This window comes from Alosa pseudoharengus, unplaced genomic scaffold (genome assembly GCF_046254945.1).
Source record: "Alosa pseudoharengus isolate Yale_2024_CS ecotype anadromous, Long Island Sound unplaced genomic scaffold, YU_APseudo_1.1 YU_APseudo_1.1_scf_2, whole genome shotgun sequence".
In the NCBI taxonomy this organism is placed as follows: Eukaryota; Metazoa; Chordata; class Actinopteri; order Clupeiformes; family Clupeidae; genus Alosa; species Alosa pseudoharengus.
In genome coordinates, this window is record NW_027468663.1 from 13572434 (window position 1) to 13644522 (window position 72089).

Consider the following 72089-nt stretch of genomic DNA (forward strand, 5'->3'; position numbering starts at 1 on the left):
ATTCTTCATAATCCACAGCATTTTACCACCACCATGGTTTGCGCTTGTATAAAGATCTCAATGGAAATATCAGTGTCAGGATTTGTGGAAGAGACCACCATTCTCATTCTCAGAATATTATGCCTACTGTTAGTAGTACTGTTATAACTTACGTAGCCACAAACACTGATCAAAGCAAATGTGTTTACCTTAAAGATTACACACCTTCTGACATCAGAACTCACTTTCTGAGTGTCTTCAAAAAGTCATAAATATGTGCCTTATGTTTTGACCTGTTCATCACTGATTTGTGTGGATTAGTGTGGATTTTGTTTCATTCTAGATATATATTATGTGTGCAAAGTGTACACATTGTGTGATGGGTCTGGGAGTTTTCAACCAATGCATTTTACCATATACTGGTACTGTAGTTAGTTTAATCTTCAATAAACATTACTTTTCGATCCACTTTGATGTTACTGTTAGTACCATGACAAAAATAACGATGTGTATAACAGCACAGGTGTACATGCACAAACACACACACACACACACACACACACACACACACACACCACACACACACACACACACACACACACACATACACACACACACACACACACACACACACACACACACACACCTCCTCCTCCTGTGGTCCTTCAGCTCAGGAAGGAGGTTATGAGCCCTGTGCTGTTGCAGTGTTGCAGTGCAGAGGTTTTCATTTACCAAGAAAGGTGTCTCAGGTAAAACCGTGTGATGAAAAAGAGTAATTACAGTGCATGAAAATGCACTGTTCTGCTTTGCATTTTATGTTAATATATATTTTGCATTTTCATGAAAGGTTTTATAACACATCTTATTAGGAGGAGTAGGCAATGTGATAGGCCTTCTTTGTTTTCTTAGTATAGTGGCAACACCATGTGATGGTCATAATATGTAGGCATTACATCTACTTTTGCTTAGCTGAGTTATGCATCAACAAATGCAAAAATACAAGGCCTTCTGAAGGTCTAGATGTGAACATTTACACTTTGTGTGCATAGATGTGCAATTAAGAAGATAAATCATGTTGCATTGTATATTATATTAAGACTTGAACATTATATGAATATTCATATCTTGAATGTGGTGCTTATTGTGTGTTGGATAAAACCATCTGCTAAATAAGTAACTATAGATGTAAATTATTGGGACAGTGTAGAAAAACCAAAATAAAGTTGTATTTGACCCCATAACACATCACTTCATCTTAAGACTGATTCATCACTGACACGTCCCATGATAGTCCATACAGCTGAATAACACCAACTGAAGTTCCGTGTGAGCTCCTTGGCTGTTCTCCAAAAGATGTGTTTCAGGATACAGTATGTTTGAAATTGGGGCACCATTTGTTTTGGATATTCTGTCCTACACACCTAACTGCACATTCCAATGTACAGATCACTGACATACTTCTGCAGCATGTTTGCAGTCTGCTATTGGGCAATGCTAAAGAACACATGCTCTGGCCAGATTTTAGAGTGTTGTAGATGACATAATGGAAATACTCAATTTGATATGCTCACAGAAATACATAAAACACAAACATGAAAACAGAACTGAACAAAAACAAGTCTATAAAACAAAAGGACATCCTTTGCCTTCTGTTGAAATGGTTTCTTGTAATAGTATATCAATTACTGAAATATCATGCTTAACCCTTTAACTGCCTGCTCAACCGTTTGGTTGAGCACACTTTAAGACACCATATCTTACCAAAAAATCCAACTGTTTTGATATGGAGCTATATCTACCACTTGAGTACTACATGTTAAGCACAAAATATTTGCTCAGTACCTCTGTAATGTCGAAGGCCACACCTTCTCATCATACGCGATTTAAGAAATTAATTTACGCGATTTCGGCCATATTTTGTGGAGTCACATCTACCAAGTTTTCAAAAGTAAGACTTTTTTTCTTCATTATTATGTTAAAATGAAGTGGAATAACACATGTATTAACTTACATTAAAAATATATACATATTTTCATGGTCAAATCATTTTTTGAAAACATGCTCAACCAAACGGTGGATATAGTCAGTTTATGGTAAGTCAGGTCCGTATAGATAATACTAGAAAACATGACAAAGTTTATGAATTAATCATATTAACCATTATATACTGTTTTCAAATATATGCTACTACTGTAAACACAGCAAATATATGTTTAAAAAGCATGCATACGCATGAAATATATCAAATAGGCTTATGCTAATCTATGCTAATTCAATACATTTTTGTCTGTACCATGAAGGGGAAACTGGTTCAACTATATAAACCATATATTTTCTGAAAGCTTAGACCCTCAGGATGTAATCTAACATGACATGAGACATGTCCCCCCCTCCTCATTAGTATGCTGCCCATGCATAATACATTGGGTATTTAACTCATGGCCATAGTGTTGTCATTATCTACCAACTGATAAGCAGAAAGTTTCACCACCACCTCTGAGGACCTCAAGGCAATTCACTACCAGTACAAAAAAAAATAACAAAAACTTTCCATTGTACTCCAGTTTGACAGGACTGCTATGTCAAGTGGAAACAAGGAAGTCATGTGTGCCACTCACCTGCGACCTGCAGCCAGACAGTCATATTGCAGTGGTGGAGATGGAGATGGAGGCTGCTGCAAGGCCTCAGGCTCCTCGGGGTAAACACTGCAAAATGGGGCAAAGGGCACAGACGCCTCTGCAGCCTCGTAAATCGCCTGCGCTGATGGATCACCCCTGCCTCCCATCTGACCCACACACAAAAACACTCACACATGCATGCACGCACACATGCACCAACAACTCACCCCACCCCACCCCCTCCCCCTCCAACACACACACACGCGCACGCACACACACGCACACACGCACACGCACACGCACACGCACACACGCACACACGCACACACACACACACACACATGCACACGCACACACGCACACACACAAACACACACACAGGTGTGGGAGTCTGTCCAGGCACCTGTTCAATTCTCCAGTGGCTACGAAGCTGTGAGTGTGCAGAATGAATGTGGTCCTTGTGGAACGACCCCTACAACGATTCTGACGTAAGTGCATTGGCTTTGAAGTCTTTTGGGTCATTAACACAGTCTCCCACAGCCATATGTGCGCGGGAAGTTGTGAAACTGACATCACAATAGTTATTTCACTCCGTTACGTAATGTGTCGTTGCATGCATACTGGTATGTTAAGTGTGAGTGTATGTGGTTGTGGATGTGTTCCTGCCAGAGAGCCACTGGAGGAGAGGTCATGAGATGGAACTAGAAAACACTGGCAAACCTCATGGCAGATCTGTTATGGACCATCACCAAACATTCATTTGGATCAATTCACACAACTTGAAAACAGCATAAGCCTGAATTTTGCACAAATTCTGTACACCTAAAATGGACTGTATTATGGGAGAGTACAGTATATTGCAAGTCATCAGCTGGATATTCTCCTGTGTATTGTAAGAGAGTATTGCCCAGTGGCCCTAGATCAGGTTCTCGGCACGGTTGCCACGTGGGACTGGAGGGGTGTGTCGCCTGCGTGTGCATAACCTGTTTTGGTGATGCAGACACCCACAAGCCCCTCTAGGCCCTTGACCAGACATGTACTTGACATTGAGAGGAAACGTTCCCCCCTATGAAGGTGTTGGAAATGATACTGTGTCTATTGTCTATTACTTGTGCAGTTTTTTTTTTACATACTTGCATATTTATACAGTTTGACATGACACTACTCTCCAAAGAGATACACATGTAAGGTGGACTGCTAACCATCAGCACATTAACTACAGTTCCACCTGAAACAAAAAAAATGTAATTTTGTATATGCTGGTAGGTTGCCCAGTGGCAACCTGAAAAGAAAAAGAAAAGAAAACTAGAAAAATGATCTATATATAAAATGAATGGAAAATATTTGGAGTTAAACCATTCTGTCAATGGTATGCTGTGATTGACACTGGTTGTGATGCACATGGCTTGCCATTTAAAAGTGTCAGATGTTATGTCCCTTGGTCTTGAAGGGCACAGTGTCGTCCATGTGAGGACACAGTAAATTTGGAGAACCATTTGTCCCTTGTCCTTACAATAGCAGACAGATCAGATGTCACAAGCAACTGACTGCTTATTGGCAAGAGCTAGTCTTCCTCCGCGACTCCAGTGGCATGGCGTTACGGATTGTTTCCACTCATGAATCTGAACACAGCAGTCCTCTGGATTCTGATCAGAGAAAGATAGCTGGCACCTTGTAACATATTTACGGATTTCCACAAGAAATTTACAACAAGGTTGTGTGTGACTGACCCTGCCTTGCCCACATAACACTGAGAAAATGCACTGTCAATAATCTGTAAAACGCTTAAAGAAACTGGTCACATTGTGATACTTTTCCCCTAAGAAATTCTAAATAATTTCAGGGAAATTCCAGATTTGTGTCTTTAGTAAATGGCTGTATTGTTATTTTCAGCCATCAGAGGTCATGAATTTAGAATAGCACACACATTATTGAGGTTACATCAATAACTAGATAGAATAAACACCTCATTGCCATTCACTTGCACAAAAATAACAGATCTGTTCATCATCCCATCATTGTTCAAGCAATACACTACACTACATGCTACAAAGCAATTCAATTGTTACAAAGACGGAGATTGATATTAGTATTCTAATAGTCCCACTGCCTGGATTGTGGACGTACTTAATACTTAATACTTTTTATTTAATACTTGACCAATGGATGTAACCCTATTACTTCAACTAGTCTTGCACTGATATAGTTTTTATATTATTTGTCTACATTATTCTCTTATATGTCCATATTTATTTTATGCTGGTCTTTAGAGTTTAGTCTTGCACTGTTGCACTGTTGGACTTACTTATTTGCACCATCACCATGACACTCACTCTCATAGAGCACCTTACCATGCATATGGAACTACAGGCTCAGTTCCTGCCCTATTATTGCATGAGCCTCATGCTTGATCATCCTTGAGCACACTATGTGGATATTTGATTTTTTTAGTATTTTTAGTACGTATTTAGTATTTTAGTATTTTAGTATTTGTTTATCTTCTACTGTCTCTATTGTGCAATGGAGTTTATATACTTATATTGCTTTTTCTGCTGTAAGTAAGTAAGTAAGCATGTTGTGTGTGATGTCTGTATGCTACTGAGACCCTGAATTTCCCCTTGGGGATCAATAAAGTATCTATCTATCTATCTATCTATCTAAAGGTCTCTTTAGATAAACTTAAAAAAGGGGTCAGTGAAGTTTACTGTTCCAATTTGTTCGATCGCCCACATGTATCGCCCACATTTATATTTGTTTTATTCCTTCCTACAAAACTCCTCTTAGCCTTTCTTCAGAAGAAAGCGTGGAATTGATGGCACACTGCCCTGCACGGGCAGAGAGCATTTACTCACGCAATGTTCCTGTAACTCGGCTGCCGAGAACTGGACCAAAGAGGAGAAGCCATGGAAGATGCGGCCAGATTTAGCTGACTATGCTGCCACAGTGGCCAACAGGGCACAAAGGTCATAGTGGCAGAGCATGCAATGCAGCGCCAGGTATGGGAGAGATGACACTCATTACTGGGCCCTGGCTGTACAGAGCTGATATTGCTATGTTCCAGGGCCTCAATAGGTGTCGTTCTCCCAATGTAGAGCACCGAAGGGCAAGGGTCCCCATGGTTACTGTATAGTGAAACATTGTTTCTATTAAAGGAAACATTAAATATTAAAGTTATCATAGTGCACTTAGCTCACCCTACCACCTCAGGCATGTCACATGTTTGTCCAGTTACATGACCGTAAAGGTGAAATCTGCTCCTGGATCCTTGTCAGTGGGATGGTTTCACCACTGTGTCTGTGTATGTTTATGCATTTCTGCTCAGTGAACTGATAGAAATGACCCATTTGCTTTGACTGTGAGACACTGGCAGGCATAGGGGTTAAGCTTTGATAGCCTCTTTGTTGAAGTTGAGGAACTTGAAGAATCCACCATTGATATGACCTTTTTTTCCTTCGCCAGCTGCTTGAAAACTAGGCCAGCACATTGAAAGAGTCTGTTTTGCCCTCAATGCCTTCATTGTGGGCCATCCAAGTGAAGCCATATCAAGCATTAACAGCAATCAGTATGGGTCATCTGCAGTGTATTGAACAAATGATTTTCAAACAAAGCTGTTGTCTCTATTTGAAAACCCAGCCTTACAAGTGAGGGCTAATTTTGTCCCTGGCTCTCTAGCTTTTGACTAGTGACGGCTTGTCTGGGCTTTTAGCCAACATCCCACATGGTACTGTGTATTTACACACTGCCTCCGAGAATGGACTGTTATTGCGCATGTCATAGACACCTCTCTGTCACATGATTCCGTAGTTTGACGGTGTGTTTAGTCTTTCAGTGTATTCTTTACACACCAACATTTGTAGTAGGACCACGGGGGCAAAGTCAAGGGTATCCGCCAGGCAGGGTTGGGTCAGACAACTTTGAAATGTAATCCATTACTGACTACAAATTACATGGCAATTTTTGTAATCAGTAACGTAATCAGTTGGATTACCAAAAACATGTAACGTAATCTGATTACTTTAGGATTACTTTTAGATTATATGTAATAATAATAATATGTCCCTTAAGTAAAAGACACCACCACTGAATTGATGAAAGAATTCTCTATTCTATTTTTCTCTTTATTATTATGACCGCCGCGCAGCGAAGCATGGAACCATCGTTTTTCGTTTTGATCTGTAGCCCCCCCGCTGGACTGCACCCCCCGAAAGGAGGGTAGGGCAGACACAGTTTTCTGTGAATATCTCGAGAACCGTAAGGTTTAGGAGGACCATTTTTTTTGTATGTTGATCTCAAGGGGCCATGTCAACCCATTCCATAACCACTTATTTCATGTATAGCGCCACCTAGTTAAACACAAAAAAGTAAAAATGAGGTGTTGTAATCGCAGGTATCTGTGACCTAACATAGTCAAAACTGCACGAAATTGGAAGTGTAGGATCAATATGACACCCTCTGAATGCACGCCAAGTTTCCGTTCATGGGGGGCCACACAATAAATTCCTTTATGTTACTATACACCAACTGGCCTGTAGGTGGCCGGAGACAGTTTTCTGTGAATATCTCGAGAACCGTAGGGCCTAGGAGGTCCACCTTTTTTTTGTATGTTGGTCTTAAGGGGGCATGTCAACCCATGCCAAGTTTTGTGTACTTTCATTCATGGGGGGCCTTACAATAAAATAATGTATGTGTACATTTAGTGACGTAAACCAACAAGGATTCCCGGGACACTGAAAGACCGGGGTACACAAAACTTGGTGGGCATGTAACCCCACATGGATAGCATGGAACCGTCATTTTTCGTTTTGATCTGTAGCCCCCCCGCTGGACTGGACCCCCCGAAAGGAGGGTAGGGCAGACACAGTTCTCTGTGAATATCTTGAGAACTGTAGGGACTAGGACGACCATTTTTTCCGTATGTTTGCCTCCAGGGGTCATGTTAACCCATTTCATGTGCACACATGTGCACAAACAGATACACACACACACACATACATTCACAGTAATCATACGTATGACATACTCAACATGTGAAATCTGAACTAATCATGTTTTGGTACTTTTTGTCTAGCAGATACCAGTGAGAATTGAGTGTGGATAATGCAATTTAGTGAGACAGAATCATATAGGCCTTTCAGCGTGATTTATTTTTGTGGAAAAAATGTGCTGGACTGGGCGGCGGTCATATTTTGTACCGCTCTGCGGTACATCTAGTTTCATTACATCTAAGAAATCTCTTTGCTCTAAGTAAAGCATTCCTGTGTGAATTAACTGATCTTTTCCTTCAAAAATCTTAATGTAGCCCCTTGTTTTAGTGTTACAATTTACTTTGAGGTCACCAGGTCCCATTGTCTGAAAAACACCCAAAACTAATACATTTCTATATCTATTTTCCACTTTGGGGGTGGTGTTTTGGTGGTTGAAATTTTCACCCCATCCCAAAATTGATCACTTAGTCATCATGGATGTGATCATGGATCACTATTCTCCAAACATCCACAACTCAGCTTAACCTTTATAAGGGCACACCTGGACAATGAATTTAGCTTTCGCTGGATTTTTTGACCCAGGGACATGGCCTGAGATTGAATGACACCATGTCCATTTCAATTGAGGGGGTGAGAAAATTATTCATTTGGGATGTTTTTCAACCAGGGGGACCTGGTGACTTTCTCAAAGTAAACGGTAACACTAAAACAAGAGGCTACATTAAGATTAGGAGGAAAAGATCAGGCAGTGTGCCGAGAGACCTGCCCCAATAGTAAATAAGTTAGTCTTTTGATCCCGTGAGGGAAATTTGGTCTCCCAATCCGTGAATTAGTGAAGCACACAGAGCACACAGTGAGGTGAAACACACACCAACCTTGAGTGCTCAGGGATCAGTGAGGGGATTAGGTGCCTTACTCAAGGGCACTTCAGCCGTGGATGTGGGCATGGGAGAGCCCACATTTTTTCTACTGGTCGGGGATCGAACTGGCAAGCCCGAAGCTTGTCAAATTAAAAGATAGCTAGGCTATCATAAAAAAGTTGCATTGTTTGCATTATAAAATGTAATCGGGTAATCCCCAACAATGTAACTGTAATCTGATTAGACAATTTTTTATTGTAATCTGGGTTGATTATAGTTACTGTACTTGATTTTTGTAATCTGATTATGTAATCCAGATGACATGTAATCCGTTACTACCCAACCCTGCCGCCAAGGTATAGGTTCAAGAAGTGAATGTTGGACAGTCATCAAGCATGTAGGAAAAGGTCTGTATCAAGTATACTGTACATAAGTCAGCAAACACAACTAAGTCAGTAAAACTTTGTCAGCGTAAATCAGTGCTAAGATATACAGATATATGAATGATGTCTTCATATATATTGGTGATGCACAGAATAATGAAGCACAGGTCAGATAGACAGGTTAGTTACTATATGGCCATATCCTTTAAAGAACTTAATTTACTTGTGTGTGAATGACAGTAATTAAAGTGTTACTAGCCAACTTTGATTGCCAACTCTCAGTTGAAAATTAGCCAGCTGGCTAATGTGTGTTCTCCTTGCAAATAAATAAATAAATAAATAAATAAGATTAAATTTGCTTCATGTTTTTAGCAGAATGGATCATATGGACACTGTGGATTATAATGTCTAAATATTAATTTACCCGTATTGTTTAGATTTACACACACAATGGATGTAAAGGAAAGAGTAGACATGCATAGCAAAGAACAATGTAAGTATGCAAACATTCATGGCCATCTCATCTCACACTCATTATACTGTATTTCAAAATTGAACCAAAATTTCACCATATTTCTATTGTCCGCAGTGACTGTCTGGCCTTAGTTCACTGCAAGTTCAAGGCCTAGACAGAAAATGTTGAAAGGATATGAGTTAGCAATATGTGTCCTTAGATGACTTGTGGTTCACTAATAGTATTGCAAAGTACATTCTGAGTTATTTTAGCCCACACAACCCTGTACCCAAAAGACTGCATTGATAAAGGAGAATTTAATGAATAAAGGATATTCAGTCAGATTTAGTGGATATTTTTCTACTGTTTTAGTGCCGTATTCATTTTTATCTCAACACAAATGCATATTATTATTTTGACAAACTGTGCTAATATAAACAAGCACACAGAACACCACCAAATTCCCTAGTATTTGCCAGGATACTTATACATAGGTATTTCCCCCAGTATTTATTCAGACGATTTGCTTAGATTTATTCAGAAGTATTTACTCATGCATTTTGAGATTGATTGTATCAAGTGGTGGTCATTTTGAAACCACAGATGAAAGACAACCCTGTCATGAAAAAAATTAGGAACAGAGTTTCCTTGACAATGCTGCACATCAAGGGAAGGACTGCATGACATCACATAAAAGACCCACCGGCTGCTTTAAGTAAACAGAAAAATTGTTTTGGTTTAAGTATCCTTCCAGGCTGGCAGGAGATGGTGTTGCTCATCCCATGTTATGTAGACCACGCTGAATCAGACCCTGATTAGTACCAACCTGGCAATTGAGAGCAGATACTGCCGCAGGGGATGCAGAACAGCGAAACACTACAAAACCATAATATTCCTAATATTCCTTATCTCTAAACATACAGTCACACACAGATACACTCAGGGAAAGTACATGAAAAGTAATGAAACCAGTCATCTCATATGTGGGAGATCACATAGAGAGAAACAGCTAACTTAGTTGAATTCTTATCCAGCCATAATTCTGTAAATGTAAAGACTCATATTAAGAAACATACGTAAATAAGAATATCTGGACATAAATCCACATTCTCTACCCATCCATTTTTTCTTTAAACTTTGATATGTGAGGTAGGAAGAATAGTGATAAAGACCATGCTTACATTTGAATTAATTATGGTTTAGGGTTACATTTATTATTATAAAGCCCTTTAAAAACAACAACAGTTGACCAAAGTGCTGTACAAGTAAACTAAGAAAAAAAGTTATGCAAATGGCCTAGAAAGATTATTCATAAAAAGCATGATAAAACGCATGGGATTGGACTCAATGCAAATGGTTTGTATATGCTTCTACCAATACACTCCATCTTCAGCATGTCTCCGCCTTCACTGAAGTAGACATTGACTTCTAATACATGTGACTTTTATCTGACAAATTGTCTCTTTTCCCCATATATTCATTTCAAGAAGTCCAGCACATTCATGCATCCTCTGTGTAGAAACTGATCATTTGTAATTACTTTGGCTGACCAAGTCAACTAAATACAAATCAGAACATTGTATAAACTAGATGTACCGCAGAGCGGTACAAAATATGACCGCCGCCCAGTCCAGCACCTTTTTTCCACAAAAATAAATCACGCTGAAAGGCCTATATGATTCTAACTGTCTCACTAAATTGCATTAGCCACACTCAATTCTCACTGGTATCTGCTAGACAACAAGTACCAAAACATGATTAGTTCATAGATTTCACACGTAAAATTCATTTTATACAACCCCACCCCCATCTTGCCTGTTAATAATTCTGAGAAATTCTTGAATTGTGTGCATGTGTGCGTGTACACGTTTATGTTTATGTGTGTGGGTGTGTGTGTGTGTGTGTGTGTGTGTGTGTGTGTGTGTGTGTGTGTGTGTGTGCGTGCTTGTGTGTTTGCCTGCGTATGTGTGTTTGTGCATGTGCATGCATGCGTACATATGTCTACTGTGTGAGTATGTGTCATACGTATGATTACTGTGAATGCATGTGTGTGCGTGTGCAGAGGCGCACCTTGTCAACAGGCAAACCAAGCAACTGCTTGGAGCCCCGAGCCGCTAGGGGGCCCCGACCTGGTCTCAGCGCGTTTGCGGGTGGGTCAAGCGAGAATTTCGTCGAGATTGAATGATGTATTTTGCGTGCTCCTGCCCTGTTGTACAAACAGTACGTGCATTTGTAGGTCCTATGCTATGGCCTTATGAACAGAGGATCTGTGTTCAAAAAAGTTCAAAGAATCCGCACATATTTAGGCAACTGTGGTAAACGTCAATCGAGGGTGCAGTGATGACGGATCAACATCGGATTTTGGCATTTAGCCTACTCAATGAAGCTATAGTAGGCTAATGTTAATTGGCAGAAAGATTGAACATGGTTTGCTACATCTATACGACAGTAAACTTCAGCTAGCTAGCGGCAGTTAGTTACAACTAGTTAAGCAAAGAGATGGTCAATACTTTGTTCATGGCAATGCAGTAAAAAGATGTTGTACAGAATCATTATGAGTGCATACACCATGCACTCAAAATGATATTTTGTGAGATACATAATATAAAATATAAGAATTTTTATAATACGCTTTTTGTATTTTTATCATTTAACATAATAACCTAATGGTGATATAACATAATGGTGATAACACTTGTCGGTAGGACCCCCTTGGAATTTTTGCTTGGGGCCCCCACAGACCCTAGAATCGCCTCTGTGCGTGTGTATCTGTTTATGCACATGTGTGCACATGGAATGGGTTAACAATGGGTTAACATGACCCCAAACATACGGAAAAAATTGGTCATCCTAGGCCCTACGGTTCTCAAGATATTCACAGAAAACTGTGTCTGCCCTACCCTCCTTTCGGGGGGTCCAGTACAGCGGGGGGGCTACAGATCAAAACGAAAAACGACGGTTCCATGCTATCCATGTGGGGTTACATGCCCACCAAGTTTCGTGTACCCCGGTCTTTCAGTGTCCCTGGAATCATTGACGAAAATTTGGACATGGGAAAAAGAAAAAAAAAAAGAAGAAAAAAAATCTGACTAAACCTATATGACCGCCACATACAAAAGCATGTATGTTTATCATGCATTTATAATTTCCTTGTCATATGGGAGGAGTTTGTTGTCTATTTTGGAAAAGGGAGTTTTGATATTGTCAGTAAGATGTATTGATATTAAAAATAAACCCTTGACGTCAGAGGTAAAACAGAGGGCTTAAACTGTGGCATCTCGAGCTCAGGACACTACCCAGGTCCTCTTTCAGCCACCAACACTTAGGCACAGGGCCATGCATGACATGAGAAGCTATGTGTTTTCATTCGACATGTCCAACATACTCACAAAAACATACATACATACATATAATGTTTTGCTGTAGCTGTGCATACATGCTGCATATGCATATACACTTGATCTGACATTTGACTTTCCACTCTTAACTGGAAAATGTAATTTCGAGGAAATTACCAGTGCATGAAAATGCAAAACATATATTAACATACAATGCAAAACAAACTTTTATTTGGAAACAGTTGTGGGCAGAGGAAACAGATGGCGGGAGTCATAGTTGATCAACTGACAGTTAAAATGGCTGAACAGTTAAATAGTTGAGTAGTTGAAATAGTTAAATTTTTTAATAGTGAATTATTGTAGTGAGGACATTTATTTTGAAACAGTTGTGGGCAGAGGAAATAGTTGAATAGGATCTGTAGTCTTAAGAGAGCCAGATTGTATTGTTACGACCCGATGGGTCTTTGTGTGGTGGCTCCGCCCCTATTGTGCTACTGCTATCTCGTCTGTCTCCTACAGGCTGCTGAGTACAGAGGTGACGCCTCCTGATGTTATTTGTCGTGGCCATAAGAGGGCCGGCTCTGGCATGATGTCGCTCTCTCACTCATTTCTCTGGCCTGCTCTGACGGGAGAGCTCGTTGGGAGCTGCCTTGACTCGCTGCCCTTCTGGGGATCTCGCCTCCTTCTGCGTCTCCGTCACATTATGTTTAGTTTATTCATCTACCCCTAGACACACATTGCACCACATTTTACTTTTGTACCTAAACTGACATTCTCTACTTGTATGTTAATAAATATCATTTAAAATGTTACGCTAAAGTGTGGTCTCCCCTATGTTGAGTCTGCCTTGAGCCAAGCGGTCTTAACAGTATGCTTAAAGCCTGAGACAGAGTATATAGTTTAAAAGTTGAATTTAGATAGTGTAATGGATGTTGATAGACAGAAAGTTGAATGGATGTTGATAGATAGTTTAATGGGTGGATGAGTGAATGGTTTGAAGAGGATGAATGGATAGAAAGTTGGATGGAATGTGCCTTATATCCTTGTAGAATGGAGAGACAGAGAGAGTTGGCCTACTTGAGCAGAAAGCAGTTGATACAGGTGCAATCAGTTTAACTGGCTCTTTGATGGGGCCTAGTTGAGCAGCTGGCTATTGATACTGGTGCAAATCAATTTACTGTAGCCAATTGAGATGTCATAGTGCCAATGCAAAGTCTATGGGGAAAAATAAGCTTGTTTTTTGTTAATATCTCGAGGTCCTTTTCGTGACCTACGCTCTGATTTTCGAGACCTATAAAGTTTGACCGAATTTTCTACGTTAAATGGTTGAAGCACAGACATTTTGGTTAGAAGAAGAAGAATAACAAGAAGACGACTTCGGTTAACAGAACAGTGCATTTTCATGCACTGTAATTACACATAGACATACAAAGTGTAGGCCTATGTGTCCAATGATTTGTGTGCCTGGTAGATAGGCTACCTAAAGATAATCACCATGAAATGTTCAAGAGGATGTCTAAGAGATTCATTTCTCAGAATATGGTGAAGTGGATGTGGTCAAAGTAAAAGTGTAGTGAGGACATCTTGTGGTTGGAGGAAAAACTACACTTCACTTCATCTGTCTGTGTATAACCACCTAAACTGCACCAGTACAGTTTTTTCTGATTGCTTAAGCACATTTTTTGTAACTATTGGCTATTTTGTAAAAATCTACACACAAATAAGAAAACCTTTCACCAAATCAGCAAAACATTGTAGCTCTCTTGCAAAAGCTAATAAACCTTGCTTTAACTGTTCACACCTTCATAAAAATGGTATTTTCGTATCACACAGTTAACACAAGCCATCGCATTACTAAGCACACAATGCGACAACTATACACTGATGGTATGAGTAAAAAACACATCTGGCTTTTGCTCTCTTTGTGCACAAGGTAGGCTATGTCAGTTTGAGGTCATACTTTTATCATAGTTCTGTAAACATACAGGGATCCAAACATCAAGTATTGGTGTTTATTTACACACATCAAAACAAGTGTTTTGTCGAAACACAAAATAGTAATTTCACTGAGACAAAACATATGTGCCACCTGGCCAAACACCTCAATGGTTAATTGTTACCACTTCAATCAGGAAGTAAGCGCTAAAAGACCACAGATGAGCACCTTTTTTTTTGCAACAATGGAAGACATTGCAGAGGAAGAGGGAGGGTGAGAATGAGAGGGGGAGGAAGAGTGAGAGCTGGTAGAGGAGTTCATGGCCAAAGAAGACAACAACATTTTTCTGCCATTTTCTTTTTCAGTTTACTGTTTTTGGTGAGCATGTTTTTGTTCACTCCAATGTAAATATATCTGCTTTGCATATGTTGCACTGATTTGTTTGGTGAAAAATAAAACAAATAAATGTTTCAACAGCATGTGTGTGTATATGCATGTGAACAATCTGAAGAATATTCTACAATTTGTTTTAGTATTATGGCAAAGCATACTAAAGATGAGTGTGCCATTTGGTGCAAAAGTTTGATTTTGATAATGCCGTATGTAGTTTTGGTTGCAGTGCTTCATTTTGCAGGCTATATGAGGTATTTTGCAATGTGTGGCTTTGTTAATTGTGTTAAGTATTTTGATAAACCACAATAGTTTGCAAAATTGTGTTTTAGCAATTGGAAAAAACTGTAATGTGTGCAGTATATGAGCCTAGGGTTGCATGATGGTGAACAACACCATTTGGTTACCACCACATTGTCATTGTGTATGTTTTGGAAGGTAGTGTCATCCTCAATTATGCACTGCTGTATTTCTTGTAGTCGTATGGAATTATTTGCAATTTGCTTAGGCTGATTGCAAAGTGAACTAATTATCTAAAACAGTTTTCACATGTGACAGTGTGCCAGACAGTTGGCAAAATAGTGTAATAATTAGGGGCAGCCGTGGCCTACTGGTTAGCGCTTCGGACTTGGAACCGGAGGGTTGCCGGTTTGAACCCCGACCAGTAGGCACGGCTGAAGTGCCCTTGAGCAAGGCACCTAACCCCTCACTGCTCCCCGAGCGCCGCTGTTGTTGGATCATCACTGCGCCGGGATTAGTGTGTGTTCACTGTGTGCTGAGTATGTTTTACTAATTCACGGATTGGGATAAATGCAGAGACCAAATTTCCCTCACGGGATCAAAAGAGTATATATACTTATACTTACTTATACTTAATAGCCATACATGTGTATAGTTTTGCTAGAGAGTGTTCATCATTTGAAAATTGAGTGTATAGCAGTGAGTTGTGTTTACAGTTCCGCAAAAAGAGTGCTGTGCAGTGAATTGTACCTATTGTGTTGCAAAGTGTGTGTTACAGAATTGCAAACTGAGTGCAAAGCAGTGTTTGTGCATTTTGTTTTACAAACTCAGTGAGTAGTTTAGCTATAAATATTAATAGTTTTAGAAATTGTGCTATAAGAATCACTGTTAGGGTTTAAGCATTCAGAAGAAACTGTAGGGCCTAATCAATTCAGTCAATTTCCTCAGTATCAAGATATGTCAAATTCAAATCTGAACTCATCAGCTCTATTAATAGCCAGTGAAACCAGGGCCATGTAACTCTAGGATGAAACAACAGACTGCATGTTGTTGGTAAAATCGAATGGTAGCCTAGACTAGCGCTCTACACTCTTGTCATCATTTTCACATTTCAGTTTAAGCTTGACTATTAATAGGCCTATTACACAGTAAAGGCCCACTCAGTAGGCCTACAGCCTTCAATAGGTCTGACACCAAGGCAGATCAACAAGGTGATCCTGTCCACGACCCCTAAGGAGTCCTTAGAGTTAAAGCAGTGTCCACCAAATTAATCCCAAATTTCCCCAAAATACCATATGGCACCTCTTGTGCCAGTATGAATCCTAGTTCTACATTTCCCAAAATAAGAATAACAAAAACATTTGAGTCTTCTGGGTCTGGGAAGTGTTAACCTCTTCTCTCTATCTGTCGATGTGCCCTAATCGTTTACATGCACTTTTCATTCCAAAACGATGGACGGCGGTATCGAGGCTTTTGGTTGGAATTACACGCAATGTCAGCTGAAGAAAACCGGTTGCATCTCTTTCCTCATTGAGAAAAAACAGGATTTAAAAATATTTGAGAAACACTTCGATGGTCCATTTTGGCGAGATATTTGGTATTTAAAAACAAGATATCATTTAACAAAGTTACTATAATCGCTTCGTTAAGAAGCGAACGAAGACGCCCGAGATGTCGGCAAGTGCCGTATATGTGTTAGATCTCAAAGGCAAGGTAAGATAACGGGACGTTGACAAGAAGCTAATAGTATATATCGCTAAGCTAAGCAGCTAGCTTCTAAAAGCCTGCATTTACGATAGCCGTCTGTAATGGATTCACGCTCTGGTCAGACAATTTCAGCAATGATGTATTTCACTTGCATGGTTTAGAAGATAGACTACCATTCTAAAATGACACTATTTTACGTGTATCGAGTTAAACACGCATCTGTGTTCTGACATTATTTTGAACATTTTATCGATAGCGAGAAGTGTGATAGCTGACGTTGACATACATTAGCGTGCTAGTTAGGTAGCTGGCTAGCGTTGTGTTGACACTGCCAACGTCAGCCAACCTGTTAACGTAATCTAGGCATCTAGGTTGTCTACGTTTAGCATGATGGTTGTAGCCAGGATGTTAGTAGTATTGACTGGACTGCATGATAACTCCGTATATAACGAATTGGCTTGTCACTTGACATTCATTGGAAGTGAGTTTAATTTGCCATCACCTGTATCACTTTTGGTATCTAATTAGCAGCTGCTATCTAGATAGCCAGCTAGCAGTCATTCATGATGCTCCATATTGGTGCACCTGCTAGAAAGAGGTTGAACTAGATGTACCGCAGAGCGGTACAAAATATGACCGCCGCCCAGTCCAGCACATTTTTTCCACAAAAATAAATCACGCTGAAAGGCCTATATGATTCTGTCTCACTAAATTGCATTATCCACACTCAATTCTCACTGGTATCTGCTAGACAAAAAGTACCAAAACATGATTAGTTCAGATTTCACATGTAAAATTCATTTTATACAACCCCACCTCCATCTTGCCTGTTCATAATTCTGAGAAATTCTTGAATTGTGTGCATGTGTGCATGTACATGTTTATGTTATGTCAGTGTGTGTGTGTGTGTGTGTGTGCGCGCGCGTGCTTCTGTGTGTGCCTGCGTATGTGCCTGTGCATGCAAGCGTACATATGTCTACTGTTTGAGTATGTCATACGTATGATTACTGTGAATGTATGTGTGTGTGTGTGTGTATCTGTTTGTGCACATGTGTGCACATGAAATGGGTTAACATGACCCCTGGAGGCAAACATACGGAAAAAATGGTCGTCCTAGTCCCTACAGTTCTCAAGATATTCACAGAGAACTGTGTCTGCCCTACCCTCCTTTCGGGGGGTCCAGTCCAGCGGGGGGGCTACAGATCAAAACGAAAAATGACGGTTCCATGCTATCCATGTGGGGTTACATGCCCACCAAGTTTTGTGTACCCCGGTCTTTCAGTGTCCCGGGAATCCTTGTTGGTTTACGTCACTAAATGTACACATACATTATTTTATTGTAAGGCCCCCCATGAACGAAAGTACACAAAACTTGGCATGCATTCGGAGGGTGTCATAATGATCCTACACTTTTAATTTCGTGCAGTTTTGACCTTGTCAGCCAGAGAAATTGTGATGAAAACACCTAATTTTTTGCTTTTTAATTTTTAACTAGGTGGCGCTATACATGAAATAAGTGGTAATGGGATGGGTTGACATGCCCCCTTAAGACCAACATACAAAAAAAAGGTGGACCTCCTAGGCCCTACGGTTCTCGAGATATTCACAGAAAACTGTCTCCGGCCACCTACAGGCCAGTTGGTGTATAGTAACATAAATTAATTTATTGTGTGGCCCCCCATGAACGGAATTCCACGAAACTTGGCGTGCATTCAGAGGGTGTCATATTGATCCTACACTTCCAATTTCGTGCAGTTTTGACTATGTTAGGTCACAGATACCGGCGATTACAACACCTCATTTTTACTTTTTTGTGTTTAACTAGGTGGCGCTATACATGAAATGAGTGGTTATGGAATGGGTTGACATGGCCCCTTGAGATCAACATACAAAAAAAAATGGTCCTCCTAAACCCTACGGTTCTCGAGATATTCACAGAAAACTGTGTCTGCCCTACCCTCCTCTCGGAGGGTCCAGTCCAGCGGGGGGGCTACAGATCAAAACGAAAAACGATGGTTCCATGCTATCCATGTGGGGTTACATGCCCACCAAGTTTCGTGTACCCCGGTCTTTCAGTGTCCTGGGAATCCTTGACGGAAATTTGGGCATGCGAAAAAAAAGAAAAAAAAATCTGACTAAACCTATATGACCGCCGCTTCGCTGCGCGGCGGTCATAATAACACGCGTAGGGATGTAACGGTATGAAAATTTAACCTCACGGTTATAGTGACCAAAATTATCACGGTTTTCGGTATTATCACGGTATTTTTAAAAGTGTGTTCAATATGCACTGCACAAGCACTGATAGGCCTACACACGCTGAAATAGTTTCAAAAAGTGTCCCGTTCAGTTTTTCATGTTTAATTGGCTATGTGCTTATCGCTTAACTTACCCTACCATGACTTGGAGGTTGCTATTACTGTTATTTGGATCCAATGAGTGAGACCAGGCTTGGAATTTCACCATTCTGGGGGCAAGGCCACTTGGCCTTCAGTTGGGCATATTTGGTGGAGGGCACAAAGGCCACATAGGCTATAAAAAATATCAAAGTTGTATAGCCTATTCACTGCAGTAGACCTGCATCACTGTATGAAACATTACAAAAACATGAAACATGACATATTATATAGAACTGCAAATCATCTGAACATCTAATATTTACAGATATCTAGGCTATATTTAACATTTATTTTATATTTGGCCTGTTATGAAATCATGTATTGAACAATTTAAGCACAGTTCAGCTTTAAGAAACTCAAATAGCCTAGATGCATGCTTAGCATTTTGTGATCTACTTTCACAAACTCTTAGTCAGCTGTCCTCTGATTTACCGATATATAGGCGATATTTGTAACATTTATTTTGTATTTGGCCCGTTATGAAATCATGTGGAACAATTTAAACACATTGTAAAACTTAAAGCCCAAATTTGGAGACATCCATGCATGTCGAAATGTACTGCAAATTCAAAAGTGGATTACTCTGGAACGGCTAACTGTACAGGGGACTGCTTTACACCTTTATGTTCGGTAAGGTCTGCTGTTTATTCTGATATATGGTTTGTCATGTGTTAAACGAAAGGTTCGTGAAGTATTGCACCGAGAGGAATGGGTAGGGAGATGGACGAAAACCTTCAGTAGAATTTATGATTAAATTTAATTATATTATTTACGTTTCTCGCGAACCGTTCACCACAGCCATTCGCGGCTAACATCGTTTAAAAGCTGAGAAAAAGCTCTTTCATGTGATACTTGTGATGTCTGTGTGATGAGTAGGCTACTTCGCGAGTAGTTCAACTGAGAAGAATAGGTGAATTTAGACGCACTTTCTTTCCTGCGCTGTCACTTTCTCCACTGCGTAAAAGAAATTCATTCAGGGACATCACGGCCAACGCAAGGGGCAAAAACGTGGCCGCCGTGAAATTCCTACCCTGAGTGAGACCAAAGTAAGTGTTCGAAATAAAACTTTAGGCTACTGTGTTCTTCTGATAACGTGAGTGGAATGGATTTAATGTGCACGCAAACATAAAAAGACGCAGAGTGCAAATGATACAGTGCAAGTTTTGCGGTGAAAATGTTCCGCCTTTTAAAATCAGGTCTAATCCAATTCGCAGTTAAAACCATCAATTAGACAACAGAATCAGTAGGGTACCAATTTTGCTTCATTGTACCAGGCCTACTGTAGCTGGGAAGGATTAAACACACGGTTTCAACACCGTGATAATCAACCGTGATAATTATGATATTTCAAAAGAAAACGGTAATTGTTATCGTCAACATTTTTATCACGGTTTATCATTATACCGGTAATCGTTACATCCCTAAACACGCGCTGCATTGATAACTGTAATATAGGTTGATAAAAGTAGCCTAACACTAGCCTGCAATGCCCGTTTTTATTGAGGGCGTCTACATCTATAAAACGTTAGCCTACAGTGATCAGGCCTTTTATTGCACACCTGATGCTCAGATGATGCATGGGCATTTGTGTCTCTGGGTTTGAAGGTATGTGTTTATTGGTGCCTGATTTTGGATATTCCCAAATATCTAAATAAGGTGTGATTCTGCGTACCATAACCTACTTATCCTTTAGGCACCCAGTGTAAGTGATTGATCCATGTTTAGGTACTGCTTATGTATCTCAAATAAATCAATTTATCCATGAAGCCACCTCTTTGGCAGTCAAACAAAACCTTGTAAAGACAACAAGTTTCCCAACGTACATGTAAATCAGAGTTTACATCCTAAATTGCACATATTTCAGGTAAGGCAGGTGAGTACAGACTCTGAAATCCATAAGGTAGATAAGACTAGGGATGTATTGTGCTTCGACTGCAATAATCCATGCCTCTCATTTGAATAGGCAGTATGTGTAATGGTTACAACCATATATGTGTGGCGGGATCAAAGGCTATGTGGCCAGAAGAGAGAGGTCATTAGATCTAATCAGTGGGTGGGAGAAAGAAGAAAGATCTGTTTGTATGCTGTTGTCTGATTGCATATTTTCCAAATTATGCCTGGCTGACCTTGATGCTTTAATACAGTCAAAGGACCAGGAGGAAGATGTGTTTGGGTTTGGGAACTCTGCAATTAGAAAAAGCTAATAATAGGCTCATTCTGTGTCAAATCAGATAAGGTTGTTGCTGCACTGTCTCAGATTTTGTTCAAACGGTGTCTATATCAAGAACGGGTCCCAAAACCAAAATATTTCTATTCAAATCCTATGTCTTCATATTATTTTCAGCCCTTGAAATTACTTCAGCTTTACAGCCTGAAGCAATGTTTGGGCATTAATATAATGAAAAGTATTATTCATAGGCAGCCCAAACTTTGTAGGGTGGAAGACAAACATGTTCTCATTATAACTGGACCATTAAAAGTTTGCACGGGATTCTCATTTCTACAAGGCCCTAGATTTGGAAAAAGGTGCAGAAAGAGTAACATTAAAGGTAGTATATACTTATTTTTGTAAGCATTTGGTATCAATCATTATTTTTTTCTTTACATACTATATTTCATTAATGTTGCACCAATATTTGAGCTCTCCACATATTATGGGCTTGACGATTTTAAGGATTAAACAAAGGGAGGTTGTGTTCGGTCATTTTCATAGGATGAAAATGGTATGTGGAGTAGTTAGTAGGCACTCGAAAATCTATGTGAAAGTACTTCAGTGTATATATATAGATATAGATTTTCAGTATGTAAAGGAAAAAAATAATTGAATACCAAATACTTACAAAAATAAGTTTACATTTCTGACATTCTCACACGGTTTTATAGACAGGGGAGTTAGCAATGAATGAAATTGACGTCTCAAGACCTTAGGACCTACTAAAAGAATCTGGGTCATTCCACGTCAATTCAACCAGTGCCCACGCACTTAGGTCTCAAAAAATTCTGAAAAAGAATTTGCCTTTGGTTATTTACTCTTTACACCAATGCTATACAAAACATATTGATCTCAATGGTGCATTTTGTGTGTTGTATAGCATTGATGTAAAGAGTATAACCAAAGGCAAATTCTGCTCTGACGTGATTACCTGAGCAGGGGTGGGGATATCCTTTTCATTTTCAGTGATTTTAGTGCCAACTGTGGTTACTCTATACAAAACATATTGATCTCAATGGTGCATTTTGCCCATGTTCAGGGTGGGAAATAAAAAATAAAGATTTGCATAAGAGTCAAATTGATGTTTTTAATCATGGAGAATAAAGATACAAAACAAAATCTTTGTATATTCCCACAAGGTGTTAGGGTCTGCTGTTCAGATCCTGAAGGAATTTATTTTCTCTTCATTGCTTTTTGTGAGAGTGTTTCTACTTATCTAAATAAGGAAAATAAATTAGGAGCATTTGTTGTGTACAAATATGTCTTCTGAAGGCCTAAACAGAGCCCAGCCAAAAACTCAGATAAAATTTTGATCAACTTTGAGGGACAGCTATGACCATGCAGAATCATCCAGACCAAACGCTTTTGCTACATACATATTCCTATTTATGTACTAGCATGCACAATTTGAGCCTCCTACATGGTTTAGTTCTTATGCTATGGGCTTGTGAACTTTGACAAAAAAAAGAGGCTGAACAAAATCAACACCCTCCCCCCCCTCCCTCCCCCTGTAAAACTGGCTGTATCTTGGAAAGTATTGCTCTTACATAAAAATAATTTTACAGTGCGTCTCCTGGGTTGGTACACCTGGCAATTTTTTTCAGAACCTAACCTAACCACCTAAGTGCGTGGGCCTGCCCTGGTTGAATTGATGTGGAATGACCCATCTCTGTTTTATTATGATTAAGCTTTAAGAAGTTTTGGGCCATCCAAGTTTTAATATCAGAAATGCATTGGATGAGGTCATTCACTGGACTAGGATTATTGGAAGAAACAGATATCGGAACTCCCCCTATTACCGTCGGTCCCGTATTTCCGCCATCTTGCGTGTATGTGTCACTTAATATCCATTTATATACAAACCAAGACGGCAGACTCCTAAAGAAACACAACCACCCACACCATAGGTGTATCTAAATTAGCTATGTACCAAAAATTACATTTTACCTTGACTCGAAGAGCTGTAAACAGTGTTGTAAGGCACAACCGCTTTACCGCTGTACACAACCGCTTGGAGCTCAAGTGGCATTTTCATTTCATGACGAGAATTCTCGGTCTAACCGTTCATGTGCTGTTGCAACGGCGTAAATAGGCGACCCATCAGGCCAGCACTATAACTCCGAGCGTGGTAAACAAAATCGGATATTTCAGGCAGTAAATGCTCCCGTTAAGAACCAAACCAGATTGTAAGGTTCATTTAGCAAATGTTATTTTGAAGTGTTAAAAAACATTGTTGTTTTAGAATTTCTGAACAAAAGTGGTGATAATTGGGGGTGTTACGATATATAATTGTGTGTCATCAGCATATGAATGATAAGAAATATTGTACTGCTGAATGATAGGCCCAAGTGGGAGCATACAGATTGAAAAGCAAAGGACCAAGAATTGACCCCTGAGGTACCCCATACAAAATGTCAACTACATCAGATGTAAAATTGCCAATAGGAACAGACAGTGATCTTCCAGTAAGATAGGAGGAAAGCCAATTGAGAACTGTGCCTCTAAGTGCTACCTAGGTGATGAAGAAGAATTGTATGGTCGATAGTGTCACAGGCTGCACTGAGATCGAGTACCAATATGGACACTTTGTGAAATGGCAATTTTAAGCAATTAAAATTACCCTTCAGCAATTAGACCAAGTGGGAGCATACAGATTGAAAAGCAAAGGACCAAGAATTGACCCCTGAGGTACCCCAATATGGACACTTTGAAATGGCAATTTTAAGCAATTAAAATTACCCTTGAGCAATTAGACCAAGTGGGAGCATACAGATTGAAAATCAAAGGACCAAGAATTGACCCCTGAGGTACCCCATACAAAGTGTCAACTACATCAGATGTAAAATTGCCAATAGGAACAGAAAGTGATCTTCCAGTAAGATAGGAGGAAAGCCAATTGAGAACTGTGCCTCTAAGTCAGGGGTGGGCAAACTGCGGCCCGCGGGCCGGATCCCACCCCTGCTCTGCTACCTAGGTGATGAAGAAGAATTGTATGGTCGATAGTGTCACAGGCTGCACTGAGATCGAGTACCAATATGGACACTTTGTGAAATGGCAATTTTAAGCAATTAAAATTACCCTTCAGCAATTAGACTCCTGAACTCCTGAAAAAATACCCCCAATATTGTTGTGTGGCAATTAAAGTTTCTATTCTATTCACAACCAGAGCTGTTTTAGTGCTGTGGTTCATTCTCAAACCAGACTCAACCAGATACACCCGCAGTTCTTTGTAAGTAGTGCCTTCTTTTGATAGGACATTATATAGCCTAGATGTGACATATTAAGGCTCAGCTGAAATCAGTTATACATATTATCTGTTTGTGTATGACCATTGCTAATATAGAGAATTTCTCAGGGGTCAGGATACAATGTTGATGTCCTGAGAATGTGTCTGACCGACAAATGAGCTAGCCTAATGTACATTATGCACAAATACAACCAAGTCATGTGACCAGTAAATGTAACAGTTCTACACATGTCTGCAAAAACCAGAACTGTCAAGCATTTTCTTCTACAACTCTGTGAGAAATGAGTCTCTCTTTTAGTAGTATGCATGACTGTATTGTGCAGGACTGATGCTGATGTATGAGAAACTTCAGGCTGGAGGCTTCATAGGCCTGTCTCGTGACTAAGCTGTTAAGCTGTACATTCTTGGTTGGGGATTTTATGCTCTTAGGTCATTCAGTGTCAAATCAGACAGAATTCAGGAAAATGGTTACCGCACCGCCTCAGATTTTGCTCAAAGTTTGTCTACATAATGTTTAGGTGGTTCCAAAAGTAACGCCTGCATAATATATTTTGTCCAATAGTGTATGTCACAAAAGAGGGCGTGACACTGTGGCCGGACAACTTCATGTGGAAAATTATTGTAACAGCATAGAAATGTGGAGTAGAGTACACTGGCTGAGTAGAAGAACATCTAAACTCTGTTTTAACGAGTGCTCCAAACATGCTCAGTGCTTTCCCGCCACGCACTTTAATCCGGCCCGCCGAGCATTTATTAGTTTATCATACAGTGTTTCCCACAGAATTGAATTCTATTTGTGGTGGTAGGTAAGTGACAGTGCACCATTTATAAATGAATTAAACAACATCAAATGTTTTTGAACAGTATTTGAACAGTATTTCTTAAGAAATGAATTTTCTACAACACAATTACTTTGTAATTTAAATGATACAAAACGTACAGTAAGTTCGCCTTCAAGCAAGGAAAACGATGATTTGAAGACATCAATTTCGTTGGAAGGGCAAGGGGTAGCAACAGGGCAACACAGAGACAGGCCCGACGGCAGGGCTATTATGAGAGTATTAAAATATGGGATATTCTACGGTAAACATTAAAACGGCAAGACAGTGGGGGAAAGTTAAAATACGTGATAAACACGGAAAAAGTTGGCATGCATTGTTTCGGTCCCCGTGCACAGGGATTATTTGTCATATTATTAATCACATATGATTATTTGTGAAATTGTGAACAGGCGCAACACATTTGAAAAGGAAGGACTGGTAGCATGCAAGCTCACGGGAAAGATTGATTTAAGAACGTTATCACAGTGTGTATAGCTGTGGCGCAAAGCAGCGCGGGCGGAAGACAGCGACAATTGGCAGGGTCATGTCTTTTTTAACAATTCTGTCGGAGGGTCATTGAACAATTTCTAGCAGGCAAGGGAGGGTCATGCAACTTTTGACTGAAGCACTCAAAATTTCTCCGGTGGCCCCTTCAATAAATAACGAACAGTCCCTAGATTGCTGCTGGGCTATATGTCTTTTGGTTCATGTCTGTTAACAACTCATTGCCGTCCAACGCGTAGCCTATCTCGCGGTTGCATCCATTACAAACAAACATGCAATGTGAAAGTCTGGGATTGGGAAGAGCACCAAATGCTCTACTGAATAAGCACGAAGTCAAACCTTTAAATGAAAAACACTCTTTAATAATCAAAAAAATAAACCGCAAATGGAGTAAACTTGTGACCATCAAAAATCGTTTATCGCCTGTAACTCCGTGATAACAGGACGTAACAGGAAGGCATTTGGCTGAGCAACGGAGGTTAATATGCTCTATATTTTGTCCAAATGATGTCTGTCTATCGTCGTTGCACTCGGAGAAAACCAGAATGTTTAATTTGTCCTGCGTTTCTTGTACGGCTGCAAACGGGATTCACTCGCTAACAAAATATTTCTTTATTAGGGCAGGGCAGGCATATTTCTGGCTATTAAATTATTTCTAAACCAGTCTGCTAAAGTCTGTAGTGAAGTCTGTGTAGGGTTTTCCAGGCTCCATTTCATTTTTTTTACGAGACACCCTGCTCACTTGAGACATCTACCGGTTGTTTGTGTTGTTGCAGCGTCGTTGCAGTGTCACTGGAAAAATACAAATTAAAGTCGCGTGATACCGCGTGATACCATAACGCTGCCCAATTTCAGTGCTATTAGCAAAGTCCGTGGACACTGCTCCATACTAGGCATAGCCTATAAGTTACAGGCAGGCTACATCAGACATGCAACTGAAGGGTTACGTTCGCGCAGCATGAAAATAATTTTAGAATTTTAGAAGACAGATCTAGTTTGCCACCGCCACCATACTCGGTCTAGCCAGTTATATTGAATGGTCTATTGAACTGGCTATATAGTGGGGCTAGGGATGTAACGATTACCGGTATAATGATAAACCGTGATAAAAATGTTGACGATAACAATTACCGTTTTCTTTTGAAATATCATAATTATCACGGTTGATTATCACGGTGTTGAAACCGTGTGTTTAATCCTTCCCAGCTACAGTAGGCCTGGTACAATGAAGCAAAATTGGTACCCTACTGATTCTGTTGTCTAATTGATGGTTTTAACTGCGAATTGGATTAGACCTGATTTTAAAAGGCGGAACATTTTCACCGCAAAACTTGCACTGTATCATTTGCACTCTGCGTCTTTTTATGTTTGCGTGCACATTAAATCCATTCCACTCACGTTATCAGAAGAACACAGTAGCCTAAAGTTTTATTTCGAACACTTACTTTGGTCTCACTCAGGGTAGGAATTTCACGGCGGCCACGTTTTTGCCCCTTGCGTTGGCCGTGATGTCCCTGAATGAATTTCTTTTACGCAGTGGAGAAAGTGACAGCGCAGGAAAGAAAGTGCGTCTAAATTCACCTATTCTTCTCAGTTGAACTACTCGCGAAGTAGCCTACTCATCACACAGACATCACAAGTATCACATGAAAGAGCTTTTTCTCAGCTTTTAAACGATGTTAGCCGCGAATGGCTGTGGTGAACGGTTCGCGAGAAACGTAAATAATATAATTAAATTTAATCATAAATTCTACTGAAGGTTTTCGTCCATCTCCCTACCCATTCCTCTCGGTGCAATACTTCACGAACCTTTCGTTTAACACATGACAAACCATATATCAGAATAAACAGCAGACCTTACCGAACATAAAGGTGTAAAGCAGTCCCCTGTACAGTTAGCCGTTCCAGAGTAATCCACTTTTGAATTTGCAGTACATTTCGACATGCATGGATGTCTCCAAATTTGGGCTTTAAGTTTTACAATGTGTTTAAATTGTTCCACATGATTTCATAACGGGCCAAATACAAAATAAATGTTACAAATATCGCCTATATATCGGTAAATCAGAGGACAGCTGACTAAGAGTTTGTGAAAGTAGATCACAAAATGCTAAGCATGCATCTAGGCTATTTGAGTTTCTTAACCCTTAGAACCCTAAGCTGTTTTTAGGGCATTTTCACTACCTTTATTCATAAGGATTTATTCTGGTCATTGTAAGTGCCACACACATATATTATATATTGTTTTTTTCAGGAGAGTTTAGGCTATTCAGATCTGCCATCATTTCATGTATTAATACTAGCATTGATTTTATTTTGATTTTTAAAGAATTAAAATATAAAAAGTGTATTATAAAAATTCTTATATTTCGACATGTATCTCACCACTGCAAGCTCACAGCTCTACATGCATTTCATGTGTGTGTAGGGCAGACTGTCCTGAATCGGGCAATATAATTGCCATGTTGGAGGGATACTCTGGGGCTGAGCAATTTACAGAAATATTTGCTGTGTGATTTACGGAAATAAATGCCATTTTTTATTTAGTGATGAAAAATGACCTTTCTGCGCTCCATATCTGTGACACGAACTGATCTGACCTGACTTGACCCGAGGTTGCGTGTTAGCCTGCGTGCCTGTGTGTATGCAGTCATAATAATTCTCAACTCTTTACTGCATTGCCATGAACAAAGTAAAGGCAAAAAAGGTGTTTATTTGTTGAACAAATTGGGATGCAATGTGAGCCTTGAATTGGATGCCATGCAGGAATTTGCTAGGATCTCAAAACCGGAATATGAACATGCTTTGCCATAGAGAAACACATGATAGCATTGGATTATAAACATGCTTTGCCACAAGAACAGACAAAAACATGGGGTAAGTCCAGCTATATGAAGTTATTATTTTGCTGTCACTTCGTCTGTTTTATAACCCAGAAGGATGTACTTGGTATCAAATGATAGCTCTGAGTCTCCTCTTTCATCTGACATGCGTGGCATATCTATGCGATCACGGGTCCGCGAGTAATTCAAACGAGAGTAATGAGTGTGCAGCGTTGGTTTGTGTACATGACGTTATTATTTTGCAGTCACTTCGTCTGATTTTATAAGCCAGAAGGATCGATAAACATGGTACCAATGGATAGCCCTGTGCCCCCTCTTTCATCTGATATGCTTGCCATATCGATGTGATCACGGGTTCGCGAGTAATTCAAACTAGAGTAATGTGTGTGCAGGTGAATGCAGAGAAGTATAGACGGTAAATATGATGCAATTTGATTTAATTTCATGATTTTTTTTAATTTTCATACTTGATCGTACAGACAAGTGTGTAGTCTCGTTGGAAAGCCCCACTTCTGCTCTGTCGTGCAATATAGGTTTCATCTCGCTGCGATGAACCGTTCCGGAGCAATGTAACAGAGAAGAAAGGGTGTGTTTTTTGACGCACTTTGCGTCAATCGGGTTCTAAGGGTTAAAGCTGAACTGTGCTTAAATTGTTCAATACATGATTTCATAACAGGCCAAATATAAAATAAATGTTAAATATAGCCTAGATATCTGTAAATATTAGATGTTCAGATGATTTGCAGTTCTATATAATATGTCATGTTTCATGTTTTTGTAATGTTTCATACAGTGATGCAGGTCTACTGCAGTGAATAGGCTATACAACTTTGATATTTTTTATAGCCTATGTGGCCTTTGTGCCCTCCACCAAATATGCCCAACTGAAGGCCAAGTGGCCTTGCCCCCAGAATGGTGAAATTCCAAGCCTGGTCTCACTCATTGGATCCAAATAACAGTAATAGCAACCTCCAAGTCATGGTAGGGTAAGTTAAGCGATAAGCACATAGCCAATTAAACATGAAAAACTGAACGGGACACTTTTTGAAACTATTTCAGCGTGTGTAGGCCTATCAGTGCTTGTGCAGTGCATATTGAACACACTTTTAAAAATACCGTGATAATACCGAAAACCGTGATAATTTTGGTCACTATAACCGTGAGGTTAAATTTTCATACCGTTACATCCCTAAGTGGGGCTGTTAAGCTCAACGATCTTGCTTTTTATGAAAGAAGCATGAAACTTTCAGGGTTTGTTCTTGATGACCTAAGCTTTAATTTAAGATCTGGAGGCATTCTCAGTTTGACCTCTGAGGTCAGATAGAGGTCATTGACCTCTGTAATATGTTGTGACGCTACAGGTGAATGGGGTAAAAAATAATAATAGATATCACCATGAAACTTTCTCAGTTGATTACTCATGTCAAACTAGGAAAAAAATGTATTGAAAGTTTTTTTATATTTTAATGTTTAAATATGCAAATTAGGCCTTATCTCATTAAAAATGAGCTAATTTGCATACATTTTAAGAAACAAAATCAGATTGTCTGATAAAGCCAGGCTCAAAATATTATTGGCTGAGTTGGATGTGGGCGGGGCTTGGTGTCAAGCCTTGCCTTCCCGCAGACTGCAGCGAGGTGTACTTGCAGACGCGAGGCTAGCAGCTGCCTTGAGCTAGCCAACGTAGCTATGTGACACCAGCGACAACAGGGCGGACGGTCCGCCGGTGGGCTCAGCACCGGAGGCAAACTATTGAGTCCCTCTCCACAGCAGGAGATAACAGGCGTCGAGCTAAGGAGTTGAGGGCCTATGAACAGTACACGTTCAATGGTCTCCCCAAAACCAGCTACTACCGCAAAGCACACCCTCTCTCTTCACGCTGTAGGCCCGGACTGACGAGCCTTCACCTTTCTGAGGAGATGGAATATTCACATTCCCTGTGATTTCGCGGGCATAAACAAATAACAAATAATCATTGGCTGAGTATAAAATTCAAATAAAAGCAAACAAACAAAGACATTTGATTGGTTGACATGTACAGTATTCCTACACAACACAACCATGACAAACCCAAAGCATTGTGGTCATTGTAGTGACAAAAATCAAACAGTGCAGTAACAGATTTTACAGGTGCTTACATATACTTTAAAAATAAGAGCCTTATCTTGGAAGCCATGTTTTGGCATTAATGTCTTAAAAATAGTATCGCTAGCCTGACCAAACTTTGTAGGATGGAACACAGACGTTCTTCTCAATATGGCTTGACCATTAAATGTTTGTACTGTATAGGTTGACAGCAGGTGGTTTCCCAACATTACTGCCCTAACTAAAGGGTTGTACTCCTCACAGTTCTAAAGCAGCAGCTTTGTTCCTGTGTGCAGGTGCTGATCTGTCATAGCTAAAGGGTTCTAATCCTCACAGTTCTAAAGCAGCAGCCTTGTTCCTGTGTGCAGGTGCTGATCTGCCGTAACTACCGCGGCGATGTGGACATGTCTGAGATCGAGCACTTCATGACCCTGCTAATGGATAAGGAGGAGGAGGGCACACTCTCGCCCATCCTGGCCCACGGAGCAGTGCGTTTCATGTGGATCAAGCACAACAACCTCTACCGTATCCTAATCTTCATCTCACGCCTGATCAGACTGGCATATGGCCATCAGTGGTCACCGAGGAGTTTTGTTTTTTCACCCTTGTGAAACACACACGCACACAAACTCACACACACACAGTCCATCCAATAACTGTGTTAATTGAACTGTATGATGCTGTGTGTAGAAGCAACCTCAGGTGTTTGTGTGGCTCATTTTATACAGTAGAGCATGCTGTGGGGAGTGTCTGTCCAGACAAAGTTGCGTATAGTTTCCTTGTACCTAAAACCGTTTCTCCTTGACCAGTCTTGTCTCCAGTTGTTGCTACGTCGAAAAAGAATGCTTGTGTTTCACTGGTCTTCTCCTTCCTCTACAAGATTGTGCAGGTAAGTCCATCATCTCAAACAATGATTTCTCTATAGCAGCTAAATCATCAGTTATTGTTTTTCTGACAGCTGTCTGAACGAGACGTTGTGTGCTTTTGCATAACCCAATGCATCTCAAGTACAGGGCGAGCTGCTTCGAACAAGGGCACATGGGTTGAGGGTGGGGGGCGGGGTGTCTGAAATATTAGTTACAGGTGTTCTTGCTGCATGGTCATCTATAACAAATCTGTTTGTTGATGTGTTTATAGCCTACTTTATACTTATGTTCAAATGGTCGACACCCATCATGAGCATTGTATGGATTGATCTCCAAGTGAGCTCTGGTCGAGTTTATCTGATGAAATGAAATTGAAAGTTTAAGACACATATCAGCGGTGCCACCAGTCACTGGCCGATGCTCTCAGACCTCTGGCCTTATCGTTATGGAAAGTGCTTGCTCTCTCCTCATGTTGTTGATGGGTCATGTTCATTGTTCAGGTGTTCTCAGAGTACTTCAAGGAGCTGGAGGAGGAGAGCATCAGGGATAACTTTGTCATCATCTACGAGCTGCTGGACGAGCTCATGGACTTTGGCTACCCGCAGACCACAGACAGCAAAATCCTGCAGGAGTGAGTGGCCATGTCACATTCAGACTTATGAAATAATGAAAAGTATATGTATTACACAACGTTTCGACCAATGTACGAAGACCAACATTGGTCAAAACGTTATGTAATAAACAGAGGAGGCTCCTTCATTGAGGAAAGGGAGGAACACCCTCCCTAAAATTTCAGAGAAAAATAAAAAATATATAAAGTGAATTACTAATCTGATAAATTACTGTTAATATTACTATTTTTAACACTTTGAATGAACAAAATCGTTCCCCTAGGTCAAAATGCCAACAGCAGCCCCTATCGCTATTGAAAAAACGGAAAGCTTGTTTTTTGCTCGTGAAATAAACAGTACAATGGAATCAGAGGACAATCTCAAATCTTTTATACATTCAAATACACTGTGAATACACTGATGTATGATGAATGTTTATCAAAGCAGGAAGACCAGCTCCAAAAATTCATATTCCAAAACAAGACGGTAAGGCTAGTGTAGGCTACTGAATGCTACATAGTCAGACAAATAGGCTACTAATGGCTAACTGGTAACGTTAGCACAGAAAACAATCAGCCATAGCCTACTGCTGACCTGTCACATACGTGGACAGTTCACTTGGTGATAAAACATTTTTGGATAGTTATGCGTTGTTATAATCATCCAAGTTATGCTTTCATAAATTCCCACTTAGCTATTACAACCTGTCTTTAAATTATAGCGATTTGGCTTTAAAAACAATAGCATTTTACAAATAGCCACATTTAAGGTCTATTTTTAATGGTAAATAGTTACATGGTTTTATAAAACAAGTGTCTATTTTTATTATTATAGACTTTTCTGCCAATATATTACACTGAGCAAAACCTCCAGACTTTCCGTCATTTTTCACATCTGGAAAACCGTATTTCATAACTAGACCTACATATCTTCCCTGACTTCCCAGACCTAAATTTACATTTATTTACATTTACATTTATTAATTTAGCACTATTATCCAAAGTGACTTATATATTTAGATTATATTACAAAGTCCATTGTCCACTTAACGAATTTGGGGTTAAGTGCCTTGCTCAAATGCACAATGGTTGAAGCCAAGAATTGAACCCACAACTTTTCTGGCTGCTGCATGCTTGCCTAGCTCCTTAGGTCAGACCCCCCCCCCCCCTGCTACATAGTACATACTGCTGCTATAAATGTGTCTGGGTAGGCGGCCTACATACTCTATTGTTGACATATGCCACCAACACCATCACAACCTCACATTTGCCACTAACGCCAATCAAGCAGACATTCCTTCCTCCGTTATTTTTTTAACCACCAGCTGCCACTGGTAATAAATCACTTCGGGAACAGCAGCAACAGTGTGCGGGTACATTTCATTATTTCACGGATCTACTTTACCCTGCACCTGTACTAAGTTGGATGTGTGTGCACCTTCTGCTACATTCAGACTTGTGACCACAGGGAGCCTTAGGCTCTGCTGCTGCACTTTGACCCATAAGGTCAAACAGAGTCTACTGAGTCTTTGTAATCCAAAGAACAGAGGAAGGAGTAAATGCTCCTTGAAAGAGGAGTGATAAAGTGTGGCTACTAAGTGAATACTTTGTTGGATTGCATTAAAAACACACCAGTTCTGCCAAAATACGGTGGCAATTTTATTCAGATAATAGAGGGAGAAGAGTCTCAGTAAAGAAACATAGTACCTGCTCTGTAGCAAATCAGGTGCACAGTGAGAGATTAGCTCGCCTACATATTTGTGTGCTTCCCATGAGTCAACAGTTAACACTGACTGGCTATCCTGTTTAATGTTTGAGACTGCTTATGTGTACTGACTTATTGTAGCGTGAATAGGGCTTCCTGGCGTACTTCCTACTGCTCCAAACATCCCCCTCCCAGTGAAGAGGGGTTCAGAAGAAGTGATGAGTTGTGTCTCTGAATGCCAAGTCTTTGCCGTTAGTCTCGGTGTGTCGGCTGGATTCCTGTCATTGTGAAGGTTTCTGGTCATCAGTCTAAACTTCTTTTCTTCTTTCTAAACTTCAGTCTATTTCTCACTGACTGTGTGTGTGTGTGTGTGTGTGTGTGTGTGTGTGTGTGTGTGTGTGTGTGTGTGTTTAGATACATCACTCAGGAGGGGCACAAGCTGGACACGGGGGCTCCCCGCCCCCCCGCCACGGTCACCAACGCCGTCTCCTGGAGGTCAGAGGGCATCAAGTACAGGAAGAATGAGGTGTTCCTGGACGTCATCGAGTCGGTCAACCTGCTGGTAGGAAGACCGTTTTTAGAAAGCCCTTCTGCTTTTCTTGGATGGCACCTTTCCTGTTTCTCAGACTGTTTCTTTGTGTTTGTGTGTGTGTGTGTGTGTGTGTGTGTGTGTGTGTGTGTGTGTGTGTGTGTGTGTGTGTGTGTGTGTGTGTGTGTGTGTGTGTGTGCATGCATGCCTGTGAGTGTGTGGAAACAACAGTCATTTCAGGAGTAAACTCAATGGGCTCTGCTGACTGCTGAGAATATTAGTTGTTTCCATGTTTAGCTCTGTGGCTGTTTGGTTCAACAATGGCCTGATTCATGAGAGCCTCTAACAAGGGGTGATTCAGATGTAAATATTGAATATGATTCAGCCTTACAGCTTGCCCTGCTCTTATTTTTAGCATCTCTGTAATTTAAATGCGATATAAGATGGTGATTCTTTTGGGCTGTTTTCCATAGTGCAGGATTTGAGTAATTTCTGTGCTCAGTAAAAATGCCTTTCTAATGTCTTGAAGCATGTGACCACAAATGGTATTCATAAACCAGTATGCACAAGCATCCACTGTGCCACAGTTGAACAGTCCTGTGACGCTGCACTATTTGACATGACTATTTAGCGTTAAATAGGCTGTAACCACAAGGCCAGAGAAGGAAGCACTCAACTGGCTGTTTTCTTTTCCGCAGGTGAGCGCCAATGGCAACGTGCTCCGCAGCGAGATCGTGGGCTCCATCAAAATGCGCGTCTTCCTGTCCGGCATGCCAGAACTGCGTCTGGGCCTCAACGACAAGGTTCTCTTTGAGAACACTGGCCGTGAGTTCCACTCTTCGCCTTCACGTCCACCAGAGATGCTCTAGATAGGGACAGGCGTATGGCCCTCACATTCAGAGCCATTGCATAGGCCATTTAGATAAGTGGAGTAATTAAGTGGACATTAATCTATTTGTGGAGTGAAAATGACCGTGGTGTCCCTTTTTTTTACGTTGTGGTCATTAGAATGTTTCAATGCGTTCTTCCAGAACAGATCTGTATGATGTCAAGCCTCAAGACCTTAGACTTTATAAATAAGCTCAAGACTGACCTTATCTCATTTAAATGGAGTGTATATAGAATAACACAAATATGGCTAATGAAAAAAAGGTTTATTATTTATTTTATTTTCTTGATCATATGATGATGTAGTAATGCTGAATGTTAGAGATAGTATACCTACTGAAGCAAACGTGTGACAGTATATAAGCAGCATTCAGATGAACAAAGGTTTGGCCTGTATGTGTGTATGTATGTATGTATGTATGTACGTATGTACGTATGTACAGTACCCTCCAGAATTATTGGCATATCTGCTAAAGTTGACTAAAAACCGGTATAAAATAATCTGTTGGTCATTTATTGTGATGAAGGGACCTTGAAGGGAAGCAAATTTATTTTGAGAAAAAGGAATCAACTTTAGCAGAGGTGCCAATAATTCTGGAGGTGTGTGTGTGTGTGTGTGGTAAGCAGTAGCAATGATTCTGTTGGTAGTTAAGGATGGTGTGTGTGTCTGCCTGTTTGTGTGTGTGGCCCAGGTGGTAAGAGTAAGTCCGTGGAGCTTGAGGATGTGAAGTTCCACCAGTGTGTGCGTCTGTCTCGCTTTGAGAACGACCGCACCATCTCCTTCATCCCACCTGACGGCGAGTTTGAGCTCATGTCGTATCGACTCAACACGCACGTGAGTGTTCGTATCACGCTTTGGTGCCCTAGCTCTGTTTTTTGTGTGCATGCACATGCATGAGCTGGAAGTGTTGTTTTGGTTGGAGTGTTAATTGTCCCCAACTCATCAGAACGGAAGCCTGTAATGACAGAGTAGTGCCAGTAGGTGGCAATCATGCTTTAGCCCTGTGACATCTGTGTTGTGGTTCACCACGTACCATCTCTCCATTGATGTGTGCGGTTGAGGGTTGATCCATCTCTCTCTGACTTGCAGGTGAAGCCTCTGATCTGGATTGAGTCTGTGATTGAGAAACACTCCCATAGCAGAATCGAGTACATGATCAAGGTATGACCTCAGCAGCACCAACTGACCCCAGCTCAGCAACAATGCTCTCCTGTGTAGATTTTGTTATTCGTATGGTTAAAAACAGCTCCACAATAGTTATTCCAAATGCTTTCATTGTGTTGATTACATCACTAGTATTTTTAGTGACATTAGCACTTGTATTTCTTGTCACGCGTGTCCTTTTCTCCTCACCCAGGCGAAGAGCCAGTTTAAGAGGCGCTCGACCGCCAACAATGTCGAGATCCACATTCCCGTGCCCACCGATGCCGACTCGCCCAAGTTCAAGACCACGGTGGGCAGCGTGAAGTGGGTACCAGAGAACAGTGAGATTGTTTGGTCCATCAAGTCCTTCCCTGTGAGTAGACGGTTGATGGACGGGATTATTGTTTTGTTCCGTGGACCTCATGTTTGGTCGGCACTTACCGCAGAGTTCTGTAAAGCAGAGAACAAGAACTTATGGTCGTGTTGATTGTGTGTGTGTGTATTCATGTGTGTGCATTTGTGTGTGTGTGTGTGTGTGTGTGTGTGTGTGTGTGTGTGTGTGTGTGTTTGTGTGTTTGTGTGTGTGTGTGTGTGTGTGTGTGTGTGTGTGTGTGTGTGTGTGTGTGTGTGTGTGTGTGTGTGTGTTAGGGTGGGAAGGAGTACCTGATGCGGGCTCACTTTGGCCTGCCCAGTGTGGAGGCTGAGGATAAGGAGGGGAAGCCGCCCATCAGCGTGAAGTTTGAGATCCCCTACTTCACCACCTCTGGCATCCAGGTCAGTCTGGGCTCTGCCCAGTGCCCACACCTCTACACATCTGCAGGAAAACTCTTTTTGGTTAACACTTGAACGGTCTGCCTACAGAGACTATTACAGGTGGTTTGTTGAAATTCAAGTCTTTAAAATCGTTGTTGAATAGTTACTGAACCTTCATCACCGTAACCAAGCCAAACCCGTGACCTTAACCATAAATTGTGGCTTACAGTGTAGATGGTATACAAGAAAAGTGGGACTCAGTTTTGTTGTCAAAAAGACAATGGACAGACGTAGACCAACAATGAAATATTTTGTTAAAGGGCCGTTTTCTCAGGATTGCCCTGTCCATTCTGGAAAAATAAGGGAATAATAAAGAGGACATTTAATCCCAATAATTTTGCCTGCACAAACCGCATGCTGTCTTGTTGACTCTCTCAGTTGAGTTGTGATCAGGGCTGAGTAAGCACTTCCCAATCAAAACACAAGGTGGCGCCATTGCAACTGGCAGAGTGATCAATCTGCCCGTGTTGTAACGTGCTCCACGGAGCAGGTCCTCTACATAGTCGTGCAGTTTTTGCCAATGTGTTCCTGAGATGTTGAGGTAATCTGAAAATCAAAGTGGTCAATGTTTAGCCTGGGTGTTCCCATGCTGCCTTGCGCGCGATTTGATTCACGCTGCTAAGGCAGCCTGGAGACCATGGAGCAAATTTTCGCCTGAGATAGGAGACCAATCACAGAACAAGGGGGAAAGCAAGACGATGATGAGCTATGCACAGACGCATTTGATAGACATCCGTGGCACCCAATAAACGGATCTGGGCATTTTTTTCAAATACGAGAAAATGAACGCTTGGTTCCCAGACCACGTCTCATTGAGAAGTGGTGGCGCTAGCCAGGCTAGTCAATGTTTGCGATTAGTATAGTTTCACCACCACAAAGGCTATTTTCTGTTACTTATGAAGCTTTAGCTTGCTTCATCAGGGCATAATCTATATGTTGGGAGGAAAGCCCCGTAGCTGCGTGGAGATAATGGAGACTCTTCCAGTGCGCTGTCCTGCTTGGCACCTGCACACTGTATACCCCTCGTGCCTTGTGTCCAGGACGGGAAGGTGTAAACAGATCTGTGTGTTTTGGACGGGACTGTGAATGTGTAATGACCCCCCTCTGACCCACATCTGGTGGAGAGCAGGTGGGAGAGGGAGAAGAGCGGACTCCAGCTCAGGTTACTGCCCGCGACCCGCTTCATGCTGGGACACACACACACACACACACACACACTCACCCAAATACAGTACTCTCTCTTTCTCTCTCTCCCTCTCTCTCTCTCTCTCTCTCTCTCTCTCTCTCTCTCTCTCTCCCCCCCCCACACACACACACACATATGCTCAGTTGACCTGAGGTAGAGTTGGACTCAGAGTTCCACACATTGCTGGCAGGTTTGTCAGCAGTTGTCAGAGTGTGAGTTCTGTTGGGCGGTTTCCTCTCTGTGCTTGTGAATGGTGCAGGCATGATGACAATGCTGCACAGAATCCATATGGTTCTTTGGGCTCTGTCACAGATTGAGCAAGCCTCTTAGTTCCTGAGTGGTTTGTGTAGAAAAGTCAGCAAAGAATGTATCAGTGATGACGAATAATTGACTGCCTAATCCTCTGGACCTTCTGACTGCGGCCTGCTAGAAACACACTCTGACTGTGTGTTTTTGTCTGGACTGAGTCATCTTGTCTCTGTGTGTGCGTGTGAGCCTGGGCATGAATGTGTTATTAGTGTTTCCAAAAGTGAGCATGAACTTGTGATTTATGTGTATGTCATATGTGTGCAGGTGTGTATGCTTGTGTTTCTATCACTCCATATAAGCTCCTGTCTCTCTCTCTCTGTGTGTGTGTGTGTGTGTGTGTGTTAAGCATAACTTGCACATAAAAGCCCATTACATGTCAAACACTGACATGGAGAGCTAGTTCATCAAAGCTCCAGGACTGAATTAGGCCGTCTCGTATCCAGCCTGTCAGATGTCACCTGTCCTGTGGAACATGAACACAGCAGACGGTGTGTCCAGAGACCCAGCGTGTGACCAGGGGCCCCTCTCTCTCTCTCTGTGCCTGCGTTCCTGCTGAACTCCTTGCTCTGCATTGGTTTTTTAACGATAATTAGTCAGAAGTGATCTTATTTTCTCCCCGCGTTAAGGAGAGAATGAGCTAGGGAGGAGCGCAGAATTTCCTCCTTTGTGGAGTAATAAGTTGTATTAAAACTGCCCACACGGAAATCAAGGGCAGAAAACCACTGTTTTAATCCAATCTGCCAGCAAATGGGAAGGACTTTTGGCAGGGTTATGAAAAAGTCAGTCATGTTTTAATCGAATTAAGACACTGATTTACCCATTTAAAATTGATTTCCTCTTCTTGACCCCCCCCCCCCCCCTCCACACTTTGTATGTTCCCTTTTTCTTTTATTCTGTCTTCCGCGCTCCCCAGTAGTAGACTGTCGTGTCTTGACACATTATAGATAAGGATGTTGGGTTTTTGTTAGTTTGGATTATTTGTTTGTGTGTGTGTGTGTCTATTTGTTTGTTCTCCACGGCTCTCCTGTTCCATTCCATCCACCTTGCACCAGTGGAAAGGCAGGTGCACCGAGCTCGAGTCTTCCAACGGCACAGTGCCTCTTTGGCAGGTACAGCTGAGGTCTTCAAATGAAAAAAGGAAAAAAAGGAACATGAACAAAAATAAGGCTTTCGTAACTTTCCGTATTTTTCACCATGTCATTACTGGCGCAGCGCGGCATAGCGGGAGAACGCGAGGCCTGAGCCGGAGTTCACCGAGGTTAGCTCCGCTGTCGCCGCGGCGACTGGCAGCCATTTTCACACACACCAGTGGAGGCTCTGAGTAGAGAGGCCAAGAACCCGGAGCGAAACCGCCGAGGCGCTTTTTGATAATCTTCCACCCCCCCCCGGTCCGTGTGTGTGGTCGGGCTGTCTGCCGATGGGTTTGATGGTCCTGAGGCAGACATTCAGACGCAAACAAACACACACACACACACACACACACACACACACACACAGACAGACATGCACACCCACACACACATGCACACCCCCCCCCACACACACACACACACACACACGCACACACACTCACTTGCATTTGTGTGTCAAAGTCACCACATTAATTCTGCCAGCTCTAATTGGGAATGCCCCATCATGTCAGGAGACAGGAGGCAGTCCCAGGCTGGCCCCAGATCAGGTGCTTGCTTGGCAGTCTGGTGTAGCTGACCACAGCCTCTCATGGAGCGCTGAGCTGGGGCCCTGCGGCTACTCTCCAGACAAGCAGGCATGTTTGCAGCATTTAACAGCTTGTTTTTTGTTTTGGTTTGTTGGTTTTTTTTTTCTTCCTGCCATGATGGATGGAGTTCATTCTTTTAGTCACTTGTGATTGGGTATTCACTTTTTAGTGAGATGTGTGTGTGTGTGTGTGTGTGTGTATACAAGTTTGCTAAATATGTCATACAGGTCACACTTAATCAAATTCAATGCGCTTATGAGAGTGTCTAGCCATCAGATTCCCTGAAGTGCACCGGGCCGTGGACAAGGGCATGCACACACCACCGCAGTAATGAGAGGGTGTCCAGCACCGACCATCAGAACGCTTGGAGGGCCCTACTGTTCCCTAGAGACACCACTGCTCTGGAACTGCCAGAAAAGCAGCACATAGTTTACACTGATCGTGCAAGAGAATCTGAGGGAGCATGTGTGTGTTGGCATGGGATGGGGGTGTGTGTGTGTGTGTGTGAGTGTGAGTGAATGATTGGGGGGTGGGTGGTGTGTGTGTGTTTGGGGGTGGACTGATGGAAGGTGAGCGATTTCTCGGAGAGAGAGTGCCCACACACACACACACACACACACACATAAACACACACACATGTACGCACAACTATAAAATGCCATAAAAAGACCAACAGCACTCCAAACTCAACACAAACTCCTCACTTAATCCCAACCCATAATTCCTGGCTGCGTCGTTCAGAGCTGTCAGAGTCGGGAGTATGGAAGGCGTCTGTAGTCAGTTTTAGACTCCTGACTCTGTCTGTCTGTCTGTCTGCCTGCTGGCCTGGCGGCCTCTGTGAGGCGAGACACCACTCTGTGAGTTCGTGCCTGTGTGTGTGTTTTCTGTGTATGTGGAAAGGAGTGTTCTGCCATACCTTAATTGTAAACACCAGTTTTTACAGTGTCTCGAATCATTTTTAACCTGCGTAAAAGTGACCTCTGCTCGGCTGCCATGTTGTTGCGAATGGCTATTTTCATTCTTTGAGACAGGAGTGGTTCTCTTAACATGGAAAAATCTCTCCTCTCCTAAAATGTCTCAGGAGGGGTGCCATCCATTTCACCTACTGTGTTTTTTAAGATAAACTAGCATACTAATTAACTCTTACTGGGAACCACAGCTTGAACGCCAAGCTTAGCATGTCATGGTGGTACATGCAGTTACTGGCAAGAGCATTGGTGTAGTTTTGGCATGCCAGTGCTGTTGCTAAATCATCTCCAGAGACTTTCCCCAGTGTGAGCTGGGGAATGCAGTGGAGACTGCAGACATAGGCACTTTCAGGAGCCGCTGAGGGAACATGAATTTCTTTTTTTAGTTTTGTTTTTAAATTACTCGATCTATTGGGTTGTGCAATGTTGGCCGTTGGGGGCATGAGCATGACAACATAGTCACCGAAGGGGCAGAAGGTGCCAGTTCCTCAATCTGTGTGCCTATCTTAACCACTTCTTCATGTGCAGCTGCTCATGGCTAAGAACACATGAACTTTCCCAGGCTCCGATACTCTCGCTCCTCACTACCCAGATCCTGCTTGCTGTTGTAATGTTGTAGTGCGAGGCACGTGCTTGACCGAAACCGACTCGAGCGCTTTTTTTTTTTTTTTGTACCCACAAATACCCACACGTGTGCGCAGATTTGCGTATTAAAGTGTGTTGATGCATGGAGCCTTAATTTAATGTACAGGCATGCAAATAGAAACTTTTTCTTAAACTCGAACTTGCGTGACCTTGACAAACTGCAGCATGGGCGTGGGAAGTTTATTTAAAGTGTTACAAATGTGGTTGGAGAGATGGTTTGACTGGACGGTGAACTCCTGTCTTACGATGGCCCAAGCAGCCTGTGCCAGCTCGCATCTGCATTTAGTCCTGCAATTTGTTTGTGTAGTACAGTAGAACAATATGAGGCCACTATTTCTCTTTGGACGACTGTCTATGTGGTGAAAAGTATAGCATTTAAATGTGGCGTGGAAAGTCGATCAGTTCACAATGATGTTGCAGCTTGGTTCTTGGCTAGTTGACTAGTTTTTCAGTTTTTCCATGACTCTGCTCTGTCTCACAAAGTTCAGGTGACCTCTCACTTTTTTGTTTACCTCTTATGTTTGTTTGTTTTCTTGTTGCAGGTGCGTTACCTGAAGATCATTGAGAAGAGTGGTTACCAGGCCTTACCGTGGGTGCGCTACATTACCCAGAATGGGGGTAAGAACAGACATTGAATATTTGAACATTTTGTTGGTAGGCTGTTGCAAAGTTTGATGCATATCTGGAGCATTTCCTCTGCTAAATAAGTTTAACCAGTTCAACTATATTTATAAACCTAAGTTTGACGGAAATTCCCACCATTTCAGTTAAAATTAGACAATTCTACCCTATTTTCCACATCATAATTATCTGTGACATATTGCAGAATGTCCTAGTGTGATCCAGTTTTCCTCCCACAGTAAGGTTTTGTTAATATGATGTGTTGAAGTGCTGTAGTTTAAAAATGAAATGTCAATTTGAAGATGGCAATCTCTATAATGCTCCATAATGACCAAAAGTATAGATGGCATTTTGTTGGAAAGCAGCACAGCAAAGATTCCGATTCTAAGCCGTTTGTTGGCTATGTGTGTATATGAATGAATCCAGATCACTTGGAATAAGCCAGACAATCTAAGCATGTACAATATAGCATATATGGGGGTGAATCAATATTATTTTCTGTAGTAATGCCCAGTTGGCTGTCAGTGGCTAGTGTTTCTTAGCAGCGCCTGAAGTGGGAAATGCATAATCTGCCAAAACACTACACTACAACAAGGGCCACTACACCTGGCCAACACTTCCCTCACATAACCTGTAGTTGTTAGGAAAGCATTTTACGGAAAGCCGATGCAGAGTGGGCTGGGCTTCATCTGTAGAGGTTCCTAGCAAAGAGATAAGGAGTTCCACTGCATGCCTGTCAAGTGGAGTCGAGTTAGAGCAGCAAAACACTGTTTAAGCAATGACTTATTGCCAAATCCAGTCGACCCCAGAATATGCAATTGGACAACAATATTAACTCCTGATCTTGCGATGTTGAAACGGTGTGATGTTTCTCGTAAAGCCTCACAGTTGCTGAAGTGAAAGCGGACAGGGGGAGCTGTGTGAGGAAATTGCTCATCATCTAAAGACTCTCTGGAAGAGCGTTCTGAGCTCCTACTCTGGACCCGTGATGCAGGTGGTGCAGCATCAGTGGCAGAGAAACTAAAATATTGCCTTCCGTTGACCATGAATAAATGTGATGAACGTTGAGGGTTGTATAGCTCAGCCTGTTTGTCTGATTGGTCCTCTGTGTCCCTCTTGTTTCTGTTAACCAGCACAATGTTGTTGGATTCGACTAATGACAAACTGACGCTTATAGGCTGCTTATAGTCTTGCCTTTCGGCAGTCATCTTGACAGTGCCTCTTTGCAGATATTTCACCCAAACAAGATGAATGAATGGAGAGAGACTCCACATCTGTCATACATGGCATTAGCTATTAACTAGCAAATTATGTTTCAGGTTGGCTGATTGGCTCATATTGTGTATGCACTAAATTTTGCTCTGCCGCCGTTCGGTGCATATAATCTGAACTTTTCAGGTGAGACGAAACATCAGTTGTGTTTTTTCTGTCCATGTGATTGGCCAAGGCAGGCCTTACAGTTACAGATCTGTCATATTAACAGTTACAGTGACCCTCATTGATTTTTCCCTACAGTGATTTGTCTCTTTCCTTGTAATGTCTCTTGACGGCTCCTTCCGGTGGCTAGCTAGCGTTGTGTAAGCGCTGCGTGTCCCTGCTCTCCCCTGGTCCACATCCTCTCCTGCAGTTCCTGCCTTCTTGCGCTCTCCCTGTTCAGGGTGGAGCTACCCAGCTGTCACAATTAGCTTCTTTTCTTCTTTTTCTTGATCTTCTTCATTTTCTTTGTCTTTTTTTCCTCTCCTGATTTCCTGTCGTTTGGGTCTTTTAATTAAGTGAGTCCATTTCCTTCTGTTTGCAGACTACCAGCTCAGGACCCAGTAGAGGAGAGATGCGGATCACCGTCCCTCATTCATCATCAAGGGCCGTCAACAAAAAGAGAATGAGAGAGAGAGAGAGTGAGAGAGAGAGAACCCCCAGTCCCAGTTTTTCCACGGACCACCAGTGTCTTTATTGTGAGTGCGTGTGCGTGCGTGTGTGTGCGTGTGTGTGTGTGTGTGTGCGTGTGTCTGACTGTATGAGAGAGAAAGTAGGGATGAGCATGTCTGTGTGTGAGTCAGATCATGTTCATTTCAGAATCAATGCAAAACAAGAGGTTTACTTAAACAAACAAACAAACAACCAAAACCCCATCTTAATCTCCGCTGCAAACCCACTAGCAGGCCAGTTGTTCATGAAGGAGGAGGGACTATTTGACGGTTAAAGAAATCACACATAGCTTGGCCAAAACCTCCGTTATGTTATATTAGTCACTAACATGACCGTCTTTGTAGGTTAGCTGTTACAGAGAAGCTGTGCGTAGGGAGGTCAACAAGTAATTTCCGCTCGCACGCTCAGTCATCATCAGTGTCATTGAAAGGTCAATCTTAAGAAAGTATTTTTTATTTTTTGTAATCAGTATTTTTACCCAACCATATTCTATGTCAAAAAGTTTCAGTGTTAGTATTTATTGTTTCTTTTGTGTTTGTGTGTGTATGTTTTTTTTTTTTTTTTTTCTTGTCCGTATTCAATTCAGTATTGCCAGGACTGTATTGAAGGTGAATGTTCAAACCACTGTTGCTGTTTTAGTCTTCAGTTTACAGCGAGGTGGAGAGACGTCATGACTGTCTACACTTAGAACGCTGTTAGTCCGATGTTTGTTCGCTTTAGAGCTCTTTGTGCCATGTCGAAGCAGGTTATCGCTTTGCTTAAGCTAGCACTTAATCTTTCACTCCCATCAACAGACCTGCATGTAATATTTGATGCCATTCTTATGTTTTGACCATGGATAAAAAGTTGTACGCTTTTTTATGTTCTATGAAATGACACTTAGTAAGCCAAAAGAAAAATACAATAAAGTTCGCAGTGTTGCCATGATTTAACTCCCCTTTTTAAAGATGGCCATGAGTGGAAGTTTTAGGGTACAGTGCTGTCAGTTAAATTCCTATCAACTTCCTCCCACATCTCTCAAACAGTGGATCTGTCTTTACTCTGGAAATCATATAAAGTACCTCTTTTGAAAACAACTCAGTCTGTCTGCTGTGTCAGCTTTGTTCATGACCGTGGGCTGTTGCAAGAACCAGAGGTGGGACAAAGTCACTGTTAGGCAAGTCACAAGTAAGTCTCAAGTCTTAACGCTGAAGTCCAAGTCAAGTCCCAAGTCAACACAGAGATGTCCCAAGCAAGTCCAAGTCAAGTATTACCAACAGGGCTCTACAGTGCGCCCACTTCACTCGCACATGCGAGTAAAAATGATTGCGTGCGAGTGCAAAAAAATATTTAGGCGCACTGGTGCGATTGACTTCTAACCATGTCAATGTTTGTCTACAAAATACACTGCAACATCGAGAAACATTACTGGTGCAAACCATAGAATCACGTTGCGAATGCAGCATAAAAACCCATCAACGTTAGCAGTTTCGCGTTGTGACTCGCTAGTAGTCGCTTCTGTCAAATCCAAGAGCGTGCAGGAAAAGCGGAAAGTTAGACTAGCCAGCCAAGATGCAAAGATTGAAGAAACTAGATGTACCGCATAGCGGTACAAAATATGACCGCCGCTCAGTCCTGTACATCCGTTCCGCGAAAATAAATCACACTTGAATTTGTCTCCATCTTTTACTCCATCCCCCACTCTTGAAACTTTTGTGTATGCTTGTTTGGCATGCCTGAGTGTGTGTGTGCGGCTGCACAGAAAGTAGCCTACTGGTGCTGAAAAGGTGAATAGATTGTAGAATAGCCAAAGAAGATGTAGCATTGTTAAAAAAACTTTAAAATCTCTAAACAATCACAAGTAGGGCAGTTCATCACAGTTCATCCATTGCAACTGGATTGATGAAAGATCACTTACACCTGTAGGCTACATTTGTATTTGGGAAAAGCAAAAGGTATCAGCATAATTTTATTTATTTATTTATTTATTTATTTATTTATTTATAAACAAAAACATCTCTGTCAGTTCCATGCTGTTTTCAACAGCTATCAAAAACAAAGGTAATTTTTGGATGGATGGATTTTTTGTGAATGTTTCTTCTTCTACATAAGATTTTAGTCATCTTTAGTTCATGTGATACTTTATTGTCAATGCACAAATTAAGTAACAGTAGTCTGAAACGTTATTGTTAATGCACAAATTAAGTAACAGTTGTCTGAAACGAAATGCTGTTTTACATCTAACCAGTGGTGCAAATAACTGACATGTCAAAATGGGCCTTGATGAAATGCGTCGCTAGACTGTTCATACACATTTTAACGGGCCAAAGTTGAAGAGCTGTTGTCCGTTATTGTTCGTGCAAATATAGGCTGATTCATGTTCCCTTGCATTGTGTAACTGAGGTCCATGGCTAGTCTGGCTTTCACCAGACCAAGCTCAATCTTTTAAGAAATCAAAAAATAAATAGCAGGCAGATCAGGCTGGGTTCACCCAGCCTAGTCCATAGGCACCCGATATTGTTTAATTTTCCGATAGAGATATCCACGCTCTGCATCAGGGAGTTATGACAAAACTGTAACTAACAAACTAGATCCTAATAGAAAGCTGTTAGCTTCCCTAAGCTACAGGTAGGCTTATAAGGTAGGCCTATTTACAACATAAATTGTCAATAGGCTATGCTGGCGACACAAATAAATTCTCCTTTGGAAACCAATGGCTTACGCCTTACAGTATCAAGCGGACTTAAACTGCCATATCGTGGCAAAAAGTTGTAATAAAATTCACGCAGCTCCATGAGTTAAGGAAAGCGCGAATGAAGTAGCCACTTCTAAATGGGACCCACTACACAGTAGCTTAAGGTGTGTTGCTAAAGCAGCCATAATGAAATTAAGGTGTCATTGTTTGGATACTTCACACACACATGATTTTTAATTTCACATTTACTACCAACTGCCAAGCTGGAATCAAAACACATCGATTCCCCTCTCACACCCTGCACGCACTTAAAACAAATAAACAGGCGTCTCAGTCTCACGCATGTATAGGCAAAACTGTATCAGACCGGTGTAAAGTTGGTAAATCTTCCATTGCACAGAATGATTTTTGTAGCATGTGCAACAAATGACAGTCGAAAGATACAATTACAGTGCTGCTATCCATAGATATACTAACATATCAGTCAGTATATATATCTATGGCTGCTATCAATTTGCTTGGTATAACAGCATTTATAGTTTTCTACAAATGCAATCAATCAAATTGGCCTCAATCACTCAACGGTAACATTACCTAGGTCCTTATTGATATTATAAGATTAACTCACCTGCAGTAAAAACCAAGCATGTCCAATAAACATCCTCAGATTTATTTCGGCTTCAAGAAGAAATGGGAATTACATTTCATGTGAACATCGTCCTATCCTTATTAGACGTTCTCTGCGGTAAACTACAGTCCTTGTAGGAAGCGTCCATTGTTTTTCCCAAGGGGGCAGGCGAACGTTCTGAGAGCGTAGACACTATCGCCCCTGATCCACTAGCACGCGATGCGAATTCCCCAAATCGCTACGCTACCCTCCATGAAGACGCTTTGATGGGCGTTCCCTTTTGTAGATGTATGGAAACGGCAGGGCAAGAGCAGGTAGCCTAGTAAACAACCAAACAAAATGTTTCCCTCCACTATTTTGAAATTACCGAGGGAAAGTCACATCTATAAATTAGTTTGCAAGTTGGGCGGTCATTTCAATCATGAAGTTGTCTCTGTATTCTAGCCAAACATCATAGGCTACAAACACGGAAATGTAGACACTGCTATGATTATTTTTTCTCATCTGACATGTTTCTGTAAGTTGGCGGTAACCACACTACCGGAAAATTAGGTTTTGTTTAGGCTACGTGATGATGGACCTCCCCTGCGTTTTGCTCTACTATTGGATACTCGCCTCGCGATGGACGGATTCATTTGCATAAAGTTGGGGATTGCTGAACTTTTTGACGCGCCGCAGCCACAGCACTCGTCGCACCGCATACCCAGAATCCTATGCGGGTGCGGAATTCGCTTCTCATAGAAATGAATAGGCATACTGCGTCGCGGTGTTCGCAGCGCGTGCTAGTGGATCAGGGGCGTATGGCGGATCTGAGGCTAAATAGTAGACCAGTTCACCTAGCCATCCCCATTGAAGCCCATTCAATTTTGGCGCCACTTTGACATCAAATAACGTTACAGCTGAAGCGTTTTAAGCCTTTATATGAACTTTTTCTATTTCCGGAGTAATACAACATTGTGTGATTAACGTCATAACCTCATAACTGACTTACAGACTGAGTAATAAACTTTTTTCCGAAATCAATGCTAAAGTGACGTAATAAGCATACAGCCAGAGTGGGTGAAAGCGTCGGACAGGAGCAAAATAACCGTATTCTCTGGATAAGAACGAAAGCATCGGAGCACAACATTTCAGCGAAGTTTTGATGGATTGACAGTAGCCTAGGCTATGAATGTGGCGAGTGCTGTTTATATTAAATCACATTTATCTACGAACAACTAGGACATTTAGAACAGTAATGTAGACATGGTGGTAACGAAGTAAGTGGCTACATACCCAATCTCTCGGTGCAGCTATCAGAAGAGTTACACAAGTCAGACTACGTGCCTACGTTACATTTACGTCCCCTGAGCCTGCGCAGAAAGCCTCGTCGACCAACAGGAAACGGTTGAAATTTGCTTCAACCGCCTCGATTGACGTCTACGTGATGACTCTGTCCATATCTTTGACTGTCTATGGTTTTTCCAACCCACTTTTAACTTCCAACAAAATTACGTCTCACTGCAACGATGCGCCATCTAGTGGATAAACGACTACTTATCGAGCTTTCTTTTAATCCTACTGAATTTGTAATTATGTATCGGCCGTTCTAATACCGATAGTATGTGGGTGCCTGTGTGTGTGTGCATGTGTATATTAGAGTGTGGCAACGCATGCCGCCTGAAATGCACACGCGTTGTCACGACTATATAAACAAATGGTTATGCACATTTCGCACATATGCACATAAGCACAGTCTTGGGTGACGTTAAAAAAAGTTGTTAGCCTATCAGGAGATTTTAAGATTATTTGCGTTGCATACTGTGGTAAAGACATAGGCTACCGGTAGGCTATAAGGTCATCTCGTTCAACTGGATGAGGATTTCCTCGAGTTGCCCCAATAAATGTCGATGCTGCATATGGATCAGTGACAGAGGCACTGTAGTTTCAAAGACTATTGCAGTTCATTTCAAGACTTTTTGTCAATGATGAGACAAGAATTCTATTTTAATAGGCTATGCTTGCTTGGGCCTCTTGTGTTAATGTGCGCTGTGTGTGACCTGCGTGTGTGCACGCTCATCTGATTCTGTAGACAATTTGTTGTGTGTTCCGTTTAATGGGCTAAAAAGACAGGCTATCCACAAACGTGAACGTTTAATCACTAGCATGGGAATAACTGAGGCATCATCTGTGTCGGGCTCAGGTCGGGTTCGGGTCGGGTTCGGACATAAAAATGAAATTTTAGACCCCCCCCCCCATGGATGGAATTCTACGAAACTTGGCATACCCCCAGAGAATGCCAGGTCAATCATACACATAAAATTTGGTGCAGTTCTGAACATCTTAACTGAAGATAGGGGCGATTAAAGCAGAATAATATTGCATTTTCATTTTTTACCGGGGGGGTTCAAATCACAAATGAGTGATTATGGGCCAGGTTGATGTGGGCCCTTGAGACCAACATACCATAAAAGATTCTTCATCCTCAGTGACATGGTTCAGGTAGTTATTTAGGAAAAACTGCTTTTTTTGCGGTTCGGGGGGCCCAGCACGGGGGGGGAGTGGCCCCCAGGGACGAAACAAAATCTTTCCGTAAAAGTCTAGTGGGGCTACATACCCACCAAATTTCATGTGCACCGGTGTTTCGGTGTCCCGGGTATCGTTGACCAAAAATTCAGAAAGTAGATGACGAAAAAAAAACAAAAAAACAATCATACCGCTAGCGGCGGTCATAATTAGTTCTTCTATCCACCGAAGTCATCGGATATAGGAGGAACAGGATGAGATTCTGAGAATGCAGTGAGAGAAGGAAAGGTAACCTAACATGCCTTTTAGCCCAGTTGACGTATTGGCTGCAATATGCAAAATATAGCTGTAGCGAACAGGCACAAAAGTAGCCTGTAATACTCCCATTTTATTCAAAGGTAGAACGCAACTGACAACTCCAGGCTTCCACGCATGCTTGTTTGTTTACACCGAATACAAGCTGAAGTGCAAAACGAAAGTAGGTCTAACGTTTGCCTACTGCCCCCATCAATGCAGATATTTCAAATTAAAAATAAAAGTATTATATATATATATATATATATATATATATATATATATATATATATATATATACTGATTAGCCTATGTTGGGTTTTGTGGAAGAGAAAATTGACTGTTTTAGTAGTAGTACTAGGCAGTAGCTGTGTAACCTGTGTCCTGTAGCCTAAATGTTGTCAGTCATTCTTAATATTCGCAATTGGTGCACTGGCATGTTTAACTGTTAGCTGCAGTGTAATGTTAGATTATGTGTAAGTTAAGTACAGAACTGACTGCGCCCAAATTTTTGTCTGTGCTCCTAAATTTTTTAACTTGGGCGCACAAGTGCTCCTGGAAATTTTTTTTAGTGTAGAGCCCTGACCAAGGCCAAGTCGAGTCCAAGTCCAAGTCCTTATTTTTTCGAGTCCTAAACAAGTCACTATCTTATTACTGCATATTAATATGTCATCAATCATGCTTTCTATATATCATTCTTATCAATATATCATACTTGACATATTGAAGTGTTTTTGAAACACTTATAAGTACGGAGCCCCTAAGGGGACATGAGCAAAATAAAATCTAAAGTTTAGTTTCATGTGCTCACGTGAAACTTTCATGTGCTCACATGAAAGTTTCATGTGCGCATGTGAAACTTTCATGTGCGCACGCGAAAGTTTCATGTGCGCACGTGAAATTTTCCGTGAGCAAACGTCCTTAGGGGCTCTGTATATAAGCACAAGCCCAAAGACAAACAAAGTAGGCTATCCTTTGTTCTCTTACTGAGGAAAAGTAAGAGTGAATACAGGATTTTTGATTCTAATGAGTTCACTATGTAATAGCCTACTATATCCCGACTTTCATGCTAATGAAGCAACTTTAAAGGAACACACCGACTTTTTGGGACTTTAGCTCATTCACCGTGTTTCCCAGAGTTCGATAAGTCGAACGTGCGATATGTATGTGGTGTGGAATAGGGTTAGCCTATTCACCGTCTCCCCTAGAGTTAGATAAGTGAGTAAAAGCATTTTTGTCTCCTTACATGCATTGTCTTATAGCTTAGTGATTGGAATCTCTCGTTGCATTGTTAGTGAGTGTCAGCAAAGTGAGCCAATAAAAAAATCCCTAATTGCTTGTGGCCTGGTATTCACAACGAGTAGGCTACAACTGGCAATGCAGATGAAGACAAGGCGATTTAGGCAGATATATTAACTTGAGACTACAGTATATTGGGGCGAAGCACTGCTACTTGGGTGCAGAGATATCACGCAACACATTGTCTCACTCGCCACAGCGCAGACAATCTCTAGGCTACTCTTTAAAAACAGCCCCTTCAAGATGCTTGGCGATTCTGACCTTTTGACGATCGAAACTATCTCAGCAACAGAGACATGAAACATGCCCCAACTGGTCCCTAACAAGTCAAGAACTAGGCCTACAGTGCATTCTCCTCCAAGATGCCTGGAGCCTTGTGCTTAATGTCCCCAAATATGTTGCTGGATGCACTGCATTCTAAGCCATTCTATGTTACACACCCCATAGCTGTTTTGTCATTCAAAATGTTAGAATGGCTTAGAATGCAGTGCAGCCAGCAACACATGTTATGTAAGCTATGTAGAGTATTGGTCTTCACAACTGAACGTAAATGCCCCCGCCCCTTTTTTACAATGTAAAAATGTCTAGTCATTTGTTATACCAATAGGCCTACTATAATAACAGTGGCGCATGGGGATTTGAAGAAAGAGGATCGATTCAGGCTAATTTTTTAGACCATTAGTAATTAAACAAAGTGTTCCATCATCATGGTCATGCGATCATTGAGGGCGAAGAGTGTCCAGCGCTCCACGCTCAACTTGTTTACCATTATGAGTGCACCATGTAGCCTACTTGCAGCGCACTTTGTTGTCAAAATTATCAGTGTAAATGCACTCATGTGAATGAATACACAGTGCTAATGACGACCTATATAGTGACCATCCAAAGGATTTACATCTTATTATTGTGTATAAAAAATATTACATTAAAAAGGAAAAATGGTTGTGCTTTTGATTTTTGAATATTTTTAAAAACAGTATAGTTCTCTACTTCAACTCAATTAACATTTTGACTTGCAACTTTCACTTGTATTGGAGTAATATTTGACAAGGTGTATCTGTACTTTCACTTAAGTAAAGGAATTGTGTAGGCTACTTTGTTCACCTCTGCTATTGGTTTTACCAAGAATATTTGGCAGTATTTTTAAACTACAAAAATACACACCTTTAAAGTATTTTGGTAGAAAATGCAAAGCCATCCTCCTTCTAACCTCTGTGCGTGAGACCTTCTCAGCAGCAAGCACATGCTCCAGTACAGAATATACGGCCCCCACTGACGTGCAAATGAGCGATAGAAAACCGCAAATGAAAGCTTGATATTTAATGTTTTAATTTAATGCAACACACAATATGGGTGTAAGCTTGAAATCCCATCAGTCATTGATGATGATTTATTGATCGTTTCGGTTAGCTCCGTGGAGCAAATTAAATTGTTTAGGCTATATCGAACCCATCGAACTACATCAAAGGGATCAGAGGATCCATCACAATATCACATGATCCAAGTCAGACGACAAATGGTAGCATGTTCAGTATTGTTCATCCCTTCTCACAATAGATAAGAGACCTGCATTCCATGCAAAATAACCCTGCAATGTAGGTGTAAAGTTAACGATGAACTGCTGAAGTTGGTATGGGCAGAAAATAGTTGTTTTTATACAATTTTACCCTGACTCGAGTCCAAGTCATGTGACTCGAGTCCACACCTCTGGCAAGAACCATGTTTTAAAAAGCACTTTCTAAATAGAAATTGTAGCCAGATTCTAACCAGACAGATCTTAGTAAAGGCCTATTCACTAACAGCTGTGTGAGTTTTACCCCTTTCTGATCATGTGCCTGGTGGTATTGGCTCCTGTTTGGCACTGGCTCTGTGGACCTCAGAGGTTCGGAAGGGCAACTGCTTTTATTAGTTCTGGACGGTCAAACAGGAAGCCTGTGGCAGAACATTTTCCTGATGGTGGATGACTCTTTTATCCCTAACTCCCTATCAATCTCCATTATGAAACCATTTGTTGTGGTTGTGTTAAAAGGCTTCACAAAATGTCACTTCAATGCACCTGCTGTAGGCCCCTTTTAAGCTTGCTGTGACCTTTCAGAGACATCTTTCAAACCAGTCCATGACAAACAAGATTCAAAGTCCACGCACATTTCCAGAAGATATTTGAGTCAGTAAAACAGTTTGGTGCTGTTTTTATTTTCTTTATTTGATTTTAAACGCTCCACTGTGGTGTTATGTGGGCTACTGGACCTCTGATGTCACCTGCCCGTTTAATCCGACACTGGCTAAAGCAGGAGGAATGTGCTGGAGGAAGTGACTCAGGCATCGGACCAGTGCTACGCCATCTCACCCCAGCGGCCTCCCTCCGGGCCTTTACGGAGGGGGACGTACGGCTGCACATAGAGCAGCCATTGTTCCCACGCCGCCAGACCCTTGACTAGGGTGAGGTCATGGCTCTCTCTTTAGGCTTGTGATCCGCTCGCTCACCGCAGGTTTTCCTGGAACCTCTCGGAGCCACAGAGCAGTGAGAAACGGCCTCAGGAGGTCATTTCTTTACTTATTTATTTGCATTCTTTACCTTAATGTTCCCTTTGGTCGGCTAGAAGAGCAGCCCTTTGGCCTCCTTTGAACCACCGTAAAAAGCAGTCACGCACGGCCCACGCAGAAGTCATTCCAGACATTTTGATTGACAGGTTGAAATTTCAGTATTCTGTGTAACTCTTATCATGATAAGGCCTAGGCTTTCAGATCAAGGTCCTTATTAGTGTCTGGAAAATATGGCACAACAAAAGTGTCACTGACTTGCCTGCCTTGCTTACTGTAGGTAGGCTATGTGAGAAAATATTTGTAAACATTTGCAAAAACTTAAATGCTATATAATTTCATGCACTTATAGAATGAGGTTGTTTAGCCTGTTTTATCTTGTGGTGTATGAGGCAATACTTGTATACCTGGACTTGAATCAAAACAAAAACATGCAGTTCAAAATATTACATTACCTAGGCTACCTTGCCTTCCTGCTTTCACCACACTTTTAAAGCGCTCCCTGCAGTTGCTATGACTACTGTTTTGGCGCCTTATATTTCCGAAACAGCCCATCCTACTTACCTGCAAGTTTATCACCTGCCAGACGGTGCGTGGGAGGAAGTAAAGGTGCGTCAAAGCAAATCTCGTTGCATTCCAGAATAACACGCGTAACTGCAAGCCAAAATATATCGCATGTCATTGTAATTATTTTGTTGTAAAAGTAGACTATGTTCACACGGTGTACACAAGGCGGAAACAAAAGAGTCCTCTTGTCAGTTTTTTTTACAGGTAACTTTACTTGGCAAGGGAACAACCTTGAACAATTGGAAAAATATAATGTCTGCAACACTGCTTTTGACTCCCAATTATTTAATGCACATCAGGCCCAAATTATCCCAAATAATTGGGAGTCAAAAGCAGTGTTGCGAACATTATATTTTTTCAATAAATTATAGTTTTCTTTTGTCCTGCACCTGCCAGAAGGTGGGACGTGCACACAATAACTGTTTGCTGAACAACCTTGAACAACCTAGCCAAGTGTTCTACGCATTCTGGGGGGGGGTCCATTTATGCTTGTTTGGAATTCTGGTCCCTTAAGGTTCCTCGTATCCACACTGAGTTGGGAAAGTCGGCCTTTTGTTATGGTGCCCCTACTTCCTGGAATAATCTCCAATAACATAAAAATTAACTCACTACTTTCCTATAATCAATTCAAATCTGTAATCACAAACCTTCCTATGCCAAATTGTGCCTGTTTTATGTAAATGTTATTTTATTATTGTTATTATTTTATTATTAATATTTTCTGTATTTTTATTTTCCTTCCTCCTTTATGCTGGTATGTAGGTTATCTTATTATTTGTTTTATTTTCTTTTATTTTCCTTATTATACTATATCTCTTGTTATTCCCTTATTATTGTGTAATCTCGGTTTCACTGAAAATGAGGACTACCCTTAATGAATCTCCGAGAATAAATAAAGATTGAATGAATGAATGAATTTATGATGCCAATGTGTTGCATTTGCAATTATCTCTCGGCAAATTAAAAAGCAGGAAGGTTCACATTACATTACAATTCTCTGTAGGTATGTCCATCAATGTGGCACATTTGGGTCGATAGGATATTCCACCGGAAATAGGTGCAATAACTGAATGGCATTTAAACGAGCATAGTCTGTTATCCTGCAATTAATCTACTCGCACGTAAGCGTGGGACTTTTGACACAGATTCAGAGTGCTCTGTGGCCTAGCCTACTGCGTGACATTCCAAAGGGTCGCTGCGAGGTGCGCCACAGAGGGGATCTCCTTGTTTGCTTCGGCATCGGGACTCCGGTGCCTAGCAACACTACTAGTCCTGGGGAAGCCCTAGCGCTTCAGGCGGACTGTGATCCCCTACATGACGTCAATGGACTATCATTCCTTCTACCTGTCGTGCGAAGAGGCCAGAGGCGAGATCATTTGTGATGAAATTTGAACCGAACAGAGAACATGAAAAGTTACCAGAATTATCAGCGAACTCAGCAACGGGTCTGAGAATGCACACCAGAAAATTAGACCAGATTTTAATATTTCCTTGCATTGCGTAGAACTACACAACATTACAACCGATTGTTTATCACTTATACCAATATGGTATATCACTTATACCAATATGTTACTAGGCTACTTGGATATGATTGAGTGATGTTATGAGGATATGACTTAGCCTACATATTTTTCTATATCTTAAATCATTGACTTTAGTTCAGCATTCAACACGATAGTACCTCTCACCTTGGTCACAAAGATGAAGGCCTTAGGACTGACCACCACCCTGTGTCACTGAATATTTGACTTCCTCACCAACTGTTCACAAGTGGTTAGAGTGGGGGGTCTGACATCTGACTCATTAACCATCAGCACTGGTGCTCCCCAAGGCTGTGTTTTGAGTCCACTGCTGTACAACATCTACACACATGACTGCAAAGCCAATAGCAGTCATATCTCCATCATCAAGTTTGCAGATGACACAGTGATCTTGGGCCTGATTAGTAATAACAATGAACAGCTCTACTTGGATCATGTTGATGAGGTGGCACAGTGGTGTAAATCTAACAGCTTGACACTGAATATCAATAAATCCAAGGAAATGGCTGCGGAAAGGAAGCAGCAGAACTACAGTTACACCCCACTAATGATCAGCGGGCAACCTGTAGAGAGAGTCACAAGTTTTCAGTGTTGGACAAGTTACTTCAAAAGCATAATGCATTATTTATTACTTGTTACTGTCATTTCAAAGTAATTTGTTACATTACAATATTACTGTCTTTGAATTGTAAGGCATTACACTACGTTTACATTACTTTTACCAAAATAACAGGAAATATAGATCTTCATGTGTTCAATGCAGCTCATTACACGGCAGGAGGTGATGTGGTATGGCATAATGACTGAGCTAGGCTTAAGGCTAACAAAAGAACAATATAATGGTTGCAGTTATGGCTCATGGGGCAATGTAGGCCCCAAAGGCCAAAGGTCACTCACAACTTAATATAGTAAAATTTAGCCATAGTGAGATTGTATGTTGACTATTAATGGTTCTCATCATTGCTGGTTGCCTTTCCTTCCACTGACAGTGGTGTAGACTTAATGCAAATAGTTTGAGAATAATGGCTACGATCTTTGTCTGTAAAAGCAACATTTTAGTTATTCTCACTGCTTGAAGTGAGAAGTATAGCCTAACCATGTTAGATCTGTTGCATGAATGGCAGAGATAACTCAAATTCCCTTTCTACAGTCATCTAAACAAGGCAATCAAATTCCAGGACCAGCATAGATGACTTTTTTTAATTCTTGGAAAATCTTCTCTGGTGCCAATTAAGCATTTCTCAAGTTTGGATTAAAAAGCAAAGTAACTTCAGTTACTGAGAATTGTACCGAGTAAAATTTTACTGAAATTGTATTGGTAATGCCTTACATTACTGCATTACAGCAAAAAGCAATGCATTACTGTAATTACATTACTTTTTTAATGCACTACTCCCAACACTGCAAGTTTTAAATACCTTGGTGTCCACATTACTGAAGACTTAACATGGACTGTTAACACTCAATATGTTCTGAAGAAGCCCAGACAACGACTCTACTTCCTTCGTCAGCTAAGGAAATTCAAAGTTTCTACATCCATCATGAAGGCCTTCTACACTTCAGCGGTTGAGTGTTCTAACTGGTAGCATCATCACCTGGTATGGGAACTCCACAGTTAGAGATTGTAGTACTCTGCAGAGAGTAGTGCACTCAGCTGAACGTACTATAAGAACTCAACTCCCTGCTCTACAAGATATCTATTCCAGAAGAGTACTCCTAAGAGCCCAAAAGATTCTGAAGGACTCTTCTCATCCTAACAATGGATTATTCCTACCGCTGAAATCAAGAATGTAGTCACAAAGCCAGAACGTAGAGACTCAGGAGAAGTTTTTATCCCTAGGCCATCCGAACTCTGAACTCACACTATACTGACTTTGCACACATTCACTCCTCAGCACTCTCAAACATTTCCCAACTCTGAATTCACACTATACTGAATTTGCACTCATTCACTCCTCAGCACTCATGACCCCCCCCCCACACACACACACACACCTACATGACTTTTAGCACTTTTACATCCCTCTCCCTATGCTACAGACCTTTTATTTATTTTCTTATTTCATCACACGTCAAAACACACACACACACATCTGACTTTCTCCAACTTTTGCACATCTCCATAGAACTTTTTATTTATTATTTTTGATTTCTCCTCCATCTATCTACCCATGTCCTTGATTGCCTAGCCTTTCTGCCCCCCCCCCCCCCATCCCCAACACACACACACAAAACACACACACTTACATCACTGTCATCACCTCACATACATACAGCACACTGCTTGCTACAGTAAGCCTCCTCTACATACTTGCTGCACACTGCCCCACCCTCCCTACATACACAGCACATTGTCTTCAGGATCTTCTCCAACACACATCCTCTACATACTTACAGCACACTGCCCCCACCTACCCATACACACACACACACACAGTTACTGCTCCACTCCCCTCCCGCCCACACACACATCTTCACTGTCATCACTCACATACATCATACATACAGTACTCTGCTTGCAATAGTAAGTCCCTTCACCATACTTGCATACTTGCAGTACACTGCTCCCCCCCCCCCCTCTCCCCTACATACACAGCACATTATTTAATCAGGAAGCTTCTCCAACACACATCCCCAACATACTTACAGTACACTGCCCCCCCCCCCCCCCCCCCCCCCCCCAATACACAGCACATTGTCTCATGAGGAAGCTTCTCCAACACACATATTGCACACTGCCCTCTCCCCACATACACAGCACACTATCCCATCTCCCAACACACACACCAAGACCCCTGGCAGTTGGGTTAGCCCCTTGAGCCGTGGATCTGCCCAAGGTTTCTTCCTTGGTAAGGGAGTTTTTCCTTGCCCCTGTTGCTCTCTTGGGTGCTCCTTGTTGGTGCCCCCCCCCCAATCCCAATCCTCCCCCACCTTTCTTATGCAGCCCTTGCCACTTAATCTACAATGCGTAATCAAATAATAAAGGCCTACTGTTTAAAGTACTTGCCCAATAACTACTTACACACTCGATAAATAAAAGACAACTGATGCCAACTCACAGTGACTCAGTGTAAAGTGATCTTTTTACTCGACTGTATTCAGCCAGTTGATCATGACTTTCTCAACTTCTGTTCTGTGTTGTAAACGCTTGCGCTTGCACTGCTGTTTGGCCTTGGCCATCGACCTACTTTCATAACTGCTTTCCCAATGTTTTCTACGTGATAAGCACTAAAACACTAAATCGGAGGATCTTCGACCAGCACCAGCAGAGCCAACAGCAGGCAGCAGGTCACGCAGTACGTTTGTGTTGTGATTGCGCGTTGCCGTGGAAGCAGGACTCCCGGGGAAAGATCAAAGTCTGAGCCGTTGTAGAGGGAGCCCTGACGAGGGTAGGCTGCCACTGCTTACGTAACACACTCCAGCAGCATTTCCTACCCGTAAACATTCCAACATCAGCTCACACATTAGGCCGGGAGACAAAATCTGAGCCATGCACGGTTCTCCAAAAGCAGGGATGCTGAGTTGACAGCTGTGCACTCAATGCTCACTCTTCAACACAGCTTGGCTTCGTGTTATTAGATGGGAGCATTTTTCAACATAAACGCATGCTCACACAGAAAAATCACTCACACACACATGCAAAACACACACACACACACATGCACACACACACTCTCTCACATACACACACACACTTGCATTTGTGTGTCAAAGTCACCACATTAATTCTGCCAGCTCTAATTGGGAATGCCCCATCATGTCAGGAGACAGGAGGCAGTCCCAGGCTGGCCCCAGATCAGGTGCTTGCTTGGCAGTCTGGTGTAGCTGACCACAGCCTCTCATGGAGCGCTGAGCTGGGGCCCTGCGGCTACTCTCCAGACAGCCAGGCGTGTTTGCAGCATTTAACGTTTATCAGAAAGGGATATGGGGATTTTTTCAGGCTGGTCTTGCTAATTCTAGTACTTATCACCTGACTAGAACTGACACCTGACTGTATTAAAACAGCACTCACTGATTCTTATTGTACTCTACCTTTAAATTGTTTTTAATTGTTCTAGAATTGTTGGGAGAATTGTTTTAAAAAGCTTTAAACTGTATATCATGTTGTAAGTCGCTTTGGTCAAAAATGTGTCAGCCAAATGTAATGTAATGTTTTTGATGTTATCTGACTACTCTGGTATTGGTCTATATACCCACACTAGCCAGCCACTCTTCCAGAGGAGGGAAAAGCGCTCTAATGGTGCTTGAGCAAGTCGGGACTACGCACTCTAGAACACGTTTGAAATACTGCCATGGTGACCGGCAAACATCTGTCTGTCCTGGCAGGAGCTGAGATACTTAGTCTCTCTCATGTTTCTTTATGTTTATCCTGAAACTCTGGTATTGGAATGTGATGGTTTCATTTTGTGTGTGTGTGTGTGTGTGTGTGTGTGTGTGTGTGTGTGTGTGTGTGTGTGTGTGTGTGTGTGTGTGTGTGTGTGTGTCTTTGCTCTTTCTGTTTTGTCTTGAGTGTTCTATGCAATCTGTATCACCTTCCTGTATCATCAATTCAGCCTGGCTCAGGCAGGACCAGGTGGATCAGGAGAATATTTTTCCTGCAGGTGCTATTAATGATGCAGTCAGCAAATCTAATCAAAGAGCCTTTACTTTTGGTCAACATCTCTGTAATTTGGAGGCAAACATAGTGGCTCGGAGCCATAAACAGTTCCAACCAATCAATATGTTGCTCCAGGAACACAACAGGGAGGGGTGGAATCTATTAGCTATTGATCTCAACAACCTTTTGCTAAAATCATAGGCTCTCCCTTTGATAATGGGGCAACCGTGGCCTTGGGGCTGCCGTGGCCTACTGGTTAGCACTTCGGACTTGTAACCGGAGAGTTGCCGGTTCGAACCCCGACTTGTAGGAATCGACTGAAGTGCTCTTGAGCAAGGCACCTAACCCCTCACTGCTCCCCGAGCGCCGCTGTAGCAGGCAGCTCACTGCGTCGGGATTAGTGTGTGCTTCATATCACTGTGTGTTCACTGTGTGCTGAGTGTGTTTCACTAATTCACGGATTGGGATAAATGCAGAGACCAAATTTTCCTCACGGGACCAAAAAAGTATATATACTTATACTTAAACGAAGTTGAAAATATATGAATATAAAATAGAAGTTGCTGTTAATAACAATAGTGTGTAAGTAGTAGTATAGAAGTTGAATATGCAGACAAAAAGTCTACCAGGTGAATGGTTTCAGCCTTTGCTTTTTTGGCTCAGGGGCTTGGGAACGTTCATGGGAAACTCGGAATGATTAAGGCATTGTAAATCTTCTCAGAGTGACGTTGTACTAGAGATTTCCATTGCGCTAAAGCCATCCGCATGTGATCAAAGGCCCATCTGTGTTGAAGCACAACTGAGGCTTTTCTCTAAATGGTCTAGTTGTACACCTGTAGTTCTTTCTGTGCCATATTTATGGGAACACTGAGAAGCCCAAACTGTGCCATAATTCACCATGGCCAAACACACATTTCCCAGCGTCTAGTCATCCATATTATTTTGGACTATGAGGAGGACTTTCCTTTTTGCTGGAAACTGTGAGAATTGAACAGCTGTGGGACAGAGAGTCACTTGTCAAAACTCTTAATTCGTTCTGATGGCCCACAAAAGCACTTTTGGTTTTACTCTTTTGCTACTGAAAACATTTGGGTTTTGACTCTTTTGGGGAAATATGATCATTCTTGGATGGCGCCCGGCATAGTTTCTGCTCTCCTTGTGCCGTTTGTTTTTCTTTTTTTCCACTGCCCAGTGATATTTTAGCACATGTGCATAGCAACAGCGAAAACAAAAAAGCGGCAGATGGATTCTTTCTGAAACCACTTTTGTGAATTACTGATCACGTAAAAACCCGCTGCGGCTTTGAGATTGCAAACATCAGTGTTGAGAGACTGCATGCAAACCATCCCTCTAAATAGGGCTGTCTATTTCTGTAGGACTCCAGCGAACATGTGTTTGACATCAGTGTCACTCATTCACTTGTGGCTGTGGCCCCTCACTCTCTTTCTTTCTTTCTCTCTCTCTCTCATTCACTCACTTTCTCTCTCACACACACACACACACACACACACACACACACACACTTCAGCCTGTTGGCTGCAATGTGAAGAGGGACTGAACAGGAACCTGTTACCCTACTCACATCCAGCAGGTTTCCTACTGCAGATACTGGTGCTGGAGTCCAGTACATCATGTTTTAAGTTCTGCGCTATTAAAGTATGAATATAAAGTTGGTCAGTTTATGAATGTTGAGCTAGATAAACTTTGTGACCTGCTCATGTGTGACCCAACAGGTGGGTTGATTCAAAGTGAGGACAGCCAGTGAACTTGCACTAATAAACCAGTTTTAGACCGGATGAAGTGATGCAATCATATGAGTCAGTTTGGCTTTGTTCCCTGGGCTGGGAGATCACTCGAGCCATTTAAACATTTTAAACGCTGGTGGAACTGGCTACAGTGCCCATACCATATTCAGGTCCATGTGCCTACGGGCACCCAAGTTTGAGTCTGACAAGTTTGAGTCCTTTCCCGATCTCATCCTCTCTCCCGCTGGCTTCCGATCACTCTCTTCACTTCCAACAGATTAAAAAAAAGTACCAATTTAATACTGTGAATGTAGCCCTTTAAAACAACTGCACGAACAATGCCTGTCAGGTTCTGCAGGTGGCTATTTTGTACAGGAGCGTAGTGACCTGACATGACTCACCAATCTTTTATTCCTGACCAGTCTAGAGTGACAGTGTTCACTGTTCCCGCTTTGTTTCATTGCATTAAGAGCTTTTTTGTCCAAACCTGCAGCTGAGATTTGAGAACATCTCGAAGAGAAAACAAGGTGTCAGAAATTCTTCTCAACAAATCATCACACTGAAGGACTGATTTAGTCAGATTAAATGTGCCGTTTTTTTTTTTTTTCAAGATGTGGAAGGTGTGTCAGTCTAATTAATCAGTACAGTGTGTTTCAGTGGTGATTACTGGTTTTAATTACACAGTTAGATCAGCTATTTGCTAAAGGTTTTTCAAGTGAACATTACTCATCCTATGTAGGTGACCGTGACACACACACTCTGCGTGGGCTAACGCAAGGTGTGTCATGATCAGGTACTGAAATGGACCACTGAATTAAAAAAGATCATATATGCAGACTCAGAGATTTATAAAGACAAAGCTTTCCTTTAAAATCCCACCTCTGGTCTAATTTATCTTAGCGTCTCTCTATACCACAGCTGAATACTTAATTTCTCCCCAATTCAGACCTCTTGGAAGCATTGGTCCCTAACAATTATTTAATAAGTATTATATTATAGTGTATTAATGTGTATATGTGTATTGCAGGTGCATGGCCCTGTTTCCATTGTAGGACACTGTCTGCAAGCACATGGGTGCCCAGTTGTCCTCCTGGAGGCTGCCCCCCCCCCCCCCCCATCCCCCTCTGTCCGACCACAGAGCGGAGGAGGAGAGGAGAGTGAGGGGAAAGACTGTGGGGACATGTGTCCACCAGAAATCCACCACACTTTTTTCTCCCCTTCTCCGTGACCGCTTACCATCAGAGTCAGCTAAAAATACAGCCTTTACATACACACAGACACGTAAATGCAAGCCATGTGAACACACACAAACACACACAGACACACAGGAAACTCACGCAAGCCCACACACTCAGGAGCAAACACATGCATAGAGCCACATGCTGCTGCTTTAAAAATGGGAGAGTGGGGAAAGGGCGCGGCACACGACGACCCCCATTCCATAAGTGTTGTTATGATAGCACACAAAGAAGCTAGCAATCTACAGATAATTTCCCTTTAAACATCGTAATTATACTCAGGAGATGGTTACACATGCTGCCTTGGGGGGAGCCTATGTGTGTGTGTGTGTGTGTGTGTGTGTGTGTGTGTGTGTGGGGTTGGGGGAAGAGTGAGTGGTATTTTTCTGGTTGAGGAAAATTCAAGGGTAAAAGTTAAAATAGAAGTATATATCCCACATGAAGATATCTGTAAATGGTCCCCACAAAGATGCTATTTATAATCAAGTGAGTTGGTCTCGGGGTCTGGGCAGGATGTATAAAAGGAGATATTTAACGAGTTTGAGTATGAAGCCGAGCACACTGCCTTTATAGAGAGTTTACGCTGGTTAATGGGAAACCCGGTGAAGAGCCAATGCCAACAAGATATGCAGAGCTGGGTTACGACGCAGGGGTTCATCCTCTCTGCGGTTTCCCTGCAGTCAGCGCCCAGTGTTATTTGCCCCTTGGATGGCTTTCAGGAGGGATGCAAGCCCAGAGCGAGAGACCTTGTGAAATACTCTCTCCAACAGTTTTATTGCAGAAAAAGAGTTCCTCAGAAATTCAGTGAGTGATTTATTCCTGATTCACTCTGACAGTTTCAGCAGGGAATGGACTGTGTCTCGTTCCGAGCCTCAGTAAGCTGGGCTGAAATCCTACCTGTAGAAAACACAAACACATGCTCTACTTGCCAATTGATTGATCTTGCTCAGACAATATCATCAGGACTATCATAATACTTCAGACATATCATGCTGGATCATAAACTACACGGACAGAAAGATAGTTGAATAATGCCAACGAAACCTGAGGCTGCGATCAGATAGGACGTGTTGTTTGCAGTGAGAAACATTTTTTTACGTACAGTATTGGCAATAAGCATTTTGCTTTGGAGGTGAGGAATTTTCAAGCCCCACCTGTCATCAACCCAATAAAATGGAAAATGTTAAATTTCCGCATTTTGGTTTTCACATGACATTTCCCGTCTCATTCCACTGGATCAGATGTTATTTTGATTCATATGTCGGTCTGTTTATGACTCCTATGTTTGTGTGTGGCTATTTTGTTTTGAATCTATGATCTTCATTGTTAAAAAAGAGAATGCATTATTAAAGATAGGCACAAAAAAACAAAATTCCTCCTGTTCCTCGCGCCCCACCTGCCATGTCTCTATTCCCTACTAGTAGGGCCAGCCCCACACTTTGAGAACCAGTGGATTACACCCTTATGATGCCAGGTTAGATATACATGCTATTTCAGTGATGTCAGCAGAGCTCTATCGTGCTTCTTGGGCAATGACGGACAATGACAAATACGCCTTATGACGTCAATTTTGCAGAAGGCCAACCATAGTCCAGTTCTGGTTAATTCATTAAAATGATCAATAAAGTGTTTAAAAGGAAATGATTCACAGTAGGTTGGGTGTGAATGAACCGGACTTACCTGCAAATGGCAGCGTTTGGTTTTCAGGTTGTTATTATATGGTGGGAATAGCAGTAGTTAATGTTGCATGGCATTCTTAACTTGTTATAGGCTACTAAGAGATTGCAATGCCACCTTCCATCCATCAATGCCATCTTCTTAAAAAAGCTTTCTCACAAATTGCTTCCTTGAATTATGATTATGCCTGTCCCTCTTACATGGTAGTTTTCCATGCTGGTAATATGACATGGTAGTTTTCCATGTCATATTACGTTTTTTTACAACTGTATACAGTCTTTTTCTCAAAACTCTACACACAAAAATTCAACTTTTGTTCACACAAAATGCAAAATGCCTCAAATCTCCAGATAATTGAAACACATCATTCAAAATGTTATAAACACTTTTAAACATTTGCCTCACATTACAAATACTTTTGACAGTTTTTCTTGATCGCTTTAATGCTTGTGTCAACTCTTGCATCACATTTTCAAAACAATTAACACGCAGGTCTAAACAAAATCACTCTGGCCAAAATGCCAGAGTTTTAACCTTGAGTTTAGCTATGTCTGTGTCATTTTTTCTCATCAGAAAAACTGTGAAAAGATAAAAATCTATTGAATAAAAATTAAATGTATTCATTCCTCCTAAGATGTAACTTGACAAATTTCATTGATCTACAGCTTGTCATTTTTCATTGAAATAGACCTATAAACACCTGGACTGGCTTTTGTACTGTTTTCTTCACCAAAAAGGCAATACAGTACTTTCTCTAAATGTGCCTTACATTCTTGCAAATAACAACACAGAACAGACATGGCATCTCTTATGGATAATGAATGATTGCTGATTGAAGAATTGTGCAAAGGAGATTCACACAGGTGTATCAGAGATTCAGACTTATGCAAGGAATCTCTACCACCTGTGAATATATGTTTTCCTTTTGTTTAGCACAGAAAAACCCTTTGAGGTCTTTGAATGACATCTGTTTGAGTGACATGTTTCAAAAATGGTGTGATGTGCAAAGGTTTTGTGTGTAAACATTTGAAAAAAACTGTAAGAGGGAGATTTGTCCACTTCAGAGGTGACAGCCTTCAAACAAGATGTGTCAGGCTCTCTTCATAGTGAAAGGTCAAAGTAGCACCCTCCAACTACAGCTCAGCACCACCCCCCAACCACACACACACAAACACACACACACACACACACAGTTTGGCGCCTTTGTCTCCCAGGTGACACCAGGTGATCACCTGTGAGGGAGAGCAGTCAGCTCGTCCAGCTGTGATCCCTATCTGCTCCTCTAAAGGGACTCAAACCAGACCAGAGGCATCACTCAAGTGCCATTCAGGCCAACAGACAGCGCTTCAGGGGAAGAGAAAGCCATCACTTCAAAGGCCCAAGCTGCACCTCCCCCCCCCCCCCCCAAAGACCTGTCCAACAATGCCACATGACAGGAAGGAAGGCGGGTGAACTTGTGCCGTGTACTAGCACGATTAAGCATTAAGCAAGGCCGGGCGCAGCAGTCATCCCACCCACGACGGGCACCTCTCGTGCTGACGACAGGGTAAACCGTTGGCTCTGACGTCAGAGGGCACTTCCTCCTTACACTGGGCTCCTATTGTTCTCCAACACACCTCTGTGCGGGCGGTAGTGCCATGCCAAGTGCGTAAGGCTATGTAAGTAATGAAGGTATAAATGAAGTAATGAAGTATTACTGACACGCACCAGTAATTGGCACACACACACACTCACACACACACACACAATTGATCGTGTCTGCATTACAGGTCCTGGTTTGAAGATATGCCTGAGAGATTTGTGCACTATCCTCTGAAATATGCTGTCATACTAACCAGTATAAAATGTTGCCCAGCCGAATCTTTCAGGTCTGTAGTATTCCATGCTAATGGCTGCCTTGGCTTGTGGTGCCACCAGTATAGTGAGCTCATGGGCGTGCAGGCCAAACATTACGCCATGCTGCACTGGAGATAGAGTGGCACAAGAGTACTGCTCGCCAGACACCTCAATATATTTCTGTTCCTGGATAAAGTAGCTGAATCCTGCTGCTGTTGCTGCTGCTGCTGTGTGTGTGTGTGTGAGAGAGAGAGAGATAAGATCTTACGAAGGATCAACAAGAGGGCCTAACATGCTCCCTAAGGCTCCCTCTCATCTCCTTTGATCCTGCAGATGACATTGTGTTATTTGAGCATACTTCACACACACACACACACACACACACACACACACACACACACACACACACCCCTGTGGCATTAACACTGGGGGGTTACTCTCAGATCCCTATCTTTCTCACTTCAAACACGTGAAATCCCCCCTCTTCGACTAAAAAATAAAAGGGCCCACCCCTCACCCCCACCCCACATAAACATGGCGGCCCCTTGTCCATCAAATGCATGGAGAAAGACTGGTCCCACTGTGTGCCCCTGACTTCACCGAGTCGACTCGCCCGGTGGAGCGCTGGTGCTCCCGGCACCTGTTCCTCGTGCCTCTCGCGCGGCGTCATCCTGGCAAGGGCCGCCGGTTTGTGGGGGCAAGACGCGGCAATAAGACCCAGCCGCTCGGCGTGAGCTCTTGAGCTGTTTGCCAGATGCTGCTGCTGCCGCCCGAGCCCCGGCCAAACCCAAGACCTGCTGAGCTTAATGCTGACCTCTGTGGGCAGGACACAGAGTGCATGCTGCCCCTATTAAGCCTCGCCGCAAGTTCACCAGGCCAAAAATATCAAAGCCACCCAGACCTGATTTTTCACTTGAAGTCATCCGCTCGCATGCACTTGGGGCCAGAGGCGTCGCTCGCCTTTTCCAAGGAAGCGGCTCTCTTGGTGAAGATTTAAGTTTAGAAGGCCAGTTAACTCCAGCAGCAGAGAGACTTACAGCACCGCACTGCATGCTGTTGCAAGAGCTGAGGTAATTAGTGTATTGCAGGCAGGCAAACAGAGGGCATGACAACTCTGTTAACCACTTAGTGTCAGACAGAATTACAACATGACCAGACATGTCCACTGTTTGACTGGAAATCTCCAGTCGGCTAGATTCACCTTAACAGCTGACAACTTTTCCTTCAAATTAGCATTTTTCATCAGTCTCCTATAGGTTTTTGCCTACAAATCGATCTGGAAGAGCTAAGAGCTAAATTATTTGATTAACGTATGTGATTAACGTACTATGTGTGTAGAGCATTCACTCACCATCGTAATTTTTGACGGAGGTGGCGTTTAGAGGCTTTTGCATCTGAACTCTTCAAAAGTTGACTGTCAGGTTGTAACAGATTTGTAATAGTTGTATGGGGGCAACTGCGGAAACTCTTTGTTTTGAATGCTCTACACTCCCAGATGTTTTCCCAGGGGTGTCAGCGGCTACTGTGCTGGAGTACATCTGTCCTGGGCCTGTTTGTTTGCTTAAGAAGTGAAGTGAATTATGACCAACACAAATACTCCAGGGACTGTGTGTGCTCTTGATAGCATAGCCAAGGCTCATCATGGGATTGTTTTTTTATTCTCAAAGCACAATCCCCCCCCTGACCAGTGACCACTATTGCACCAGGGCTGAGGAGGCCACGCCACAGCCAGGCTCGGAGACAGGCTGCTGGACGTCTGTAATTTGGCCTGACTGGACCGTGAACCCTGCACACAATAGCGTGAGTTTAAAACGCACTTCAAATCGTCCGTCCTTTTCCATCCGATATACAGCACGTCCCGCTCGCAGCATTACCACAGTCAGAGACTGGTTAACATCGAACCTTTTAATATGTATAAATAAATATAAAAGGGGGGGGGGTCCCATTTTATGGTTTTATTTTTTTTCTCTTCTCCAGGCTTGTGGCGATGTACTCCTGTGTTTTATAAGACAGAAAAATAATAACAACTGCAGAACATTCCAGAAGGGCTGTAATTTTCTTCCGGCGGGCAAAAGTTGTCCATTATGGTCTGGGTCAGGGAGCACATCCGAGCCCGTCATCAGGACCGCACGGCCCAGCCACATAAAAGCGCCTGGTCGCCACCGGGCCCCGGCTCTCTGAGTGAGCAGCCAATCAGTACGCAGAGGCCTGCATTTCTGTACGTTTGCCCCCTAACCACTCCACAAGGGCTAAATAAAGCTCATATTCTTCAGATGAAATTATAGCATGCTTGCGTGCTACCCACCCCTCCCTACAATTAGAATCAGCCATTGATGGGCATCCTAAACAATGGTGTCATGAAGCTACAGGGGAAAGAGAGCTCGCCATAGATGGGCTCCATATGATGTCAGAAAATGGGAGTCGTCCATAATTAAAAGACAAACACTTCTGCTAATTTTAGTGTTTAATGTACACTGGCTAGCGATGGCTTGATGTCACTATGAACCCCTCTTTTAGAGGACTTTTAAAGGGCCTACTTAATTCGACTATTTGCAGTATCACACTCAAAATGACTGCTGGTATGTAATAATGTATTTATAAAGCCATGAAAACTATTGCATGGTGTAACTTATGTAGGTGGTGTTCCAGAACAGGTATTCCAACAAATCCATGAATGAACAATCTGGATTTGTCCACTAATGAGCTGGTCTGAGATTTTGGGCAGGGCAAGAGAAAACTAGTGACTGGAACATCGTCACATGCAGTTGTGGAATTTTACCTGGACTGACAGAGATATCCTCCTGTGTGTGTGTGCGTGTGTGTGTGTGTTTTTGTGTGTGTGTTTTTGTGTGTGTGTGTGTGTGTGTGATTTTTACGGGCCGATAGCAATCAGGTGCGGTGACAGCGCTCCATTCACAAAGCTCTCTCTCCCGGCAACCTGCACTGCTTGTCAACAGTCTGCTCCGCTGACAGACAGACAGGCAGTGCATACCTAGGACCGTCAAACAGCGCACCGGTCGTGTGGGAACACCTCACCAAGGTGCAGATAGAGCGTTTTGAAAGCGCACGCGTGGGCTGAAATGTAAGCTATGGTGCGGTGACTCACCTGGGCAGGGCTGGGCTGGCTGGGATCCCTACGCGTGTTAAAGCCTTATTTTGGTACACTTCTATCAACCGCAGACATCACTATGGTGAAACTGGTTTGTGTTGTTACTCAGTCCGTCAGGCCAAATACATGAGGCTTTTTTTGCAACTGTATAGTAATCTGCAGTTGTCAACAGAGTCTGTCCTGAACCCAGATGGGCAGATAAAGGGAACATCTTTCTGAGGGATGATCCGATAATTACCTTTTATTTCCCATGTGCCCATGTGGGTGTCACTTTGGGGCTGGGTGTTGTAGGCTGTAGAATACTGTACAATTTGTATGTAGCTATAAGCTTACAGACAATTTACTTGTACAGTTTAACAAGTAGTGAATTGACGTTAAGTTGTAAAACTCCTGTAAAATGGTAGTCTGTTCTGTAGGCTATGTGGATATGGTATAGGGCAATTCCACGGAAAATTGACTTTTTGTCACATCCATAACACCAGTGAAATGCCTTGGCATTTGTATGATGTGAATGATAACATTTTTTCTCGTGTACATTCTTCAGCCAAAAATAGCAAATGTTCAAATATCATGTAATCATTCACATCATACCATACCATCAGATTTTATTGGCGTTATGGATGTTACAAAAAAAATAATTTTCCATGGAATTGCCCTATACATAACATATTCACACAAATAAATATATGCTCCATTCTGTCATTGGATTTATCGCTTTCTGTTTAAGTTTGTTTAAGTTTTCTTGGAAACTTGTTGCACTGATCAGAAATCCTTTCAAATTCACAAACAAACATGCAAACTGTTTCGCTGCAAACATACTCACATGGTCTGAGGAGGCGGCGGTATCGGAAATTGGGACGGTAGTAGCATAGTGGTTAAGGAGCTGGGCTAGCATGCAGAAGCCAGA

At 41.9% G+C, this 72089-nt stretch overlaps 2 protein-coding genes across 2 annotated transcripts in view; one reads left to right on the top strand and one right to left on the bottom strand.

Annotated features, from left to right (window-relative positions):
* The first annotated feature begins 16697 nt into the window (after positions 1-16697).
* On the top strand, positions 16698-46008 carry ap1m1 (adaptor related protein complex 1 subunit mu 1). Its single transcript, XM_076293801.1, has 12 exons — positions 16698-16896; positions 31370-31526; positions 31823-31890; positions 32368-32498; positions 34597-34744; positions 35410-35536; positions 36292-36434; positions 36690-36761; positions 36958-37116; positions 37392-37517; positions 42924-42999; positions 44801-46008. The coding sequence occupies exons 1-12, from the start codon at positions 16855-16857 to the stop codon at positions 44821-44823; spliced, it is 1272 nt and encodes a 423-aa protein (XP_076149916.1). The 5' UTR covers positions 16698-16854; the 3' UTR covers positions 44824-46008.
* A 19381-nt stretch (positions 46009-65389) lies between these two features.
* eps15l1b (epidermal growth factor receptor pathway substrate 15-like 1b) overlaps positions 65390-72089 on the bottom strand; it is a 117250-nt gene continuing 110550 nt past the window's right edge. Inside the window, exon 23 of the mRNA XM_076293809.1 lies at positions 65390-65457. Within this exon, the coding sequence (XP_076149924.1) occupies positions 65399-65457 (59 nt within the window). The 3' untranslated portion in view covers positions 65390-65398. The remainder of the gene's footprint in view (positions 65458-72089) is intronic.

Excerpts from the sequence above, each read along its gene's own strand:
- ap1m1 (XM_076293801.1), top strand. The coding sequence starts at position 16,855 with ATGTCGGCAAGTGCCGTATATGTGTTAGATCTCAAAGGCAAG. Across the intron at positions 35,537-36,291 it reads TCTCTTTGAGAACACTGGCC|GTGGTAAGAGTAAGTCCGTG; the intron begins GTGAGTTCCACT and ends TGTGTGGCCCAG. Across the intron at positions 36,762-36,957 it reads GAATCGAGTACATGATCAAG|GCGAAGAGCCAGTTTAAGAG; the intron begins GTATGACCTCAG and ends CTCCTCACCCAG.